Source organism: Euwallacea similis, unplaced genomic scaffold (genome assembly GCF_039881205.1).
Source record: "Euwallacea similis isolate ESF13 unplaced genomic scaffold, ESF131.1 scaffold_49, whole genome shotgun sequence".
NCBI lineage: Eukaryota > Metazoa > Arthropoda > Insecta > Coleoptera > Curculionidae > Euwallacea > Euwallacea similis.
The window spans coordinates 76,609-148,697 of NW_027098674.1; the positions used below are offsets into that span (position 1 = coordinate 76,609).

Consider the following 72,089-nt stretch of genomic DNA (forward strand, 5'->3'; position numbering starts at 1 on the left):
GTGAAAGCAATTTGCGATAAAAGTTTAAGGAAATTAGGACAATTGCAAAGGATTATGTCGACGATGGGCGGTCCGTCCACGCAAAAAAGACATCTGCTTTACGAAGTGGTGCAATCCACGCTTCTCTACCCCGCTCCCGTATGAGGAGGGATTAGGAAAATCAAAATACACGCACATGATGTTGAGGGTGCAAAGGAAAGCACTAGTAAAAGTCGTGTGCGCATATCGGACCATCTCCTACGAAGCGGTGCAAGTTCTGCCGGGAATTCCTCCCATCAATTTATTAATCGAAGAAAGAACACAGCTCGGCGTTCTTCCGCGAGTCACTAGGGCCGATAGAAAAAGGCCCGAACCGCGACCATCCAGAAATGGCAGGATCACTGGACGAGACTCGAAGACAAGGGACAGTGGACTAAGAAATTAATCCCTGATCTCGAAGTCTGGGTTTCGTGCAAACACAGGCGCCTGAATTATTATTTAACTCAGGCGTTCAGCGGTCACGGAATTTTTAGGGCCTTCACGCAACGCATAGGGAAAACGGAACCGGATTGCACGAGCTGCGGGATCGAAGATACCGCGGAACATTGTATTTTCTGGTGCACCCTTTTTGAAACTCAAAGAAACGAATTGTGTACGTGCGTGAACGCACTAACTTCGAAAACATTGATCGAGACGATGCTCGTAAGTAAAAAAAGCTGGCACAAATGCAGCAAAATTATTACTGAGATGGTCAAGGCAAAGGAAAGGATGGAACGTACCACCACGGAAGCATAATCCTAAAATCAATCGGGAGCGTAATTATTTTCAACATCTTGTAGGATTTTCAATATCAACGCCAAAGCTGAAATTACATAATTTAATATTTAATTAGTAACGTAGGTTTGATTTTTTTTTCATTCACTACGTGAATTTTTTTTGTTAGGTCTCGGTTGACAGTATAGTAGATATCCGAAAAAAAACTACTTTCTATACTAAAAACAGCGTAATTCCTACAAGGAAACCTGTGGTTGATGCTTACGCCTACCTCGCAAGCAATATAAAAAAAAGAAACGCTACCGGATCGGGAAAAAAAAAACAAAACAAAAACAAAAAACACCGGAGCCTCAGCCGATACTGATGTCATATCCCCAGGGACAGTTCCGGGTCGGTAGAAGGCACAAATGGAACCGAGGTTTTTAGTGGGTAGGCACCTATGCATTTGCCCTAGCGAATCCTACACTACCCAGTCGCCAGAACAACAGGCTGGGTGTCTTTTGAAGATTTTTCCCTCGTTAAAAAAAAATGTGCAACGTGCAAAACATTAAAAATTTTTTGATTTTCCTTTTGTTGTATACATTGTGTATAATATCTAGTTGCATACAAACACATTTGTGGCTTGGTTATTAAATGTTTAATTTCTTGCTAAACTTGCTTTTTGGTTAAATTATCATTTATATAGTTTTCATTTAAATTGTGTATTGTTATAGTGTAAATGAATTGTATATAGAAATGGCAAGTAGTAATAGTTTTATTGTCTAAGTTGTAAATAAATACTATGTTAGGATTAATAAAGTGGACATAGAAAGTATCGGGTAGTTATAATATATGGCCGTTAAAGCCATTAATTAATGTTATATAAAAAATTCAAACGGTCTGTGAGTTGGATCATCTCAAGTTAAGTGTAAGAAAATAGGGCAGATTCTGAGAACATGGGAATGACAATGCGATATGGTTGAACTGCCCATTTTTGAAGACAACCAGATGTCCTCAGGGTCGCTATAAGAAATTGCATTCGGGGATGGGAAAAAGGCATTCAATTCCCGGATTGGAATAAAGAAGGAACGTTCGAAGGATCAACTTTTGTTTTATTTTGTGTAAAAAAGAGGCTTCTACGGTCGCGCTGTGTGTAATAGTATAAATTTATTATGTACATGTCCATTTTCTGGTGTGGTACGGCTTTTAGTCCAGATATCATTACACAATTTTTTATTATCATTAGATTGTTTTGCTTCACTTAATCGTTTACTTTTTTTGCCTTCCACTACCTTTTCGTTACTGTTAATTACAGTATCATTATTTTCACATTTTGTTTGTACTTCAGTACGAGGTCGTTGCGACCTTCTAGGATACGAAGCATGCTAGGAGGTCACTATTACGCATTTGTTGTATTTGAGTAGTAACGTTTTCAAGTTCCTCTTTCAATTTAGTTACGGGATTTCTTAGTCCATGATTTTTCATCATAATACAGTCAAACTTCAATAAGTCGAACTTTGATAACTCGAATCAAATTCACTGGATTTAGCACCAAGGTTGTAAATGATGTATAATTTTTACTCGATAACTCGAACTTCTATTACTCGAATTTCTTGATAAGTCAAACGTAATATTTGGCGCCAGCTTCGATAAATCGAATTTTCCAGGGGAATCCCCTAATTGCCTGTCTTTTAGCCGTTCCCATCAATTCCTTCCTACGCGCTTCAGTTAAGTTAATGAGTTGAACTTGCATGCATGTTAACATTCTTTGTTACAAAATAGTAAATATTATCTTGTTTTATAGTACTGGCAAACTTTTATTTTTATTAAACTTATTACTTTTATTAAAATGTCAACGAAACGCGTTTTAAAAACTTTATCTATTGATGAGAAATTTAGACTCATAAAAGAGGTGAAAAGTGGCTCACGAAAGAAAGATGTAGCTGCCAAGTATGAGATTCCGGCAAGTACAGTGTCTACCATTTTAAAAAATAAGCAAGCAATTATTACCGCGTTCGAAAGTGATGTAAGTGGCAGTTCCAAGAGGCTTAAAAAACCTACGAACGAGGATGTGAACAAAGCAGTTTTAGAATGGTTTAAATCAGCAAGAAGACAGAACTTACCTATATCCGGGGGGTTAATTAAAGAAAAAGCTTTGGAATTTAGTCGAAAATTAGGACAACCCAATTTCAAGGCAAGCACGGGGTGGTTGGATAATTGGAAACAAAGGTATTTTGCATCCATTCATATAAATTACATAGTGCTTAAAATTTTTTTTTTTCCTTTTTTAAGGTGTGACATTTGTCATAAGAAGGCTTGTGGAGAGAACAATGATGTGAGTGACGAGGACTGTACGAAATGGAAACGTGATGTTTTGCCACATTTATTGGAAGGTTATCAACCACGAGATGTATTTAACGCAGATGAGACTGGTTTATTTTTTAAATGTTTCCCAAATAACACCCTAACTTTTAAAAATTAAAAGTGTCATGGAGGAAAACACAGTAAACAGAGAGTTACATTGATGATTGCCACAAACATGGATGGATCAGAAAAATTGAAATTGCTCTTGATAGGAAAAAGTAATCAACTTCGCTCTTTTCGAGGTGTAAAATGGTTACCTGTCGAGTATAAAGCAAACTCAAAGGCGTGGATGACAGGAGCAATTTTTGAAGAGTGATTGTTAAATTTGGACAACCAATTTGGAAACATGAAAAGAAAAATAATTCTTTTTATCGATAACTGTCCAGCCCATCCTAAAGACATTCAACACAGGTTAAAATTTATCAAACTTGTTTTTTTCCCGCCTAATATGACATCAAAACTGCAACCCCTTGATCAAGGTATCATACAAAATGTGAAGTGTCATTATCGACGCAGAATTTTGAGAAAAACAATCAAATGTTTGGAAGAGAACAAAACAATTAACATAACATTAATGGACTGCGTTGATGAGGTGAACAGTGCTTGGAATACCGATGTCAGGCCCGAGACCATTTTAAATTGTTTCAAAAAAGCGGGATTTGGTCAATACTCCGAGTGGGAAAATGAAGATGAAATTCCTTTGATTTTTATTAGTTAACGATTGAAAGAAAGAAGAGAAGAAGAAATTCAGTTGCAAATGGAATATGAAGCTTGGGAAAATCTTAAAGCTAAAGAAGGTGTTACCTTTAATGATTATGTCAACGTCGACGATGATATTGTTACTTCGGAGTTTCCCACAGATGAAGACATTATCGAGTTCTGCAGATCCGAATCGGAACCACCTGACAATAAAGATGACAGCGACAGTGATGTAGAGAACACTTTAGAAGATAATCTGCCGCAACCACCCTCAAACACATTGGTTGCAAATTCGACAAGTGTTTTGCGTTAAATTAACATAAAAACTACCACACTACCACTGGAATAAAACATACGAACATAAATTGTATTTTACTTGATAAGTCGAAGTCTCGATAACTCGAATTTTGTTTGTGGCAAGACGTAATTTGAGTTATCGAAGTTCGAATGTATTTGCTATTTATTTCTTTTTTGTAAAATTCCTCCAGATAAATTGAACAAAGTATTTGTGATATCTGAGTAATATTCATATTCACGGAAGGCGAGTTAATTTTAAAAATGGGTCGTAAATATTTTGAAGTTCCTACTCATTTAAATGCTTTAATTATAAAATGAAATAACGAATCGCAATGTAAAATAGCCAAAATTGTTGGTAGAAGCAGATCAACGGTCTAATCTATTATAAAAAAATTTTAAATATCGAAAATAACTGCAACATTGTCAGGAAGAGGAAGAAAATATGCCTCGACCGAAGGCATAAAACGAGAAATTATTAGAACAGTGATAATAAATCCAAGAGTTACGGCCACAGATTTGACAAAACGCGTTGAACATCATTACGGACTAGTTGTACATGTTGCAACAATAAGAAAATTATTAAGAAATAATGGTTTGAGGTCACGAGCAGATACGAAAAAACCATTCGTTAATGAAGTGAACAGAAAGAAGCATCGGGAATTTCCTCAAATGTATCTGGTCCAAAGAATTTTTAGAAAAACGTTATATTTACAAATGAGACTAAAATTGAGCTATTCGGAAAGCAAAAAAAGTTTTGGTGTACAGAAAACGAGGAAAATCTTACAAACCCAAAAATATAATTCCAACAGTAAAACACGAAGGTAGTTCTATTATTATCCGGGGGTGCATGTCTTGATACGGGAAAGGTCGACTTCATTTTATTGACGTGATTATGAATCGCTTTGTCTATTTAGACATCCTTAAGAATAATTTACACGAAAACGCGGATGATATGGGAATTTTAGATAAATATGTTTTCTAACAAGAAAATGACCATAAACACAAAGCTCGGATAGTTAGGGAATGGTTATTGTGTAATACACCAAAAGTGTTGGAAACGCCACCTCAGTCACCGGATATAAATCCCATAGAACATTTGTGATCAGAACTGAAAGAAAGAGCGAAGAAACATCAAATATTTAATAAGGAGGAGCTAAAAACCAGATGTCTGGAAGAATGGGCAAAAATCCCAGTGGAAGTTGTCAGAAAATTAGTTGAGTCGATGCTTAACAGGTTGAGAGAAGTTATAAAATCAAAAGGATATCCTACACGATACTGAATTGAGACATTTCGCATAAATATGACAGTAGACGAATAATTTTTCTCTTCTGGTTTTTGGTTTTTAAGAATTTGTTATTTATTTTTGAAAGATATTGTTTATATTTTATTTGCATATTTGAGGTAAAAATGATACATTTTCGTTTATGAAATAAGGCTCATATAAATTTAAGTAATTTGGATTTTATTCCAATTTTTTAAATATTCTGCTAGTGGACAAATAATTAATCTCGCAACTGTTGCAGCTGACTATATGGAAACATGAGAAGGTTAAGGAGTGTCATACTTTTTTTAAACAGTTAAATCGACTTACCAAAAAAAATTGTGTTGCACGTTAAATGTGGCACTTGCCGCAGGCAGCAGTTGTAGAAATGAAATGAAATATTCGCTGTATTCCTATTTTTATATAGGACCCTGAATTTTTTTACCCAATTCCATTCAGCATAAAAAAATGTAAGAATCAAATAAACGCTCTGCGTTGCCTCTTGAGAGCCGTTTTCTCAAATCAATATTTTCAAGGGGAGGACACGAGTTTGGGGATATAGAGAACCCCATTAATATGTTAATTGAGTAAAAAAATGGAATACAACACTCAATCATTCAAGAGAAAAAAGGCATTAAAGGTACGCTATGCGTCTTAAATACTTACGTGTTTGTAACGTTCAGCAACGATCGGCGTGGCGCGATGGGTAAAGTAGTGAGTAGCCTGCTACGTCATCGTCTTAAGTGCAGTTCTCCCTCCGTGCATTTTTTAAAATTTTATTTTTTCATTTTAATGTTGTTTAAATTATCAATAAAAGATTCGAATAATTAATAATTACTTAAAATATTTGATTTTATTGATTCGAAATTGGTATGTTAAACATTATTTTATTTAATTACAAAAATATCTGTCTATAAATACCTTTTGAGGTTCGGGTAAAATCACATCATTTAGGAAAACCGTAAAATTCAATCAACATGTTAAAATGTTAATTCCAAAAACTTCTTAAGTTTTACTTTTTAACTTATCTAATCAGTTAAAAAGCATTATCTAAATTAATAATCAACCCTCTGCAAAACTGTTGTTGCGCTGCTATTATTTTGCACACCACTGTATGTGTACATCTCTGTTTAATCATTCTAAAATTAATGGAAACTATGGAGTTTGGTCAGGTTATAAAATCCATTTAAAAAAATTAGATAAAGTTGATAAAAACATTTCACTTCTAAATAATGTGCAAAACAAAGAAAGACTTTGCTAAATTATTGCGAGAAAAATCACCGTAAAAATATAAAGTCTACAGGTTATAGAACATTTCATCCAAAAAATAATACAAATTTAAATAAACACGATGAGATTCCATTTAATTTTGATGTGATTGAAAAATCAATACATTTTCAGAGAAGTTATCTACATACAGGGTGTCCGAGATAAGATGATTTTTGACGTAGAAAAAAATTATAGTAGGCCTTGGTCGGATGAGTTAGAAAACAATTTTTACAGCATAAATATAGCTTTTTTATTCTCTATCTTTTGAGCCTTGATTCTTTGAAATCGAGTTATAAATGTAAATGTTACAGGGGTGTTTCTATCTTAAATGGGTCACACTGTGTATATTATTTGTGACCATAGGGGTATTACAAACGGTACAATAAATTACTGCCAAAAGTGTTTCTCAGTTTGTTTCGCAAGTTCCCATTACAGATGTACTCGTATAACACTTTATAGTTTAATTGCGTTTTAGTATTTTTTTTCGGCCTTAATAAAGAAAATTTCTATTATGGACCTGTACGTAGTTTTTTAATTTTTAAGAGTAAACAATTCGCTATATCAATTAACGGTGTGTGTCATTTAGGTGTTTAATAACAATCTAATGACTGAATTAATGCACTAATTGAATAGAGTACAGGGTGGTCCAAATTCGAGGCGTATCATTGGGATTTCAGAAACTATAAGAGATACGACGTCGCTTAAATTAGGGCAAAGTTGCGCAATTTAGTGCCCAACAAAATGCTACTTCATATGTGGAAAAATTCCGAATACTTTCGGAGATATCCAGAAAAAATCGAAATTTTGCTATATCAATTTTATTTTTTCCTGACTTTATTTGAAAAAATATTCCAAAACAGATGTTACTTCATTGTTGCCACTTTTTATTCCCTACAAGATGGTGTTGTGAAATTTGAAATCCGACGTTTCATCTTTGAGCAACCATCATCAACTTATTTTTTAAAAATACGGACCTGGATTTTTTATCTTGTCTTTTATTACCTTTTGCCCTTCTTAGAACAATGACATATAACAATCATCAAGAAAGTTAGTAGATATGATAAAAATACCCTCTTAAAAGGTGCATATATCTAGCATTCTCCTACATCTTTTTTAACATAGGTTTGTCCTCCTTATGCTCATTGTTTTATTGAGAAATTATATATAAACTGTTGATTCGAGGTTCTTCTCGCGTAATAGATGTTTTCAATCAATTTTAATATATGAAATAAATAACATAAATAATTTTATATAAAGTATCACAATAGAGAGGACTTATGAGTATTAAAACAACACATATGGACAAGCAGGTGGCTATGATTGAGTTCGTTCTACTTTTGTTTTAAACAAGTAAACAATAATTGTTAAACATTTAACAATTACTGTCAAATTTTCGTTCTATTAAATGTATTCAGTAAATTATAGTTTATAGGTTTAGTTAAAGTTGATATTAATTATTATTAAAGTAAAATAAAATGTTTTCATCACTTGAAAAGCGCGATATGATAAAAATCTATTACGCTTGTAATAGACATGCTCAAGTATCTTCAGAGTGCTATTTACAAAAATATCCTGAAAGACATCAGCCACATATGAGTTTTTTCAGTCGTCTTGATAGCAATTTAGCAGAATTTGGTTCTTTTATTAAACCCCGGGAAAAATATGGAAATTGACATGATGCTGAAGACGAAGAAGTCATTTTAAACCAAGTAAAAATTTATTTATTATATTGTCCTTTTAATTTGAAAACAATTTACATTATTATTTTTTATAGGCTATTAACAATCCTCGGGGATCATTGAGACAGTACGCACAAGAATTAAATATGTCAAAAATATCGATAATAAGAACGTTGAAATCATACAAATTTAAACCCTATAAAATTCATGTTAGCAATACATTGAGACCGGACGATTTCGAAAAAAGATTAGAAGTTTGTCATTGGCTTGAACAAAAAATACAAGATGACGATAATTTTTTGAATAAAATTATTTTCTCCGACGAATGCAACTTTTCGACCAATGGAATTTTTAATAGAAATAATGAACATTATTGATCAATAGACAATCCTAGAATAAATCAGGAAGTAAGAGCACAAGGTCGCAACTCTTTTAATGTCTGGGTAGGATTATACATATAATAATAATATTATTGGACCCTTAATCTACCGAGAAAATTTAAATTCGGAACGGTACCTTAATTTAATAAGAAATCAAATTATGGATTCACTAGAAAACGAACCTTTGGCCGTGTTGCGTGATCTATGGTGGCAACAAGATGGGGCACCACCACACAATGGGAGACAAGTAACAGATTTGCTGAACATGTTGTTTCCAAATAAATGGATTGGCAATAAAGGATATATTCGATGGCCAGTTAGAAGTCCTGATCTTAATCCTTTAAATTTTTTCCTTTGGGACTTTTTAAAAAATAAATTATATAAAAATATTCCGCGCAATGTAGAAATTTTAGAACAGAATTTAATCAGAGAAGTGAGAGCTATTCGAGGAAGAACTATAAATAGAGCTATTAAACAGATGCAAATGCGAATTCGCAAGTGCATTGAATACCACGGTCAAATTTTTAAACATTTTATTTAATCTTATTTAGTATGTATCATTATTATTATATACAGGGTGATTCACGTAACTGTTTCATTAGAAACTTTTGTACTTGTAACTAATCTAAATTTTTCATATTTGGGAGTTAAACTAATATAGATAGACTCTACTTTTTAAAAATATTTTGAAGGTCATATCACTTCTGGTTATACCGGAAGTCAAGGTCAACTTTCTTATTTCAAATGGAACACCCAGTATATTTTTGCATTTTTGGAATCTAGGGATTAAGCTGATTAAATTCTTATTAGGTACTTCTATACCTAAATCTAACCGTTTCTAAGATATTTTGGTTTAAAAGAAAAATCTGTCTAAAACACCATTTCTATAAAATTTAAAATTCTCAGCTATTATTGAAGCTGGTTTTACGAAAATTTGCTGACATGTTAACTAGATATGGCAGATTAGGTTAATGTGAAAAGTTTTTATAAATATCATACAGGGTGTCCAAAAAACATGTCATATTTAAAGAACTTTGATAGTAAAAAAGTCGCTTATTTCAAATGAAACACCCCATATATTTCTATATGTTTGGAATCTAAATTTCATTCTGAATCGATTACTATTAAGCATCCCTATACCTAAAATGAACGCTTTTGCTCTAATTTGCGATTTTTTAATATTGTACACTAATAATTCTAAGTATCTTAGTTGGATTTGAAAAGAACATGGCTGCTTCCTGTAAAATGCGTTAATGTAATTGTCAATTTAATAAGTTCGCTCAGCAGTTTAGAATCATGAACTGTAATAATACTTATTCAAATAGTGATATTTTAAATTTATTCTTTATTCATGGAGAGTGTAACAAAGTTTTGGAGAGAACTTGCCGTACATCCAACGAAAGATATTCGCATCTTCCGAAAATCACAAAAAACAAATTCAGGATATTAGAATCAAATTTTTTAAGACATGGAAAAGTCGAAACTAAAAAGTCTTATTCTAGACCCACAATGAATAAAAAAATAATAAATCAAAACAAAGAAAATTAAATTAAAATAAATGTTCAATATGACCTCCATTAACTTCTAAACATTTCAAAATTCTTTTTTTAACTTCATGCTGTGTCACTTTATTAATTGTAATGAGGCGAAGGTCTTCAAAAGCTTCTCGAATTATATCACAAAGATGTTGTTTGCTTTCTATGGAAACTTCATAAACCCGAGACTTTATATGACTCCATAAAAAGAAATCTAGGGGCGACAAGTCGGGTGACCTTGGTGGCCATTTTCATGGCCCGTTACATCCGATCTACCGGTCTTCAAATGTCCGATTCATCTCTTCATAAACTTCATGGGAAGAGTAAGCCGGTGCACCGTCCATTTGGTACCAAACAGTCTGTAGCATATTAAGAGGTAAAGTGTCTAAAAAGTCGGAGACAATACCTCTCAATATATCTAAATATTTTGAAGTGTTTAAACTTTCATTGTAAATAAAATATCTTGCTTCATTATTCATAATCATGGCAAACACGTTAACATTAAAACTATCTTGATGACCTCTTTGAATATTTGAGGATTTTTTTCTGCCCAATAATGAAGATTTCTTCTGATTATAAACCCCCCTTTTGTGAATTTTGCTTCATCTGTCCCTATAATATTTAACAAAAATGATGAATCTTCCTGAATATGAACAAGCATAAATTCACAAAATTTACTTCTTCTAACTTCGTCTCCCGGTTTAAATGACTGTACAATTTTATAAGAATAAGGATGCATTATATGTTTCTTTAGAATCCTCTGAATTGATGAATATGATAAATCTGTAAAAATATATATGCTTTTGAAGACCTTCGCCCCATTACAATTAATAAAGTGACACAACATGAAGTTAAAAAAAGAATTTTGAAATGTTTAGATGTTAATGGAGGTTATATTGAACATTTATTTTAATTTAATTTCCTTTGTTTTGATTTATTATTTTTTTATTTATTGTGGGTCTAGAATAAGACTTTTTAGTTTCGACTTTTCCATGTCTTAAAAAATTTAATTCCAAGCAAAAGCGTTCATTTTAGGTATAGGGATGCTTAATAGTAATCGATTCAGAATTAAATTTAGATTCCAAACATATAAAAATATATGGGGTGTTCCATTTGAAATAAGCAACTTTTTTACTATCAACGTTCTTTAAATATGACATATTTTTTGGACACCCTGTATGATATTTATAAAAACTTTTCACATTAACCTAATCTACCATATCTAGTTAACATGTCAGCAAATTTTCGTAAAGCCAGCTTCAATAATAGCTGAGAATTTTAAATTTTATAGAAATGGTGTTTTAGACAGATTTTTCTTTTAAACCAAAATATCTTAGAAACGGTTAGATTTAGGTATAGAAGTACCTAATAAGAATTTAATCAGCTTAATCCCTAGATTCCAATAATGCAAAAATATACTGAGTGTTCCATTTGAAATAAGGAAGTTGACCTTGACTTCCGGTATAACCAGAAGTGATATGACCTTCAAAATATTTTAAAAAAGTAGAGTCTATCTATATTAATTTAACTCCCAAATATGAAAAATTTAGATTAGTTACAAGTACAAAAGTTTCTAATGAAACAGTTACGTGAATCACCTTGTATATACAGAAGAGTCGTGCGCTGACATGTATATTTACACACGAAAATTTTTATGCATTTAGCCTATATATTTTAACTGATCAAGAAGCAATCTGTCTTCCCATAAAACCGTAGCTTGATACATAACACCAGGAGCTTGTAACGTATATACAGGGTGTCCCAAAAGTAAAAGGACAAAGAGGAACGGCAGATTCCTGACATCAAAATATTAAAATCCAGAGCAATTGTTTTATTCCGAAAGTTAATATTAATAGAGATACAGGGTGTTAAAGTTTAAATTTTATTTTTGATTTTTTTTCGTATCTTTAACATTTTTTATTTATGGTACTGAAATTTGGTATACGGGGGTTTTTGGACTTGGGAAACTAATAGGGGGCGCCACTTTAAAACGTCTTGGCTAGTTAAAACGGCTCTAATTTTTTTCTACGCAGCTTCAGTAGCCCCATTAATTAAAAATATTATTCTGTTTAAAATTCTAAACAAAAAAGGTATACTTATTAGAAGTCTGAAAATTTGACCGTTTTCGAGATATTCCCTAGATTAATACCTCATAAATGTTCGTATTCTTGTATGTATTCTTGGATAGAGCCGAAAACTGGCGAAGTCAAACGAAGTAAATTTACATGGGCGCCATTTTTAAACTGAATACCTGTTTGTCAGTGACAGAGTAGTAGGTTGTCAAAAATTTTAGAAGATGTGCCTTTGAATGTGCGGCAAAACATGTATTTTATGCAGGACGGAGCTCCAGCACACTTTTCTGTCCAAGTGAGGAATTATTTTAATACGCGCTTTCCAAGACGATGGATAGGACGAGGCGGTCCGCTTTCATGGCCTCCTCGAAGTCCGGATTTGAATCCGTTGGATTTTTGTATTTGGGGCTACATGAAAGCAATTGTTTACAACGAAACAATCAATGACCGCCATCAATTATGGGCAAGAATTGTTAATGCAGCTGACTTATTAAAGAATGAAGAATTTCTCTATAAAATCAGACAGTCGTTCATGAAACGAATCTCAAAATGCATCGAGGTTAATGGTGGCCATGTAGAACAATTTTAAGCTATAATAAAAAAACTTGTCTTTAAATTATCTGGATATTAATTAAGTCGTAGCGCACATATCATTATTACATTATGAACGTTATTAAAGTGACAAATATCTCGAAAACGGTAAAATTTTGAGATTTCTAATAAGTATACCTTTTTTGTTTAGAATTTTAAACATAATAATAATTTTAATTAATGGGGCTACTGGAGCTACGTAGAAAAAAATTACAGCCGTTTTAACTAGCCAAGACGTTTTAAAGTGGCGCCCCCTATTAGCGACAATGAAACCGACAGTCCTAACCAGTTTCCCAAGTCCGAAAACCCCCGTATACCAAATTTTAGTACCATAAGTCAAAAGACGTTAAAGATATGAAAAAAAATCAAAAATAAACTTTAAACTTTAACACCCTGTATCTCTGTTAATATTAACTTTCGGAATACAACAATTACGCTAGATCTTAATATTTTGATGTTAGGAATCTGCCGTTTCTCTTTGTCCCATTACTTTTGGGACACCCTGTAAATAATACACGTAAATCATAATTTTGTTTTCAGAAGAATTATGTCTACAGGAGTGTGTTGGTAATCATTTTTAATTTAGTAATAATTTAATATGTAACATAATTTAATTTATTTAAAAACTAAAACATAATATTACTTACATAATTAAAATATTATTCTTATGCTTACTAAGGAAAAACAAACTAATTATGATGTTTATTGAAACATTCTAAGCAGAATCCAGGAAGGTTCGGAGAGTCACTGCAAAAACTTATTACTCGACGGACTTTTTTATCTGCTTCTCGACTCGTCAAAGTTTGTCGAAGGTTCTGGTAACATCCTTTGCGTGGGTTTCTCTTCTTTCTTCCAGGTCCTTCTGGTTTAATGAAGCTATGCATCCGTTTCCTGGCCAAAGGAACTTGTACGACATCTTTACGACTCGCCAAACTTTCAGCTAACTCTTTTCTAAATTGGAAAATTCCAATTTTAGTTTGGGCAATCATATTATAGACTACCCATGCATTCACCACTGTGGTACCCAGTATTAATTCAAATACTACCTTCCTACAATGAATAGGTACCTCCATAACTCTTAAGATTAAATATAAAACAAAAATGCATTTCCTTACCTGTACCATTTTAAGCTTTTTCTAATTGAGCTATGATAGGAAGACATTTGGTCACTATAATCCACCCCTTTTTTTGCTTTATTATAATCAATAATGCATTTGGGCTTTAAAATTTCAAAGCCTATTCTGTTACGTTGACCTAGAATTTCAAATACACTCACTTTCACATGAAATGCACCACCCAGTAATAATAATAATTAAGTCTTGTAATTTTGGCAAAATAATGCTTCATAATAGAGTATCAAATGATCAGACTTTCAGTTAAAAGATACAACATTTGATAATGAAAAAATTAATAATGAGTGACATTGCCTCGTACAGCAATGCAAGCACGTACTCTTCCCGGTATGCTTTGCAACAAATGATCAATATCTTCCTGGGGTATTTCATTCCATGCTACCTCAAGATGATGTCGTAGGTCATCCACATTGCTTGGAGGCCTCGGTAAATTTCGAAGACGGCGACTTATCATATCCCAAAGATGTTCGATGGGCGATAGGTCCGGTGACCGTGCAGGCCAAGGCAGTATTTCCAATTGTGCTTCTTCCAGGTATCGTCGAGTAATGTTCGCACTATGTGGTCTTGCATTATCCTGTTGGAAAATGCCATTTGGTAAAGTTTGCATGAAAGGTACTAATACTGGCCTTAGAACATTGTCAATGTAGCGACGTGCGTTTAGGGTGCCTGGAACGAACACAAGAGAAGATCTTCAGTAAACACATATCGCACCCTAGACCATAACACCAGGTGTTAAAGCTGTGTGGCGCCTTTCAGAAAATTGCAAATTTCTTCTTTCACCTCGGTATCGTCTAATTCTTCTACGACCATCATTGATCCATAAATAAAATCGCAACTCGTCACTGAAGACGATATTGTTCCACTCATGATTCTAATCAATTCGTTCTTGACACCAGGCCAATATGGAAGCTTGGTGTTGGGCGGTTAGTGGCAGTCGTAGATTTGGACGGTATGAATGAAAGTTAAAAGACGAAATTCTTCTGTAAACTGTTGCCATCGACACCTGACGATTTAGAGCTCCCATCCAATCTACTGCAACAGACATTGTCGTTTGAAATCGATCACCAATGGCCATCCGTCTAAGAAGTCGATCTTCACGTGCGTCGCTGCTACGGGTAGGACGTCCAGCTGGACAATGTCGCTGAACCCTTTCTTCAGACCATGAAGACCATATTCTCGTAATTGTGGTGTGGTTCCGATTCATTCTTCGGGCAATCTCACTAAAAGAAAGTCCACCCTCCTTCATGCCGATAATTCGCCCTCTATTAAAATCCGAAACGTGGGAAAAATTTCGACACTGTCTCACTGGGGGCATTTTGAGATGTCTTGTTCATAGTTCAACAACAAAATAAACTGATATTTCCATGTAAATATTATTTTATTTATTTACAATTGAATAAAAAATCTAATAGGTCGGTGACAAATAAGCCACTAGCATTCTTTCTTTTTTACTGGAAATATGATAATTTGATACTCTATTATAAAGCATTATTTTGCCAAAATTACAAGACTTAATTATTATTATTACTGGGTGGTGCATTTCATGTGAAAGTGAGTGTAGATACATTTATATTAGGTACATGGAAGCAATAATATAGGCACAGAGATTTTTGGGTTAAAATTATTACGTACCAGTACTAATTACCGTGGCATCGTGACTAGGGTCACTTGTTCTTAACATAACTGGTCTTTTGTTAACCCATTTTATAATTTTGATACCATCTCGTTCTTTTCCAATAACTTCTCCTCTTTTTATTTTATGATTCAATCCTTGTGGGATTCCTTTTCTGTTGCTTCTTAGGGTTCCACAGTAAAACATTTTCTGTTTATACAAACTCTCCACTAAAGGTATACTTGAATAGAAATTGTCACCAAAAATTATGCGTCCTTCTTTTGGCTCAATAATTTCTAAAAGCTGCATTACAATCTCATGCGAATGTCCAATTTCAGTAGTTGTAGTCCCCTTCCCAGCATAAATCTTCATGTTAAATGTAAATCCGTCTAACGAGCACATTTTATACAATTTAACTCCATATTTATGAGATTTATAAGGGATGTATTAGCGGAAGTGTAATCTTCCTCTATAAGGGACCATTGTTTCGTCGATGGTAAGAATTCTCTCTGGTTTAATAATACTGTTATAATTTTTAAGCAACATAGACAATATTTTTTTTGTTTTATGTAATCTATCCCCCGATACTGCTTCCTCATTGTTAGAAAAATGGATATATTTCAAAAGTAGCAAAAATCTGTCTCTAGGAATTAAGGTTGCAATAAATTCGTTGTGAAACATTTTGTCTTTAGACCAGTAAAGATTGATACTAGGTACTTTTGTCATGCCCATTACCAACAAAACGGCAAAAAACTTCCGAATTTCATTTCGGTCAGTACAGTTCCAAAATTTAATTCTCGATTTTGGAGTATAGCCTTGTAATAATTTTTGGGGGGCGTATCTATTTGTTTCTGTTACAATTACAACAATGCTGTTCAGAACATCATTATTCAAAAAATATTGGAACATATCAATGAGTGACTTAATATCAGTAACGTCTATCGAAGGATCAATAAAATTGTTGCTAGTAAACATTTTAAATGCATTGACACCAGTATTAGTATTACCCCAGTCGTGCATATTTGGAGTAATGTCGACGTTTATTTCATCGGTCTCTTTATTGTCTATTGATTTGTTTTCTGCTTCTATATCTGAATTTTCGTAACTGTTAGACGTATATTCATAAATTTTTTTGTCTTTTTCATCTGAAGAACTTTCGAAATCATCACATTTTGCTGGATTGAATGTTTGATCAAAGGTGGAATCATCGCTATCGAATGGATCAGAAAAATCGGAGTCAGAATTGTACTCTGTTGGAATGACGGGTTGGACAACTTCATTATAACAGAATTTTTTTTCTTGGGATCTTGACGCACTTATTGATAACCCAGATGCTTGAAATTTTTCAGTTTGATTACCTGCTTGACGGTTATGAATTTGAACATCACTATTGCTACTACTAGATACATTTTGACGTGACAAATTAAAAATTTTTTGGGCTCTTGTTGGCATAACAAATATCTGAGCAATACTAAATGGATTTCAAACCGAGGCGAGTTTAAAACAGAGCATCCATAAACTTGCATGGACTTGCCAGTACATGTCGCCAGGGACGTGTAACGCACACAAAAAGAAAATATTCATGAATATGCGATACATACCCTAGGGGATATGTATTTATAAATACAAACATAGTTATAGAACATAGAAAAACATATAATTTGCTACTTGTATCGTTTGTCTATGACAAAAAATGACGTAGTTATGTCATCCGCACAGAAAAGATATTTCTTAAAATGTTGTGCCGCACAGTATTATTGCAAAATACAGTGCCCCGAAGAAATGTAACGCAGTCAACGTGTTAAAGATCTTTATCCGGCATTAAAAAAAAACACGTTCGCCAAATTGTCTCAATTCTTCCTCTTACGATGTGCAGTTACTGTTTGTTTGGTTAACGAGGAAAAATACAAAGATAATCTACTTGCAAATTCATCTCCTCCTTCCTCTGACTAACTGCGTTCCCTCCCATCCTCCTCCTCTGTAGTAAGTGTTGATTTCTATTCCTGTTTCAATCACTCCTCCTCACCTTCCTCTCCTTATATCCAATAATGATGCTAGTTAGATTTTATTTCCAGAAAAGGGGATTTTTAAAAAAACGCAAAGAGCATTCAACTAACTATTCTAATTCTGAATACTAAAAAGCCACTTTTTTCCGTGATTCCTATAATTTATATCGTAGGTTTGCTGACTCTGCCGATTCCTAGGAAATAGTTGTTTTGCACTCTCGTGGGAAAGGATCTTCGTTACAGGTTCCCATCCTTTGTCGTTGTAGAGGTTGAATATGTAACTTGCTTTCCGTTCCTACTTCTTTGAAGCTTTCTGCTCTGATGTGCAGTTTCCTTCAGAGTTTCTTTCCATGTATCCATCCATTCATTCCTCCCTTGGAGTAATAATCTTTAACTACCTAAAAAGGTAACTTTCAAAAGAGGTCTCCTTTATCCTTCCTATAAATACACGATTGCGGATAAAATTTCTCAAAGGAATAGCAAGTGGCTTTACGATTCTATTTTCCGAGATACCTATTTGGAAATAAAATGCTAACTTTCCCTATGAGCGTCCAAATCCTGTAAAGAACTAAAATTCCCACGCACTTAGAAATGTGTGCGTTTGTTCTTTGAAAAATTAATAATAATAATAATAATGATAATAATAATAATAATAATAATGATAATAATAATAATAATAATAATGATAATAATAATAATAATAATAATAATAATGATAATAATAATAATAATAATAATAATAATGATAATAATAATAATAATAATAAGTAAAGGTTATGTTCCTCTTCAACTGTTGCAAATGTTCCTTGTCGATGATCCACTTCCTTGGGGTACTGACTAATTCGATGATAACATAACCTATTCCCTGTAAATGTGTACCAGTTTTAATGTTCCCTCTTCCTAATGGTCTGCTAATCCTGCACTGTCAGTGTCCAAATGCCCCCGAGGCCCAGGTATCGATCGCTAAACCAAACACCACTGCACCGAAATAAACATTTCCAATGAAATAATCCTGCGAGTGGTGAAGCGTCTTCTTGCTGTGAGAAAATATCTGCCAAATTTCTAATTTTCCACTCGTAAACTGACCGAGCCACAAAATTCTATTCCTTCTGAGACTATAGAAACTTACTTTGTCTTAAATAATAGATCTTTTAATAATCCTCTTGTTTGCAACAATCCATATTTGGATATGTGCGTGTCTCTAGGGCCCCTTGTTTCTCTCTGCAAATGTGGTAAGTATCCACATTTTCAATTCCAATTTCCAAACCAATCTCTTAATAATTGTCTTAGTTGCAACGATCCAAACTTTGATATGTGTGTATGTCTAGGGCTCCTTTGTCCTAAAAAAAATGTAATGAGTATCCTGTTTCCTTTTGTTCCTTTCCTATACTACTTGTGTATAAACCCTAGTTTTTCTTCTGAAAGTACTGAAAAGTAAAAAATGAATGCAACCCTCCACCCTTATAACTACTGGTTACTTTACTCTCTACTATCTTTTGGTTAGGTTAGTTCCGGTTAGCTTTCTTTCTTTCAAATTCCCACCTGAAGGAAGACGTGTCTTCTAGGAAACTCCCACACTAAATATATGGACCGATGAATCTTGGACCAATAATTCCACTTTCGATGGAAGGTTGGTCCAAAGTTACTTTTATCTCCGTGGCCCCTGACTTTTCGGAGATCCGTTTGGAGACCTCTGTCTTCCGCTCGGTGGTATAATCTTCTTTAGACTTCCTTGTTCCCTTTATCTTACCTTTTGCAAAATACCTTCTACGTGTTATTTAGTCCAGCCCTATCGATGCAACGAACCTTCTTACATTAGGTGTGTACCCTAAAAACTCCATCATTCCTCCTCTTCTAGTTTTCATCCCTGATTCCCTCCTCCTCGATGGAATCTTCTTGGCGATGATATATCCAGTCGTAACTATGGTCTAGACCTCCCCCTGCATTTCGTCTTTCTCCTGTTGAATTCCTTTGAGACGTCCATTCCTTCCTTTCCCTTAATGTTAGCTTGGTCCTTACCTGCATCATATGGTATTTCCTTGATCCTCCACCAGTTTTTAAATACCAATTGGTACAATTAATAATGATGATACCTTTGGAAGGATGAGGGTTTGAGGTTTATTGCTTACGTTGTAAACGTGTGCTTTTGGTACCTTTATTTTTGGGTTTTTTATTGCGGATATTTAACTTGTTTTATTTAATCATAAAACACATTTTCGCTAAATAAACGTCTTTATTAATTCAAAAAAATCCCCGTTGAAAAAATCAATATATATCTCTGTAAAAAATTCATTGCACCTTGCAAAATTCGAAAGTAGAAGCACCATCAATACGAAATGTTCAATAATTTCTGTCCTAAAACCTTAATTCCACTTACCCACAACTTACTGATTTGTTATACTATACCCTTTAGTAAATGTTTTTTAAGTAATAATGGAAGTTATTATGATATGGGATGTTTTGAGACTTATTGGATATACTTCAAACCTGCACTGCACTGTTACTTAAGAAGGACATTTGCCAAATAAACTTCTAATAAAAGTACTGTAGGTAAAGAAACCCGACATAATAAATGTTCATTTATTGTTGTATGTTACAAAAATTGTTTTTCTTAACTTGGACCACCTAGGCTTGGTTCTTGAGCAATTTTGCCTTTACTTCTCCCTACTTGATGCCCTTTATGTTGTGATGGTAATTCAATTAATTTTAAATAAATTATTCATTCCCCATTATAAATTTTCTTTGAGTGTACCACTAATCAATAAGTGAATAATCACTTGAAGTAAAGTCTGGCATGGTAAGAACAACTTCTCACGATATAATTAAAAATTATTTACCTCTCTCTGTCACCCTCGGGAATCCTTTCCCTAGTGGGCAGCTTTCTCTTTCGAAGGTGATAAAATCCTTTTCCCCTGATTCCACTTGGAACTACCACTTCCCTTCTTTCCAGTGTGGTTCTGATCTTAAAAGGACAAGCGGCTACAGTACCTACTTTCCACCGAGAACTTTCGCTATGATTGATAATACTACAAGGATAATGAAATCCCACTGATCAATCTTGAAACTCAAACCTCACAAGTTCAAATTCCAAGTCTCAAGTTAATCGAACCTCGACAATGAATTTCTTGTAGACGTTTATAAAAATTGTGCTTTGAGACAATATCAAAGATAAGTTTTCTTTGCATTAGAAGAAACAGGAATTTGTTACTAATTTGTATACTCTATCCCTACTAGAATGAATATTGGAAATTCCTTTAGCAATGAGCTTCTTTTCTATCCTACCTCCTAGTCCCTAGACATTTTAGTGTTGGCGCCTGGCATCATACTATTCCTACCTTTTACTTCTCTATTTTCAATTTTTAAAGGATATAATGTTTTTATTTAAATCTTAAAATTTTAAGGTTATATCCAAATAATGTGTCGGGTTTAGTGGTGTTTACGTATACCGACCAGGTGCCGGTACAATGTAGCGTGCAACTGGAGCTAACGGGATGAGCTGAACACGCTGCTGAAGTGATCAGCATTTAAACCCGGCTAAGAAACTGATCCTGGATATTGACTACACGCTTTCCCTACTCAACCACTTTATTTACACAGTATTAACACTACACTAATTATCGTAGCTTTTACATAAACAATTCTGAGGGTGATGACAGTGATATTTTACCTCGAGAGGGAGCTCAAAGCAGCAAAAGAGACCAAATGGGAAAGAGAGCGTTTTTTCTTTTTTGGGGACCCGGGGAAAATAAATTTTCTCGGTAAGACGTACTGGAGTCCGTACTCCGGCCTGTGTGGAATTTTTACCCACTAACAAACCCCGTATTTTCTGAGAATTTCGAGCCCGGTGCCTATGATCTTCGATCTCTCCGTAGCAGTCGTCGTTGGGACTCGCTCTACCTTTTTTAAGATATCTCGCAGCCCGCCAATTTAATGGCTACGGCTTGACCTATCTTTCGGGTTTTTGGGTCTTTACTTCTCTAGGCGGATACTTATGTCGTCTGTGAGTTCTACAGCTGGTGCCGCGGCCGCTTCCATGACTGAGTTATTTCGGGTTCCGATGAGTAATTCACCAGTGCCCTCAATAATTCGTCTGGATGTACTTCTGCCTTTTTAAAGGTTTTGGCGGCTTTGATTCTGATTACCACTGCGCACTAGTTGCCAATTTAGATTAGAACGAATTACTTCATTACTAATGAATCTTGGTGCATTCACCGCTATTCGGAGGTAAATGCTTTCAACCGATTGTATCGGTCTAAGATGAGATTGCACGGCATGCCCCCATGCTGCTGATCCATACGTGAGGATCGGTTGCATGATGGACTTTATTAGCCTCAGTTTCCCATCGACGGACATGTGGCTTCTTCTATTGAGCAGAGGGTATAGCGAGGCCATTGCCCCCTTGGTCTTTGCAGCGGCTGCCCTTAAGTGAGGGCCCCAGGCCAGCCCTTAATCTAGTATTACTCCCAGATATTGGACTGTGTCCTGCCACTGCACCTCGATGCCATCGATCTCTAAAGGATCTGGTACCTTATCGCGCTGTTTTCCTAACAAGATGGCCTGGCATTTTGTCGGATTGAGTTTGATTCGCCAATTAACCAGCCATTTCTGCAGGTCGTTCAATGCACGTTACCGATTCCTTTGTACGACCATTTTCTTTCGGTATTTGGTGAGAATGGCCGTATCGTCAGCACAGAGTGCTAGGGCAGTCCTAGCCGTTCTAGGAATATCACTCGTATATACAGTATACAGGTGTGGTGATAAGACAGCTCCTTGGGGCACGCCTGCTTCAAGTGGGGCAGTTTCTGGAAGCAGAAAAGACGTTACCTATTTGAACGACGATCATGCGATCTTGGAGATAGCTGGCGATATACCTAAGCACCCCATTTTATAGATCAGCCCATCGTGCCAAACTCTGTCGAAAGCTCGTTCAACGTCTAGCAGGACCAGTCCGGAAGTCAACTGGTTCATCCTGCCTTTCATGGCATTTTCTACGACCTTTAGGAGCTGCATTTCTGTTGAATGCAGCCCCCTGAAACCGTATTGTTCGACTGGCACGATGTTTAGCTTCGTACAGTCGTCGGTTAGTGTTCGCAGTATGACTTTTTCCACGACTTTCCCAGCTCCACACAAAAGCGTGATTGGCCGATAATTCTATAGAAATTTTTTGTCCTTTTTGGGGATCATCTTCCTTTTAAAGGTTAACGAATCCTTTCTGACTTCCGCTATTGTCACTCGTCAAATGAGACTTGTGTGAGTGTCACTTGTTGGTGCAGGTTCTCGGAATGAGCGGCTCTCGACTGAGTAATGCACTACAACACCAATAATTGTCAAAAGCCACCCTATCCGGTGATTTAGTTTTCCGTTTCCGATACAAGTTAGAAAATGGCGAAACCAACGAGTAGTCCCCAATTCCTCAAGAAAAAGAGAGGAAATTTTCGATAATGTTGATTAGTCACAAAATTTCGTTCTCCAATTTTATTGGATACAATTGTTTCTTTTTGAGTCCTACATCTTCCTATAAGATCAGATCCCTAGTGATTAGGAACCAGGAAGTTAGAACCAAGGTCGACATGCCACATTGAATGAGTGTCGTTAATCCATTACGAATTATATCACTCTGAAAAAGGAAAACGTACGGACATTTTTCGAAAATAATCTAGTAACAGCAGACTAGTTCAATAACCAATCTTCTGTGAGAGTGTGGTAACCTCCATTTTCTTGATTTGATCTCGTAACTTTTTAAATTTAAAAGCATCAATTCAAAAATCGATCATTTTGATAAAACCAATGTGGCTTTGAAGAAAACAGCAACATATCATATAGCCCAGTCAGATTAGAACCGTATGCGAAAGGAAAACGCTCAACGCCGTCAGTTGTCAACGTCATACAGAACCATCGAGCATCGCTCGAAAATTTGTGGGTTTGTTTTCGTTTCGCCTTCGAAGGGAGAAGGTTTGGTGAGTATTAACTGTTTTTAGTAACTTTAGTTAAAGTGTTTTCTTAAATATTTATCACACTGATTTGAGAAAATACGGTAATTAATGTGGTTCTACAGGGTGCTCCAACGAAAAGTATGCACCTTGCTTTGCCCCTTTTTTTAAAATTTAAAACAGAAATGTCGGGGACACATTTTAAGCATAATTGCCAATCCACATGTTCAACCCTCTGCCGAGAGACAATACCATCTCTAAAATTTCAAATGGGAAGTGGGGTTGAGTGATTCACCATTTTAAAGGGCACACAAATATCTTTCTAATGATACCCTTATTTGTGGGATTTTACTTGCACGGTTAATGGAAAAACGATTTTAGGTTACCTCAACCCTGTAATTTTGGTATTAATGAAACATATATCTAAATTTTAGTTGTTAGGAGTCAAAACAAATTACTGCAATGAAATCTAAATTTTATTTTACTAGCAACTTGTGATTTCAATGACACTAAAACCGATATCTTTATCAGAGCAAAAAAAAAACCTTTTTTGTGTTGAAAATAAAGTTACTACAAAGTACCAAGTGTAGGAAAAGAATTTAGGCAAACGTTAATCCTGCATTAATTTAGCTTGGTTGCTTTCAAAATTATTTCAATTTTACAGTAAGAAATGGTGTATTTCATTTCAGAATGAATTGAAATTATTAAACTTTATTTTTAAAATAATAGTTGTGCTAGGCTTGCAGCTCTTTTGTTTAACCCATTATTGGCCATAATTCGAGTAGGATAAATTTTCCCCTTTTTACATTCAATATCAGCTAACTGTTTATAAGTGAAGATATTGTGAGAGAAAAAAGACTATTAAAAAATCATTGTTACGAAAAATAAGGCTCACCCCATTTTTGTGACAATGGCTAGAAATGACGAATATGTATTAAATAATTTGAAATTATAACAGTGAGAAAAATTTAATCAAAAGGGAATTAGTATATTATTTTACAATAAGTACCTATAATAATAATTAATTCCTTTTGTGTGGAACGTAGCGAAGTATATATCATGTATATTGGTATATTGCATTTACCACAAAGTCTTTTTGTCATTTTATAACATAAGGCACACATTCGGTGTGTCGTAATTGGCATTACTAAATCCCCTTTATCAACAAATCTTACATCCAAATTCACTCGTCCGCCAAGGAGTTTAGACTTCTGTGGACCCGTCCTTTTTGTGGTAGAGAAAGTGGTTTTTGAAAGGAAAGCCAGCACTATTCTTCTACGTACATTCAGAAGTGATACATTGTCTTCAGAATTTATTATTTGATACAATCTCCAATTGCTTACAATGCTTATCTCTAAAAACTGCGCGAAAGAAGGCCACCACCATTTTTTTGAAACGAACTCTGATTTTATACAGTGAAACTTCCTCATGTAACATGCCTGTTCCACCCATATGCAAATTATATTCCCGTATGACTTCCGATATAGGAATTTGAATTTGCTTTCTGTCCCAATGGCTGAATGCAGCTGTAATTAGTGGCTAGCGAAACAGGTTTGTTATCATTCCATTTTAAAATAAGCACTTCATTTGATCTGTCGAATCTATAATCAAAATAGCCTCGTTCTTCCTCTTTTTCCATCTGCTCTCAGTGGACACTTCTGTGTTCGGTTTTCTCAGATTGTTCCGGTTGCGTTTATTTTCAACTCTCTAAGATGGGACAGTATTCCATGGCTGATGAAAAAATTATCGAAAAATAATTCATATTTCTTATACTCATCAATGGGTATTGCAAAAATAAGGTTTGCAATAAGCCGAACACCCCACGTCCCCTCCCTATTTTCGGTTTTGCCGTAATATGTCTCAAATTTGAATAAATAGCCGCTCGAACTACATAAACACCATAGTTTGAACCAAATTTGATTGGCTTTTCGAGCATATGTACATTTTTGTGGAATGTTTATAATGTCGGACCATCATTTCATCATCTATTGATAAATGAGAATGTATAACACCGAATTTCAACAAGTTTTGCTTCAGCATATCAAAGTCGTAGATTGGACATTTTATCGTTTTTATCAAAGCGTTACGTATGGTTACTTAAATGAAGATATTTATTTATTTTTTTCAAACGCTTTCTCGACATTGCATTGTATACCAAAGGTACACCAGCATGCGTAGATTGTCGCCAATACGTGTCCTCTTGGGGACGCTTGTGATACCCACTAAACATAAAACGCTAATAAAAACTCTCAACTGTCCAAGTAAATTGTAACAAATTGAGTATCATTTGAAAGATATTTGTGTGCCCTTTAAAATGATGAATCACTCAATTCCACTTCCCATTTGAAATTTTAGAGCCGGTATTATCCCCCGTCAGGGGGTTGAATATATGGGTTGGAAATTATACTTAAAAGGGTACAGCAGGATAAGCATGGCGAATCGGCCTATGAAAGGGATTTCAAATTTTTTGTGTAGAATAGATGTATTCGGTTATAAAAACAATATCTACTTCGACTTTGGGTCGATTTTTCAAGGTGACCTTGAAATATGTCAAAAAGATCGCCTAAGTACCTTTATTACTTTAAACTCAAATATCTCAGGAACTAAGAGAGGTACAAAAATGAATCAAAAACCAGTTTGTAACTGAGACTCTGAAGAATATTTTTGTATTTTTTTTAATAATTTTTAGAAGGTCGCAATATTTTCAAAAATAAAAAAAATTTTATTGCTTTTTTTTTTTTTAGTGACAATCACAAATTTAATATATGTTATAATATGGTTCAAATTCTATCTCCTGTAAAAATTTCAATTTTTAAAAAGTGTCGCAATACATTCAAATATATAAAAAATCAAGAGCGCGTCATCAATTATTTATATTCGTTAATGTTTCGAGTATGAAATAGAAACGAATATAAAATATTATTCTATATAACAATTTAATCAACTATAGACATTTAGTCTTCATCACTATTTTCATTAATAACCACCAGAGTCTTAGTTTTTTTAAAAATGTTGTTAGATTTATGTATCCCGCCAGTCTAGATCCAAAAGGAATAAATAATATTAGGTATCAATTAAAGGCAAACGTCTAGACCCATTAAGAATATTGATGACTAGATAAAATAAATAAAATGTGAAATAGGACGTACATGCCCTATACAGAAGAGGTGTGTAATTTAGTCTAAAAAGGGACGCTGCTCTTGCTTCTCATACATAAAGAAATAAAACGCTCTTGCTTGTATTTTGATATCTAGTGCTGTGTTTTCATTAATACCCATTTTCCTATGAAAATCAAATAAATGTGATATTTAAAATACGTATTAAAATTATTATTATCCTTCCTATCCAGTTTTTTTATTGTATGACTTTGGTCCGGTAATATAGTATTCAACAGGGAACCGTTTTGTGCAAAATAAACAAAATGATTAAAAATTGAAGTTAGAGATTTTATATTATTAACCGATGATATGCTAAAATAAACAAACCTTTGTCTTGAATTAGTTTCATTATTTTGAGTTTGGTACGGCTTAGTTTTTATTAGAACAACGTTTTTAGCCCTATTATTATTTAGTTTAACTTAGTTTTTTTGTTACTTATTAGACCCATGTTCTACGGTTGTGTATATCCTTCAATCTAGCTGTTTGATCCAAATTTGGCGCGTGTACGTGGTTGGGTCGATTCACCCCTTTCGATACGATAACCGTGAACTACGTAGATCGTGGACTGGATTGATCGATTATGAAGGACCACCCTGAGTTCGCAGTCTCAGAGACACTGTTTTCGCGTATAAAAGAAACTAAACCTTCTTAACTTAACAAAGGTTTATTGATAACATTAACAACTATACAATATCGAGAAATGCGTTATTTAAAGAATGTTGACGAGAGTTTAAGGCGTACGAGTCTGTGATGAAGTGGCGAGAAAAGAGAGCTTCTTCCGTTTCGCACCCTCCTTAAGTATTGATACGGAGGTGTAACACCCATAGACGATAAGGCCCCATTAGTGGCTTCTAGGCTACCTTGTCGCGTTAAAGCATAACACTTAGAGGCATGATCGCTGGGCTTTTATTGGAGCCCAGCCATTGTATTCGTTTGGCGGTACCTTTAACTTAGATTTGCAATGTTAGTCTGACAAAGAATAGTGCTGGAAATCCCAATCATAAAATAACTTCCCTCAATCGAAGATGGGTGTTAAGCGCTGGGAATTCCAACAGTATTACCCAATGGCTGGGGTTGTCCATGGGCGTAACATCAGTTTCTTACTCACTTTGAACATTTAAACTAATAAATAACCCAACCATAATCCGTGATAAAACAATACGTCGCAAGTCCTAACACTAGCAATGTTCCGGCATGACCAGTTGCAGTCCCAATTTTGGTCCCGCAAGCGGTTTTAATATTTAATAATTATAATATATAAATAATTTAAGATTTACTGGATATTTCAAGATTCGAGTTAAGAAAAAACGTGTAGGTGTTGACTACGATTAGTATACAGGGTGGTGACGATTTCGATGTGTGATTATTGGGATCTTGAAAAATTGAATAGATAGAGAAATGGTTAAATTAGTTGCGCATTTTAGGACCCTCTCACATGAGCTTTTAATAGAAGGAAAATGTCCTGTCATTTTTTAAACATCTGAAAAAAATTGAAAATCGTCGATTTTGTTTTTTTTATCATTTTCTTTGCTATTATGAGGAGGTAAAATGAATTTTGGTATACACACTTAATCTATGAGGGGAATAAATTGACATTAGAAAAAAAACGGTACACGTTCTAATTTTCAAGATACGGCACCCAACTTTCGTTTTTTTACTATTGGATTGGATGGAGGAAAATTTCTTTTCCAAATATGTGCAATACATTTCAAAATGTTGTCAAAAAATCCCATATAATAGAAATAATACATATTTCTAATCGCCTTCACCATTTCATTTTTAATAAAGATATTTTTTGTATCTGATGGGCCGTGGCGGTGATGACGATTTCGATGTTACACTATTGAGATTTTATTTCTACAATATCCTAATGTTAGTATCTTACACCTAAAAACTTAACAAACGTTATACCTAGAATAAGTAACTAATTTAATATTTGTTCAAAATGGCCACCGTTATTTTCAACACAAAGCCGTGTTCTTAAGTTCATATGAATAAGACGTAACTATTTTAAATTTGAATAAACGTCATAGCAAAACAGTTTTCCCATTGCCGTTTTTTTATTCCTCACAATCCGATATAAAAAGTAACTTTATCAAAAATGAAATGGTGAAGGCGATTAGAAATACAGTAATGTTCGCTTATAACGAACCCCAAGGGACCGTAGTAAATAGTTCGTTATAACCGAAGTTCGCTATAAGCAATAAATGGTGTTATGATTGTTTTTTTAATTAATACATAACTCACTTTATTTACATACATATATATTTTAAAAAAGTCAACAAGTAACATTCTTCAACTAGTAACCAATTTAAATAATACATATTTGTTAAATTTAACAACACTTTTTAGGAATTAGAAAGAAAAAAATCGCTAATTTTGGTTTGTTTTATTGTGGTGAAATGAATTTCATTTATATGTAATTCCACATGGGCTATTCCATCGAGAACATTTTGTGGAGTATTTCGCGATTGAAGAAATTGACGAATACTAGAAACATATCGAAGTGCTTCTGTGGTTGTAGGAACGGATATTATTTCATTATTCTCATATGCTGCATCTTCGTCTTCCTCATCATCATCATAAGTGTCAGATGCAGAAGACACAGACGCAATAATGGCATTATCGTCTAAAAACTCAACGCTCACAAGATTGTCATCCACATGAACAAATTCATGAAAATCGTTGTTGGTTTGAAGAAAATCCTCTTGAATATCGGTTTTATTTTTGCATTGATTTTTTTTAAGCCATTCGACTAATGGTAAGTCATCATCTGAATCAAAATTCTCATTTTCGAGAAAACCGGCATGTCGAAAACAATTTCTAATCGTTTGCTTTGACACCTTTTGCCATGCCATATGAATAAAGCGTATTGCATCCAAAAGAGTAATAATAAATTTTTCCTTACCACTATCCATACAAGATATCATTTCCGAGAGGAGGAGTCGTCGATAATGACTCTTTAGACTATGGATAACACCCTGATCCATGGGTTGTAATTTAGAACTAGTGTTTGGTGGCATAAACACTAACGTAATCCACATCAAATTTTTAACATCGGGACGAGCCGGACAATTATCCACTAACAATATGATTTTTCTTTTTTTACGGCGTAATTCTTCATCCCATTCACGTAATGCATTTATAAAAATCTCTGAATTCATCCATGCCCTTTTATTGGACTTATAAGTTACTGGCAATTGTACAATATTCTTAAAACATCTAGGGTTTTTAGATTTTCCAATTACCAATAACTTTCTTTTTTCGGATCCTGTCAAATTCGCTACAACAAATATAGTGATTCTTTCTTTGGAAAGCTTTCCACCTTCACAGGTTTGCCCTTTAAACTTTAGTGTTCTATCAGGTGTAAGCTTGAAGAATAAACCGGTTTCATCTCCATTGAAGATGTCCACATCCTTAAAGTTTGACCTAATTATTGGCCATTTGTTTTGCAGCCAGTCATCTACAATGTTCATATCAACTGAAGTCGATTCTCCAGCAATTCTTCCACTCGTAATATTATGCCTTCTTTTGAACCTTTCGATCCAGCTTCTATTAAATTTCGGTTCCTGGTTTCCGGACACCTTACTTGCAAAATCTTCAGCTTTTGATTGTAATACAGCACCGCTAACAATTGCGTTATTATTTCTTTGTTGAGAAAACCATTTGAAGAGTCTTTGGGCTTTTTGATTTTTTTTACATTTGAATGTTGTCCACTTTCGAAGGTTTTTAGGATTGTTTCTTTATTTTTCCAAATTGTTGCAACCTAAAATTACATATGTATAGTCAAATTTTAATTCGTATTAATACTATTTCAAATTACATAATTTATTACAAAGCCGGAAAATTACTGGAATAACAAAAAAAAATATCTGTGAACATTGCATATTTTATTGTTCTTACCGTTGATTTACTTAATCCCATTTCTGAACAAATTTCACTCTGTTTGGCATGTCTCTGCAACCGTTTAACAATGTCATATTTACAATTTAAAGTTAAAGCTTTACGTTTTTTTTTTTAATGATATAACTCATGATTTTTTTAACGAACGAATTCTTTGAACGCTATCCTGAATGAATGCTATACTGGAACAACTGTGTCGTTTGTGTCAGCAATTTGCTTCAAACGATTTTGGACTTTCCCCGAGAATTGTTTACTTTTCTTCTTTGGGACTTCGGTAAAATCCCGCGTTAAGTTCGTTATAACCGTAAAGTTTTTCTATTCTTCTAAAAATTTAAGGTTCGTTATAAGCGAAAGTTCGTTGTAAGCGGGTTCGTTATAAATGACAAAAATAACATACGTTTAAATGTACTTGAGTTCGTACTTCATAGATTAGTTCGTTATAACCGAAAGTTCGTTATAAGCGGGTTCGTTATAAGCGAACATTACTGTATGTATTATTTTCGTTGTATGGGATTTTTTGAAAACATTTTGTAATATGTTGCACATATTTGGAAAGGAAATTTTCCCCTCTATTCAACAGTATAGTATAATATAAGCAAAAACTTGAAATACGTAGGATATCTTTACACATCACAACCTCTGAGCCTGATCGTCTACATGTTGATTATCTTTATAGCGTTCGACCTCATCATCTGCATCAAGAACCTGAAGCTATTAGCGCCTTTCTCTAGTTCAGCCAACATAATCATGCTAATTACCTTCGGAGTAGTGTGTTACTACATTTTCCAGAATCAGGAGTGCGTCAGCGATCGGCCTGCCGTTGGAAGCCTTGTGAACTACCCTCTGTACTTCGATACCCCCTGTTTCCCTTCAAGCAGTGGAAGTGGTAAGTTTCTATATTTCTTACTTTCAGTTTCTTTCAGTTAGTCATGACTTGCCTACTTCAATGAAGTTATCCCATTTTAATGGAAACAGCTTGATATCTCCTGAATTATTCGACTTTTAAAAAATGTTTCAAATAGAAGTTTTAGAATACGGGGGGGTTAAGAAAGGCAGCAATGCTCATTTTTTGCAGGGAATTGCCGTCAAGGTTATTTGAAGGTCAACTTTGACATTTTAAATGGCAACCTATATTTAAAAAAAATATTTCCCCCAAAAACTATCCAGAATCACACTAGGTATTAATTTGTAACAAAAAAACTATAGGTTGGCATTTGAAATGTCAAAGTTGACCTTCAAATAACCTTCCCAGCAATTCCTTGCAAAAAAATTAGCATTGCTGCCTTTCTTAACCCCCCCGTATTCTAAAACTTCTATTTGAAACATTTTTTTTAAAGTCGAATAATTCAGCAGATATCAAGTTGTTTCCATTAAAATGGGACACCCGGTTATTGTACAGGGTGTCCCATTTAAAGCTGCGATTGAAGATTACTCAAAAACGGTACGTTGTATGAAAAAAAATTTCAAATAGAAGTTTTCCAATAAAGAGGGAAACAGTCATGAAGATAGTGAGTTTTAGTCAAAACGTCATTTTAAGGTCATTTCAAGAGCAACTTTTTTTTCCAAATGGCAAACCCGTACTTTTTTTTATTAGACGTTTTGCTGCAGAGTTACCCTTGATTTTTGTCTAATTTTTGAGGAAGTCGAAATTATTGCATTTTTTTTTCTAGAAAAATTTTGCAATACATATTCTGTTTAAAACTCATAACAATCCTTCTAATAAAAAAAACATATTTCTATGAAAAAAAACATCTTCTTAAATTTCCTCTTGTTAGAGTCTACCTTATAACAAGGTCTACAGGAAATAGATATTATTTGTTCGACAATCAATCTAATTGTTTTGTGTGAAATTATTCAAAAAGTATTCTTTTCATTTGAAAATTCAATAATTGAAATGGATTGCTATATTTTGGATGAAAAATTAGAAATGGTTTTTATTTATGGAGAGGCTGAATGAAATGTTAGTCGGATAGTAGAACTTTATGCTGAAAGATTTCCGGATGAAAGAGTTCCCTGTTGGACGACTTTCAACAGTGTCATTAAAAATTTCAAAGAAACGAAAACATTGAAAAAAAAACAACACATCGCTCCAGAAGTGCAACACATGAAGGCAATCAAATAGCAATTTTTGCAGCTGTTGCCTTCGATCTCCATGTAAGTTGTCGTCAAATTGCTGCTAACTGAGGAATATCAAAGATTAGTGTCCAAAGAATTTTGAAGGTGAATAAATACCATCCATACATACATCAGGAACTCCATGGTATTGATTTCGAAAACCGAGTCAATTTTTGTAATTGGACAAGGCAGCAATTAAATCAAAAGGCAAATTTCTTCTCCAACGTTTTGTTTTCGGACGAATCCACATTCTCAAACCATGGTGCAGTGAATCGCCATAATCTGCATTTTTGGAGTGCTGTAAACCCATTGTCAGTGAATGTACGGTGTGGTATTATTGGGGAATACTTAATTGGACTTTTCTTTATTGAAGGAGACTTGAATGGAGAAATGTTCCGCAATTTCTTACATAATCATCTTCCGAAATTGTTAGAAAATGTTCCACTTGTGATTAGACGAGTGATGTGGTATCAACGTGACGGCTGTCCAGCCCATTTTTCTAGAATGTCTCTTGAAGTTCTGGATGAAATGTATCCAGATCGATGGATTGGACGGGGCAATCCAGTGAACTGGCTTCCTAGGTCGCCTGATCTGACCTCGCCAGATTTTTTCCTCTGAGGTTTTTTAAAGGACAAAGTTTATGCAGAAGTCCCAACAATTGCAGACGACATGAAAAGGAGAATTGAAAATGCGTGTCAATTGATAAATGGGGAGATGTTTCGCAGAGTAAACAATTTTTTTCGAATAAGAGTTGAGACGTGTTTGGAGCAGGAAGGACTTTCTTTTGAACAATTGCTTCTATACGTTTTTCAAATCAGGATTTTAAATTAATTTGCCAAATAAAAAAAATACATTTTTTTTCATAGAATTTTTTTTTTTTTATTAAATAGAAGGATTGTTATGAGTTTTAAATAGAATATGCATTGCAAAATTTTTCTAGAAAAAGAATGCAATAAATCTCAAAAATTGGACAAAAATTAAGAATAACTCTGCAGCAAAATGTCTAATAAAAAAATTGTTCAAATAAAAAATATTAATTTTTTGAAGATCTACAAGGATCTGTAAAAAAATGCGGGATTGTCATTTGAAAAAAAAGTTGCCCTTGAAATGACCTTAAAATGACGTTTTGGCTAAAACTCACTATCTTCATGACTGTCTCTTTCTTTATCGGAAAACTTTTATTTGAAACTTTATTTCATGCAACGTACCGTTTTTGAGTAATCTTCAATCACAGCTTTAAATGGGACACCCTGTATATGTATATGTCGGGGTAGAATTGTTAACATTCTCCATATTTAATAATTAGGGGGTTAATAAAAGCAAATCAATAGAAAGGCAAACTAACGAATTCACTACTACTCTACCGCTCCTTTGTCCTTCTATCTTTTTACTGACTATTCCCTGTTCTTTGTCCTAACTTTTCTCAGTTCTCGTGAATCCTCATGACCCAAGGGAAAATACCTGCTAGTCCCTGTTACCCAAGAACCATCGCCACACATGGGCACCTAATTGCGTCGGTAGTAGTAACCTCGTTCGATAGTTGCTTTATCTCAAGAAGCTCTGTCCGCCTGCCCGTTCTTTCTATTATCTATTCACCAACGATATATTGCTAAACTTAAGAACTAATAAATCTTCGACATATACATGTTTTACTTATTTTTGCTATAAAATGTATTAATTAACAGATTCGAAAAAATAAGTTCGTCACTTTTTCAGATTGTTCAATCTTCTTAATTAAACTTTTTGATTCATATAGGTAAGATTTATTTTGCGCTACATCTCAAATATACATAAATGCTGCAAAATCTTACAATAATTCTGTTAAAACTAAATAAATTACATTAACATAATTTTTTTCATCTACGTTTCAATTTTACAGTATATCACAATTTTACAGATTATTTATTTAAATGTTCGTTAAAAAATTGTTGCCGTAACACAAAGTCTGGAAGTTTTTTGGCACTTCCATTGTAGTTCGTATCGACGATGGCTCCAACGCAACTTCAACGGTTCGTTAACATAATCGATGTATATCTACGATCCACGTTACGATCAGGCTTCTTGGTTCATCACTTTTTTTGATTGTTCAATTTTCTTAATTAAACTTTTTGATTCATATGGTTTCATTTCGATTACAGAAATGATCATAACGATTAGAACAAAGATAAAAGTTTTAAAATTATAGAAGACTATTATATTAATAAATTTAATGAAAAATTAAAAAAAGCTCTACTCAACAATAATTATTTTCTAACATAAATAGGTTCCAGATATAATTTTATTGGCTCATGTGTATTTTTCACTCTTATTTCCTTTTTTACCTTAATGTAAAGCACCCCGGGTTATCATATATGTATTAACCTCTTACATTATTTCTTGTACTATTTTCTCATGGAAACCTAAGGACAATATTAGAACTTAATTAGAATGTATATTTACGTAGAAACACAATTCCTTTGTATAACTAACCCATCAAATTGTAATTAGCTGAAACTCAAAGTCTCAGTACTGTTTAAGGTTCAAACTACCCTTATTAATGTACTTTAGCAAAGTCCACGTAGATATCATTTATATAAATAGGGCAGTCAAGCAGTTAAGACAGAGTCCAACAGAAACCTTCAGACTGATCTTCACAAAACACTTACATAAAAGGGTCTTTACGCCTCGCTCTCGCTCTTGTATTATCGAGAAGTTAATAAAGTGTTATATTTTTGACTCGCGTATAGTTATTCCAACCCGGCACATTACATTAATATAATTTCATTTTATCGTCTTGTGTAATAAATTACTATTTTCTTCAAATGTACTCTATTTTTCAATACCATCAGAAATAATATACTATTTAAACAAAGCGATCATTATTTGGAAATGGTATTTAATGATTTTGTTGTGACTGATATTACATTTAATGATTTTAAATATATTTGTAAACAATGTTGGAATGTTGATTATGGATTCCTTATCTTTGTTGAAGATAAGTCTACTTGAACTAATTTGGCGCTTATCGCTTTTTCCAAAAAATGTTAAAAATGACTGCTTTTATTAATAAATTTGGCTCATTTCCTTTCTTTTAAAAACCGTTTAATATTTTTTAATAAAATGGATGTGACTTGTTTCAAGTATCTTAAAATTTTGTTTCAATTATCACTCATAGTTTAAGTGTCTTAAAAACTTACTTGAAGTATTATGAAGCTGTAGGCAGACACATCTGTGATAATGCTGATACATAACCATGCACCAATACATCTATTGATCCAGGAATTAGATATCTTTTATCATTTTTCCAACTAAGCGACTTTTTATTTAATTCTTCTTCTTATGACTCCTGATTACTCTTTGTTATGATCTCAAAGAGCGCACTCATCTTTCTCAATTTCTTTTAGCTTCTTTGCAACTGAGTTTTTTGCTCTAAAACTACATTTAAATCTCAAACCTATAAAATCCAATATATTTTCCGAGTGCAATGCATCCTTAAATTTTCCTATTATTTTTTTATTTTTATCTGAAAGCAAATTATGATATTATTATAACTAGTTTCCATAATCAAATATATGTGTATATACCCTCTATTGTTTAGCCCTATATTAAATTAGAATAAACCATTAGTCGTAAAGATGGAGAGTCTGTTTATCATCGTGGCTGAAACATAAAATACAGAAAACGACTCACCTATCAGTTTTGTTCTAACATAAGTGTGAATAGAATGATTGAGGGTTGCGAGCGTGGGAAGAAGGTGGAATGGTATGTGTTAATTCTTTTGAAGATAAACAGATGCACTCGGGGGTGACCCTGATGCATCTTTGGTACGTGGGGCATTCGATTCCCAAAAAGGCGAGAATAAAGTTGTTTGAGGACACGTGCGTGTATTTCATTAGAAATAAAACCCACCCGCTCTTTAACAATGTATATTTGGCCTCTAAACTGGCCGTGTTTCTTTCTCTTCATATTTATAGGAAGAACCGCAAATCGCTTATTTTTCAATTTCTTTCGCCCGAGATATCTAGAAACTGCAATTGCTAACAGTGCGTTTTCTCCGGTAAAAAATGTTTAGCTATTACCAAATCATATTGGATCATGGTATGTTTTGTAATTTGTAATCTGGCGTTATTTATTACATGCATTTTGTTACGCTACTGTTAGCAAACGTCATATTGACACGAAAAGTCCATTTACACTATCCAAAAATTAAAAAAAAAACGACTACTATGTAAATTTAAATGTAAACTGTTCCGTGACCACAATTGTACTTTGTGGAAGTATTAATATAAAAAAAACTTATGTACATTTATCTGTCCTGTAGGAAAGTAACAATGGAAAATTCTGCTATTCTGTCTCTATTGGAAGAGCTGAAGGCCAGGGGCGAAACCCTAAACGAGGTACTAAAATCGAAGGACAAAATGGCAGCGGACAAAGATAAAGTGATAGCGGACAAAGATGAAGTGCTAAAGAAAATGGCAGCGGACAAAGATAAAGTGATAGCGGACAAAGATGAAGTGCTAAAGAAAATGATAGCGGACAAAGATGAACTACACAAAAAAGTCCTTGAGACCGAAATTAGTAAAACTAATTTGAAACATGCTTTGGTAAGTTGTTTACAAAAGTCAATATTGAATAACACTTTCCTTATTTTAGAGCATTAAAAATACCGAATATTTAAGAGTAACTCGGTCACTTCATCTTCGTAGTGTTTGTGAGGAGTTTGAGAAAAGCTTACCAATGTTATCAAAACTCAATACCAGAAAGAGTCGGAGGGAAAAATGGACGGAAATGTTGCAGTCAGATGATATTAAATGCGTAGAAATTAAAAACTGCCTTGAAAAATGCGGTTTGGAACTAGGGCAAGTCCCGCAAATCGCCGTGAACATATTTGAAAAGATAAATAATGATGTCCATGGCGATTTTCGTCAAAGTGGAGACAATCTCTATGTTGTAACCAGACTTTTTGAAATTAACGAGTTGAAATTAATAAAATGCATCATTGAATGCTACGGTATAAGTCATGTCGTTTACGCCGAGTAATGCCGTAGTATAGTAAATGAATAAAGATATAAATTATAAGTTTTTTTTTATTCTTATTATTTACTTCTTGTTTTGTGAACTCTTTTTTTTTGTTCTACGGTTCCTTTCCTATAATTTATTTCCATTTTCACTTTTGAATTGTCTTGAATTAAATTCTTTCTTTCTTATAATTTACCTATTTTAATTCTTATATCTACTTTTGAATTGACTTGAACTTTTTCTGTAACATCTCTTTATTCTTCCTTTGTTCTTATTGTGTATCTTGCGTGAACTCATCTAACTTGAATTTCTCTTTTCTTCTTTTCAACTTTTCCTTCTTTATGATTTATTTTTCTTTATGACGTCTACCTATCTATATCTACTATGTTATATTACACAGGGTGATTCATAACTTATACGCATAAACATTTTTAAAAATTCTAGTAAAATATTTTTAGTTTTGAAAATAATTGAAAAGAAATGTTTATCAGGTATTATAATATTAGGCTGTTTCACATGAAATGTCCGATTTTAAGTCTTAATTTTTCTTCCGCCTATTTTTGCATCAAGACTTTTCTAGTTGTGCGCCAAATATATCGTTTCAAACCTGAGAGTGTGCTATTTCTTATCTGATATTTTTTGTGGGATTGTGTATAGTTCTGACACATTTTTGGACCGATCATGTCTAACATGTATCCAAGAGATTTTCGCGTCTTGTACTTATATGAGTGGAAAAGTGGGCATAACGCCGTAGAAGCTGCCCGAAATATCAACTGTACGTTTGGGGAGGGTTCTGCAAATGAACGCACTATTCGTCACTGGTATGCCAAATTCTAACCTGGAGACGAGAACCTGGAAATTGAAGACCGTGGTAAACCAAAGAGTGAATGATAAAATTTTGCAGGTGCTGGTTGAGGCAAATCCCCGCCAAACAGTCCGAGAACTTTCAGAAGAGCTAAACGTTAACATCGCAACAATTTCTCGGCACCTAAAGCTGATTGGGAAAGTAAAGAAGATGGATAAGTGAGTCCCGCACGAGCTTAATGAACGGCAGAAAATTTGCAATTCTCTGCTGATCCGAAACGACAGAGACCCGTTTTTGGATCGCATTGTAACGTGCGACGAAAAATGGATGCTGTATGACAACAGACGACGCTCTGCACAACTGGTTAGATGTCGATGAGAATCCAAAACACATGCCTAAAGTGAGTTTGCACCCAAAAAAGACGATGGTTACTGTATGGTGGTCAATGGGGGGCGTAATCCATTACAACTTCTTAAAACCGGATGAAACCATTACTGCAGAGAAATACTGTGCCGAACCTACCAAAATGCATCGAAAGTTGTCTGTTAAGCAACCATCATTAGTTAATATTAGGTCGTGTAGTATGAAATGAGTAGAATTGAATTGAAACTTTAGTCATTTTTTTTTCATGTGAAATGTTTTTATTGTCTGTTCGGGTTAGGGGGTTCGTTCCTCGATTGGCGCGAGAACCACCCTCGTGAATATTTTACAGGATCTCGTAACTCGCGGACAATGAACTCGGGATTACTTTACAATTCATTTATTGTACTATGTTAAAGAGCGGATAGGTTTTTCTAATGAAATACACGCACGTGTCTTCAAAACAACTTTATTCTCGGCTTTTTGGGAATCGAATGCCCAACATACCAAAGATGCATCAGGGTCACCCCCGAGTGCATCTGTTTATCTTCAAAAGAATTAACACATACCATTCTACCTTCTTCCCACGCTCGCAACCCTCAATCATTCTATTCACACTTATCTTAGGACAAAACTGATAGGTGAGTCGTTTTCTGCATTTTATGTTTCAGCCAAGATGATAAACAGACTCTCCATCTTTACGACTAATGGTTTATTCTAATTTAATATAGGACTAAACAATAGAGGGTATATACATATATATGTGAGCTTTCTTAAAGAAAGTGATACAGGGGTTGGTTATTAATTCATTTAAGGCAAGAGCAATAGTCCTGTTATCTTACAAGGATGGTGCTACGTCTTATCCTTGGGCATATGCGGTATGTCACAGACACCTATGAGTGCCCAATAGAGATTGACTAAACTTGTACTAGCTAAAGTAGATCGTTGCCTTAAAAGATAAAGAGGGTCTGTTTATCATATAGGGGTGTGAAAAGAATGATTAAGGGATGTAAGCGTGGGAAGAATGTGGAAGGTTTAGAGGTTGTTTTTGAAGATAAACAGATGCGCGGGGATGACTCCGACACCTTGTATGGGGGGGGGGCATTCTATTCCCGACCTTGGTCGAATAAAGAAATCTTGCTAAAACTCGTGTTTTTTTAATTTTTTTTTAAGAAGGGAATATTTTTTCTTACATCAGAAGTGGGATCATCTCACGTAAAGTACCATCGAGACGTAAATCGGTCGCGACGTGAACTATACCGTGTAGAAATACGGCTTGACGAATTTGAAGTGCTGTGAGTTCACGCTGAGTGCAAATATGGAAGAATTTGTGAAATTGTTAGCAGAATCCGTGAAGTCATTGCAGGACAAAAATAAAAGTGCAGTATCGACGTCCGTGTCCATCCCGATTTTCGACCCTTCATCGGACGTCCACAATGCTAGAAAATGGTGTCTTGAGATCGAGAAATTGGGGACCCTGTTTGATTGGACGGACTACGAGTTGCTGACGAGGAGTACTCCCAGCCTCAGAGGTGAGGCCGCCGAATGGTTTGCGACGTGGGAACCAGATGAGAAAACGTGGGAAGGTCTAAAACATGAACTATGTAGTGTGTTTCCGACAAAAAAGAACTTAAGTGAGAAACTGCGGAGAGCCAGTCTCTTCACTAGTGATTTGGCAGGTTCATACTGTGAGTATGCCAGAAAAAAATTATCCTTGCTCAAATCTTTAAATGTTAATTTAACCGAAAGTCAATGTTTGGAAATCATTATTGGGGACATTGACGATGTCCAAGTCAAAACGGCTGCCTTCAACAGTAAGATTAATAATGTCAGCGAATTATTAGATCTTCTGGCGAATTATAATAAAAATAACCGTAAATCCGATTCCGGTAAACTTAAAAGGAATTATCCGTTCGATTTAAAAGTTCAACGAAACTCTGATGCTAAGTTGTGTTTCATTTGCAATGATCCAGGACACCTTAGTCGTGCCTGTCCAAAAAGAACGAGATTTGGTCATTCTGTAGATAGTGTTAAGGGTAAATTTCTAGATAGAAGTAAGCTTACCTGTAGTTTTTGCCATAAAACGGGGCACAGGGTTGATGACTGTTTTCAGAGAAAGCGGGAGCAACCGTCCACCTCTCGTCAGGTGAACTTTTTTTGCGCGAACTTAGACAAAAATTTCTGCACCCAATTTAAAATCCAAGATGTTTTGGTTAACTGCTTAGTAGATACCGGCGCTGAGTGCAGTTTAATATCGGAAAAAATTATTAAGCAGTTAAACTGTAACTTGGAGCCAACCTTTCTAACCTTACGTGGCATAGGGGCGTCCTCTCTAGTTGTAAACACAAAAACGATTTTAAATATAGAGAGGGACGGCACTGCTTTCGAAATCGTTTTTTTTGTGGTTGATAGTTCCGCCATTGTCCCCGACTGCATATTAGGTCGCGATCTTTTTAATCACCCCGGGGTCCAGCTTCTTACAGACGATAAGGGCACCTGTGTTTATTTAAAAGATGACCGTGGGTCGTCACCTAAGGCCGTAAACACCATTTCCGTTTCGGCGGAAGTTGTGAAGACGCCCTTACGGGGACGAGATTTAAAGGATTTATTGGCATTACTCACGAAGTATAGCCAATACATCACTACTGGAATTTCAGTGTCACCAATTTCTACCGCGGAATTAGAAATTAAATTAAAGGATGACAAAGTAGTTAACTTCCGTCCTTATCGAATGGCTCATTCTGAACGAGAAAAGGTAAAATTAATCATTAAGGAATTACTCGAACATAATATTATACGCGAAAGCAACTCCCCCTTCGCAAGCCCCATAGTTCTTGTTCACAAAAAAGACGGGAGCACTCGTATGTGCTGTGATTTTCGGGCGCTGAATAAAATCACTGTTAAGGATCGTTTTCCCTTGCCCAGAATCGATGATCAGCTTGACCGTTTAGGTAAAAATAAGTATTTCACCACCTTGGATATGGCATCTGGATTTCATCAGATACCAATAGCCAGGTGTTCGATCGAAAAAACTGCTTTTGTGACGCCTGATGGGCACTATGAATATTTGCGAATGCCGTTCGGTCTCTCGAACGCACCGGCTGTTTTTCAGCGGGCGATTTGTGGCGCTCTAGGTGATTTAAGGGATAGGGATGCCATGGTTTACTTAGACGACATACTTATTCCTTCAATGACCATACCTGAAGGCTTGAAAAAATTAGCTAGAGTTTTGGATTGTCTCACGGAAGCAGGTTTTTCGTTAAATATCAACAAGTGTAACTTTTTTGTAAGGCAAATCGAGTATTTGGGTCAGGAAGTTTCTGAAGATGGTATACGGCCAGGGAAAAATAAGGTGAACGCCCTCTTGAGAGCCCCTGATCCATGCAGCGTCAAGCAAGTGAGGCAATTTATGGGTCTTGCTAATTATTTTCGTAAATTTGTCCCGGAACTGGCGGCACGTACGGCCTGCATCACGAAATTGACAAAGAATAACGTGCCTTTTGACTGGGGGGATGAGCAAAAGATCGCGAAATCTTATGTTTGCGCCTTTCTTAGTCAGAGACCTCTACTAGCCGTCTTTGATCCGACTTTGGGAACAGAACTCCATACAGATGCTAGCTCAGTGGGTTACGGAGGCATCCTCTTTCAGAAACACGACAATCATTTGCGAGTGGTTGCTTACTTTTCTAAAAGAACATCGAGCGAGGAGTCAAAGTACCACTCCTACGAGCTGGAAACCCTGGCGGTATATTATGCCATTAAACATTTCCGGGTTTATTTACTTGGCACGAAGTTCAAAGTCGTAACCGATTGTAATTCTCTTAAGCTATCCCAAAACAAAAGGGAATTAATACCGAGGGTAGCCCGATGGTGGTTATTTTTACAATCGTACGATTTTGAAATAGAATATCGCAAGGGAAAATATATCCAACACGTGGACTACTTTAGTAGGAACCCCATTGACGAGGTCATTGACCCCGAGCTCGTAAGAATTCAGACTGTGACCACGGACAATTGGTTAAAGAGAGCCCAAAGAAAAGATCATGAAACCCAGGGCATCATAAGCAAACTAAACGACGGGAAACTCACGACCGACTATTTTTGTCAAAACGAGTTGTTATTTAGAAAAATTAACCCTGGTCGAAACCCGCCTATTTACTGTGCTTTTATACCCAAGGGTAGCCGTTTAGGATTACTAAGATTATTTCACGACGAACAATGCCACATCGGCCCCGACAAAACCTTAGCTAAAATAAACCACTATTTTTGGTTTCCTGGGATGGCGAAGTTCGTAAGAAAATATTGCAACCATTGTTTGAAGTGCATTATTAGTAAAAATCATACTGGTCCTAAACAGGCACATTTGCACCCTATTGATAAAAGACCGATACCATTTCATACAGTCCATGCTGATTGTGTGGGTCCGTTCCCAACTTCGGCCGAGGGTTATAAGCACTTATTACTTTTGGTCGACTCTTTTACGAAATTTTTATTTTTGGTACCACTTAAGACCTTGTCAGGTACTGAGATGTGCAGTGCCATGACCTTGTACTTAAATATGTTTGGTATCACGTGAAGATTGATCTGCGATAGGGGTACCAATTTTACTGACAGTTTAGTTCAAAGATCACTCTCGGAACTGGGTATTCAACAACATTTTGTTGCCAAAAGTGCTCCACGGGGCAATGGACAGGTGGAACGCTATGTGGGCACAGTCACCAACTTGCTTAGGGCAGAAATAACTAATAAAACAGAATGGCCGAATGTAATTCAAAAATTGCAAAATACATTGAACACTACGGTACAAGAGACAACTGGATTTTCGCCAGTGTATTTGTTAACAGGGGTTGAAGGCAGTAGCTCCGATGTAAAAGCCTTGACAGCGTCCATTTCGTTGAAGGACGTCCCCAATAATTTATTAAGCGATCGAGAACTGGCATACGAACGTATGAAGAAGCAAGCGGATCTGGCGAAAAATCTGTTCGACAAGAAAAGAAGGTCAAACAAGGTATTTGTAATAGGTGACTACGTCTATCACCCTTCAGGCAATAGTCATTTGGCAAAATTAGACGACAGGTATGAGGGACCATTCGAAATAACTCGAGTTCTCCCTAATGAAAGGTATGCGCTGAAAAGTCTTGCGTCAAATCGAAAACGAATTGTGACCAAGGACATGATCAGATTATGGCCTGACGACCTATCGGACAATTCATGATTTATTTACTTTTATTTTTGTAAAGTTGTTGAAAGCGGGACGCTTCGCAACCAATGTTTAGTTGATCTGTTGAAAGCGGGACGCTTTACAGTTCATATTTTAGTGTAGGGTTGTTGGAAGCGGGACGCTTCGCAACCAATGTTTAGTTGATCTGTTGAAAGCGGGACACTTTACAGTTCATATTTTAGTGTAGGGTTGTTGGAAGCGGGACGCTTCGCAACCAATGTTTAGTTGATCTGTTGAAAGCGGGACGCTTTGCAGTTCATATTCTGTTAGTATTTTCCTTATTTTTGTATAGTTGTTGGAAGCGGGACGCTTTGCAATTAATGTTAGTAGTCCTGTTAAGAGCGGAGCACTGTATAGTTCCTGTTCTTTATCGTAGTGATGTTAAGGGTGGCACGCTTTGTAATTTGTGCTTTTGTTGTCATGTTGTAAGCTATAGCTCTTCGCACTCTGTAGTTTCATTAATACCTAGTTCTAAGTTCTCTGTGTATTACGTTTCTGTTGGTAATTGTTAAGGAAATTCGAGAGCGAATTTGGTGTCAGGATTGACCGTGTGAGCTTTCTTAAAGAAAGTGATACAGGGGTTGGTTATTAATTCATTTAAGGCAAGAGCAATAGTCCTGTTATCTTACAAGGATGGTGCTACGTCTTATCCTTGGGCATATGCGGTATGTCACAGACACCTATGAGTGCCCAATAGAGATTGACTAAACTTGTACTAGCTAAAGTAGATCATTGCCTTAAAAGATAAAGAGGGTCTGTTTATCATATAGGGGTGTGAAGAGAATGATTAAGGGATGTAAGCGTGGGAAGAATGTGGAAGGTTTAGAGGTTGTTTTTGAAGATAAACAGATGCGCGGGGATGACTCCGACACCTTGTATGGGGGGGGGGGGGGCATTCTATTCCCGACCTTGGTCGAATAAAGAAATTATTGGATTATGGGGTATAGAAATAAAAGAATCTAAGACAGATCACTTCTGTTAGAACTCTAATTCCTTTATTACAGTCAGAAGGCACGTGTTAACGGTCAAATGATCTGTAACGAACTAACTACTAAAAGCTCACACTTTTACTACTCATCTGTATTAAAAGGGTCAAACACTGCAACCATTCTCTTGATTTATTGTCCTGATCATCTGGTCTTTACATGGGTGAAATATTAACTTAAAGAAACAAAAAGACCCAAAAAACCCTACTTTCTTCTTTCTTCTGTTTTAAGAAAAGGAGTCATAAATTGAACAAACTTGACTCTTACAGACAATAAATTAGAGAACATAAAGACTATTGAATTTTGGACGGGAACACTTGTATCAGAAATCCAACAGAAATCTTGCTAAAACTCGTGTTTTTTAAATTTTTTTTTAATAAGGAAATATTTTTTCTTACATATATTTGACTATGGAAACTATAATAGTTATAATACTTGTTTAAAATTTCAACAAAGGACTATCATTTTCTGATGACGTACAATCAGATGAATCGTCATTATAGACTAGCTTAACACAAAAACTACTGAACATATTAACACTCATGGTGAGTTTCACAAAAAATATTGGAAATACAATGTCAATTTGACATACAAATAAGTATGCTAAGATGAACTTATGTCACTTCCACAGCAGATTGCAAAATCGCAAAAGAATCGTCATAAAACGTTAGAAAACCCCGGTAGGCGATATGAATAAAAAATATTTTCGTAGTTGCCGGACTTGCTAGCGCTCGTCAGTCAAACCAGCGCAGCGATGGAATCATCACAAAAATCTTACTTTTTGCTCTACAATTAATAATATACTTAATATTAAAATCAGGCAATAGGAAAGAAAGAAGTAATGATAGTTAAAGATTTACTGCTAGTGTATGTACGTATTGTTTTTGAAAAATACACACCCCACGGTACAACGCTAAAAAGCAGTAGTGGCCATTTTGACCTAAAAACTATTTTGGGGTATAGAATTCCTAGTATTTTATTAAAATTTGTTGTTATTTTTTACCAAAAACCAAATCAAACTACTAATGATTTATTGGTGAATCTTAGGATTGAGCTTAATATTAGTAGCTCCTAAAATAGTAAAGATTGGAAATACTGCTTTTTAGCTAAGCAAGGCAGATTAGGTGGCTTTGCTTCGTAAATTGTAAGATTATACATGCAAATTTTGCGAGAGTAGTACGTTGAGCTAACATTAGATGATGAAATCTGTAAAACTGATTGAAGATCGAAAGTAATAGATCTAAAATGTCCCTCTTTAGTGGCCTTTTCTTTATTCACATTTTTCGCAGAGTAACACCCTTTTTTTCGGATCAGGTGTCGTTTCGTAGGCCTTATCACATGCGGCATTCGCGGGATCATGTTTGTTCCTTTCACAGATTTGGCATAAATCTCTTTTTGGTTTAAAAAAGGAAAAGTTATATTGTTTTCTAAAAACTCTTCTGTAGGTGGTCACAGATGGATACGGTTTACCTTCTGCTATACATGATTCTTTAAAAAGGTGGTACATTTTTGAAATCGACAAAGTACCATCTAAATACAGCCTTTTAGACGATTGACAGATATAATGTGACTCTATGGCTGGGAAACTCTTTGTGTTATATAGCAACAATTATTTCCTGTGATGTTTTGTTGGCAGACTCAAACCTTCCCCGTTCGTCTGCACCGATATAATTTTCTGCCAGGCCTTTATAACGAAAAACATTTAAAACACTGTCGTTGCTTATATCGAGTGTTTTTAAATAAAATGCTTGACACACTCTAATTTTCTTTCCATCTTTCTGAAAGAAATATTTTTTCGAATTTTGGCAGCGGGCTTATTGCCATTTCAGGTTCTTCTCTCTGGGAGGTTAGCAGTAATAGTTTGAAGAAGAAAGTCTTTTGCCGTTGAAAATCTGCTAGCTTCCAATATGCTGCGCTTATAACTTACCTTTCTGCATCAGTAAAACTGTTTTGGCACTTAAATCGACAATGGTTACAGTTAATTGGCTGGCTATGTTTAGCATGTCTGGGTTTCTCCCTCACTGTATAAAGTAAACCTTCACTCTTTCTTTTTTTTGCTACATTACGCTTTCAACCACTAGGGTTACCTCTTTTCCACTTGATTGGTTTTTTATTAGCCTCTGCTTCAGTTAGCGTTTCAATAAAAACATAAAACGACTATGATAAACATGTGATAATATTCATAGCTTTGATTTAACTACTAATAATATTAAAGATGAATTGGAGCGATTACTTGATCAGTACAATCGTAAATACCGATCGCCGATCATGTTGAAATTGTTAAGCTTTTGGCGTTAACATCAAATATCTTTGACATTTTTGATATTTACCAACTTGAATTAGCCATACGATCAAATAAGTTTTTATTTTTGTGTGCTTAATAGAAGATAATAATTTTCTTAGGAACCTTCATCTCAAGAACTTAAATCCAACAAATCGTAATTGGGATCATTCACAGAATCATCATCGTCTTCAAAAGTATCAAGTATTTCTCCTGTCTCTTGTTTAATCAAGTCATCCTGATACGATTCATCACTTTTGTACTCTGCTTTGAAGTGCTTGTGTATTTTACGATTATTTGAATTTGTCCCTCCTGAGATATGTGGTGTGTAATGGAACTCGCGAAACAAAACTCGGGAACACTTTGGTAGATTTTTTATTCCCCTCGTTATGATACACACAACCCTTAATCGTTTACAAAACTAAAGATCTCGGGATTAAATTGACATTTCAATAGAGAAAGCCAAGAGTTACTGAGGGAAGTGACAAAATTCCGGGAGCATCGAGTTATGTTATTATAACTGTTATGGTCGTTTTACAAGCTTCGGGGTATCTTAAGTACCAAATCTGGGAGTCAGTACCCATAGGCGTACTCCAGTTTTAGGCAATTAACAAGACAATCCACAGATGGTAATTTTCTAAATTCTTAACCCGTAACGTCAAGGTAATGGTAAGAAAAGATTATTTACGGGGGTGTTGCAGCTGTAATGAGATTTTAGCAAAATGTGGATATTTTAGACTTTTGTCTTGACGAGGAAAAAGAGTGAAGGTTTTTTTATGTAAGGTAACCCTTATAGGAAGATAATGGGTTCCCAACATATGACCATCCCGGACATACCACTAAAGTAGTGGAAATTCATAGGCGTATCCTAAGGGTACATTACACTTACACAAAACTATTGCTACATTTATTATCATAGTCTGTATGTTCTATACTGAGGGTGATAATCGTGGTACTTTATCTCGAGGGAACTAAGAGAAAAATGATATTAAGAGAGGTTTTAAGGGTCGTTTTGAGTTTATATAGCTAACGAACCCTTTCGCTATTTCCGCCCCTGCTACTCGTCAACTGTCACTTCTGTGAGTATCACTTGTCGGTGCAGGTTCTCGGAGTGAACTGATCTCGAGTGTATAATGCACCACAGTGCCTTATCCAGTCAAAATAAAAAAATGGTGATAAAGGCACCAGCGAGTGTGATCGAGAAGCCGATAAAGAGTGCCGCTGGAATAATCACTTCCCTTATCGGGAAGTAGCGGGTAAAATCTCAATAATCGCTGACAAAGGTGCGATTTGGATAGGCGTTGCATCTGGATAACTTATAATTTGTATATACAAGAGCAAGCCTTAACACTAACCTTTAAATAGACACAAAATATAAAAGCAGATAGATTCAAAAATCGGGATTTTTCCTAAAATAACCCTCGTTTATATATTTTTTGTATTTTTATTGTATTTTAGGTCCTTTATATCCGAACTAAATTACATTGGTTAAAATATACGTGAGCTTTCATAAAGAAAGCCATATGCAGTTACTTATCAACTTATTTAATGTAAATGCAAAAAACATGTTGTCTCATAATATTGTAACTTATCCTTGAACATGTGCGGAATATCACAGGCACCTACTGGTGCCCCATTGTAAATTAGAAATGGACTAAACTTGTACTAGTCAAAATAGATCATTCGTGGTAAAGATAAAGGTCTGTTTATCATCTCGCCTAAAAACATATGGAGGTGCGAATAAGATGATTAAGGGATGTGTAATGTACCCTTAGGCTACGCCTATGAATTTTCATTACTTTGGTGGTATGTCCAGGATGGCCATATGTTGGGAACCCATTATTTTCCAATAAGAGTTACCCTTCATAAAAACTTTCACTCCTTTTCCTCGTCAAGACAAAAGTCTAAAATATCCACATTTTTGCTAAATCGCACTACAGCTGCAACACCCCCGTAAATCAACTGTTCTTACCATTATCTTAACGTTACGGGTTAAGGATTTAGAAAGTTACCATCTGTGGATTGTCTTGTTAATTGCCTAAAACCGGAGTACGCCTATGGGTACTGACCCCCAGATTTAGTACTTAAGATACCCCGAAGCTTGTAAAAGGACCATAACTATTTTGACCATAACGATTATAATAATATAACTCGACGCTCCCGGAATTTTGTCACTTCCCTCATTAACTCTTGGCTCTCTCTATTGAAATGTCAGTTTAATTCCGAGATCTTTAGTTTTGTAAAAGATTAAGGGTTGTGTGTGTCATAACCAGCGGAATAAAAATCTACCAAAGTGTTCCCGAGTTTTGTTTCGCGAGTTCCATTACAGTGGGGCCAAGGTTAAGTTAGTATTATTGGTTGGGCCAAAGGCCGAGTTAGTACAGAACAAATACAATTCTTCATGAGAAATACAATTAAGCTCGAATATCAGTTAATTTTTCCTAATTCATAAGATAGGTACATTACAGTGTCGAAGTAATTTGCGACAGGTTTTATCTAAGGGATAAAAAATTTTTTTCATTTAAATTTACGGTAAGTAAAACTTAAACTTGTTTTATCAAAACCTTATAGATTTAGGTATTTTATGGGTTGTTTATATAAAAAAAAATTATATTAATTAATTGATTTTTAATGATCTTTGAAATAGAGTGCTAGTTTCCTAATTTGAACTTCAGTGAATTTCCTAAATTGAACCTGGGTTTAATTTAGAAAACCTAAAGTTAATTTCGAAAACTTAATTCTAATGAAACAGACTTAACAATTTCTTGTGTTCAAGATGTCGAAACGGGGTTCATATGGCAACTGGCGTAAAGAGGATTTGGCATCGGCGTTATTGGCCCACAAAAATGGAGAGAAAGGACTTAACGAATATGGCAGAGTTTATAAAATTCCCAAAGCAACTTTTCTTCGACACCTGAAAAATTCTAATAAAGAAGTTAAAAATTCAAGAAAAATGTTTGTAAGAAGTTGCACTTTCAATGACGAATTGGAAGAGATGCTTTGTTTGCACATTCGGCGATTTTCTGATTGTTTCTTTGGATTTATAATTCAAGATGTCAGAAAACTAGCTTTCGATTTTGCTGAAAAAAATTATATTGTCAATTGTTTTAACAAAACAAAAAGATTAGCGGGTAAAAAGTGGTACTACCAATTCATGAAACGTCACTCACATCTTTCGTTACGTCAACCCCAATCCACGTCAATAAATTGTTTGAGAGGTTTCAACAAGGAAAATGTTAATCAATTTTTTGATATTTTGGAAAAACTGTGTGACGAGAATCAGATTGACGCTACGTCTATATTTAACACGGACGAATCAGGATTTTCCATTGTTGCTAAAAAACATCAAAAAATTATTACCACAAAAGGCTCCAAAGTTGTGGGAGCAGTGGCCAGTGGGAAACGTGGAGTAAATACCACTATTGTTTGTTGTGTTAATGCAGCAGGGCTTTACAATTTCCCCGATGATAATTTTCAAACGAAAAAGACACTGTCCAGAACTCTCAAATGGGACGCCTTTTGGTGGTATCGTGACAATCTCCGACTCAGGATACATTTCTTCAAAACTGTTTATAGATTGGCTGAAACATTTCATTGAAGTTGTGCACCCATCAAAAGAGAAAAAAATGATCCTACTTTTAGACGGCCACACTGTAATGTGCCGGATTGGAATAACTATACGCGAGTCAAAAATATAACACTTTATTAACTTCTCGATAATACAAGAGCGGGAGCGAGGCGTAAAGACCCTTTTATGTAAGTGTTTTGTGAAGATGAGTCTGAAGGTTTCTGCTGGACTATCTTTCTTAACTGCTTGACTGCCCTATTTATATACACGATATCTACGTGGACTTTAATAAAGTACATTAATAAGGGTAGTTTGAACCTTAAACAGTACTGAGACTTTGAGTCTCAGCTAATTACAATTTGATGGGTTAGTTAGACAAAGGAATTGTGTTTCTACGTAAATATACATTCTAATTAAGTTCTAATACTGTCCTTAGGTTTCCATGAGAAAATAGTACAAGAAATAATGTAAGAGATTAATACATATATGATATTATTACGTATGCGTAACCCGGGGTGCTTTACAACACGACGCATTGCAAAAATCTTAATGCTTTGAATTTGGCTACAGAAAATTGCGTAATAATGCTTCAGTTACTGGGCCATACTACGTACTGATTATAGCCGCTGGACCGTTCTCTTTTTAAACCACTTGGATCTTATTATAATCAGAAAGAATCAGACTTTCTTGTTTCCGAGGTATTCGAACAACCTCCTATTTTAGAAAATAAAAATACATTTGAAATGGACTGGTCTAGTGATGATGATGTGCCTTTGATTACATTTAAAAATCGTGAAAACTTGCAAAATGTTGAACTTGAATCTCTTCCTTCTACAAGTAAGGACTTAGTATGTGCCCCTTTACAGAAGATTGTTCCTCTACCAAAAAAGTCCTCTAGATTTGAGCACAATCAAAAACTAAAACAAGGTCGAAAAAGACGTAATGGCAGAGGAGGCGCACATGGGAGAGGGATTAAAAAAACTCTAGAACTCACTAATTCTGAGCACAAGGAATATTTGAAAGTTTCTGCTTAACAGAGAAAAAAAAATCTGATTGTAAGACCTAAATTAAGTATTTTTGTTCAAATTAATTAGTTTTTTGTTTGTGTTCTGAAATTTTCTGATGTTAATATACCTAGTTACTACGAGTACATTAAAATTTCATTCATTATTACGTGTTTTATATTTAAAACCGATTACAAAATCTAGGAGTTCAAATTAGGAACCTTAAGGTTTCTAATTTGAAAAGGTTGAAATTAGGCAACGAGTTGTTTAATTTCAACCTTTTGTAGACCTTTTGTCTTTAATTACTTGTGAAAAACCTATTAGCAAAAATAAGTTGATGAGCGGTCAGTTTTGTGATTAAAGGACCAATTAATAATCCAGACTATTTTATCGCGGAAAATTTTGATTATTTTGATAGTTATGGTCAATTAAGTTCAAAATGGTCCAAATTAGGCAACTTTACTCTACATACTTTTTTATTGGCTCAAATAATACAAAACATTTTAAATTGGTCTCCTGAAAAATAAGAAAATATTAGGTCGTGTAGTATGAAATGAGTAGATTCTCGAAATGCCACATTCAACTGCGAATAACTTCACTATAAATCTATATTTGGACTTGACTTTTTTTATGTGGAAAAGGCACATTCTTCTTCTTTCGATCAGAGTTTAAAGTGTTAAAAATTATTGAAAACTTTTATTTTTATAAAAATTTTTGTGCAGCCATGCAAAATAGTGAAATTCGTGTGTTAATGAAATATGAGTTCCGCCGTGGAACCACAACAGCTCAGACGGCTCGCAATATTAATGATGTGTTTGGTACTGAAGTCACTTCACAGCAAACAGTATCTCGTTGGTTCATGAAATTTCGTTCTGGTAATTTTGACCTAACAAATGAACCATGTGGACGACCTGAAACTCAAGTGGATAACGATTATCTGAAAGCCGTGGTGGAAGCGAATCCACGTCAAAGTGCAAGCGAATTATCGTTAATATTTAGTGTAACCAAAAAAACAATATTGACTCATTTGGCTGAAATTGGTAAGGTGGAAAAGCTGGACAAGTGAGTACCGCATGAATTGAGCGACATACAGAAAGAACGACGTCTCGAAACTTGTGTTTCTTTGTTGTGCCGGTATAATAACGATCCATTTTTGAATCGGATTGTTACTTGTGATGAGAAATGGTTCCTATATGACAATACCAGACGTTCATCGCAGTGGTTGGATCAAGATGAACCACCAAAACATTGTGCGAAAAAAAATCTTCATCAAAAGAAGCTTATGGTGTCCGTTTGGTGGTCCAACGCAGGTGTCATCCATCACAGCTTCATGAAACCTGGTGAATCGATTATGGCTGATGTCTACTGCCGACAACTGACCAAAATGATGAGGCAACTGACGGTTAAGCAGCCAAGATTAGTCAATCGAAGCGCACCGCTATTGTTGCACGACAACGCTCGGCCACACACCGCACAAGTCACCTTGGCCAAGCTACAGGAGTTGGAATTGGAAACTCTTCGTCATCCACCGTATTCACCCGACTTGGCATCCACTGATTACCACTTCTTTCAAAATTTGGATAACTTCTTGGTAGGGAAAACATTCAACTCCGACGAGGCTGTCAAAGCTGCCTTCCAAGAGTTTATCGACTCCCGGCCTGCAGGCTTTTACAGCAGGGGAATCAATGAACTTCCCGTTAAATGGCAGAAGTGTATTGATAATGGTGGTGCATATTTCGATTGACAATAAAAACATTTCATATGAAAAAAAATGACTAGTTTCAATTCAATTCTACTCATTTCATACTACACGACCTAATAATATAACAAAATAACTTAAATTTACCTTGTGCCACCTTAAATAGATCATTGATAAACCGCTCAAACAAGTTCGCTGCCGCCAAATCACAATCATGGTTAACGTAAATATCCACTACTGACTGGAAATCGCCACAAATCTTCGTCAAAGCCTGGATCACCATCGACCCACTTATGCTCAAACGACGAGTTTGATGTTTCTAAGATGCTCAGGAAAATTTCTTTGAAAAACACCTCAATATGCATCTTCAGGTGCAACTTGAAGTTGGAAAATAAGGCCAAAAATATGGCTAGAGGCAGCTCGAATACTGTGGAAATCGAACTGACACCATTCTTGCTCAGAGCCACGCAAAGGTACCGTTTTATCTCGGTGATGAACATTTCGTTTGACCGAAAAATCGGACCCACATTTTGTAATATCGACAAAAGCAGCTGCAAAGATAGAATTTTGGATCTGAGTTCGTGAGATTTTGGGTCTAAAGTGCCCTCAGAGAGCGGTGTCATAGATAGTTTGCATAAGGATCGGGATACTAGGATAGCATCTTTTTGAAGTATGTGAATGAATTTGACAGTAATTGCAGAATCGTTCTCACTGTTTGTTGTGGGGCTCCCCAGCGAGGAAATTCTGAAAAAAAGTACTTGAGTATTATAAATTTTTGTTGGATTTCTGGAAACTTTTTACCTGAAATGATTGAAGACGACACGCTCTTAGTTTCTTCTATAGAATTAACAGATATAGTAGATCTCGAGGTATTTAGCCTACTGTCCACATCCACAATAACGTCATCAATGATCCTGTCCAAAATTTCGACAGCTATTTTCGCAACCTCCTGAAAATGCTAATCCGCTACGCCATCTTTATTATTCTCAGAAGCATCACCGACTTTTTCTCCTTCTTCTATGTTTCCAGAGCCTTCTTTTGCGAATTTCGCCTCTCTATTAGTTATCACAAGGTTTATGGTAAATTCTGAAAAGCATATTGATAGAGACTTTTTTTCTTTACTTGAAACTTAAAACAATTACTTTCATCAGTGCGTGTCAGTGTATTGAAGTGCTCTCTCAGTATTTGCCAGATTTTGACCACTGCAAACAGATTCTACCCATGTTGTAATAAGGAATTTCCACTATTTTCTGAAAGAACATCCGAGGGTGTCCCGGATGAGTTAGTTCGTCTAGAGATACTTGACAGAGGGTTTTGACGAAATCTATTATGGCATCGCCATCGAGGCGGGTTAATCCAGTTTGCTGTCACCACAACACTTTGGAAACTAGTTTGACCTGAAAAATGAAATTTATACATTGAAGGATGGCACAGTGAGGTACATTATCAAAATTAGAGAGTACATGGCATTAAAAATGCTTCATCTCAATGTAATATTTACAGCAACAAAAGATTTACCTATTCAGTCCTTGTAACTAGGATCAGGGGATCTGTAACTTGACCCAAACAAAAATTCAGAACTGGCTCCCATACCAATAAGTTTCTTCAACTGCCTTATATTTTAATAGAAGACACAATGATTAAAGTTCATTATTGACTTGGTTAATTAGCTATAACCGTTTTCATGAGAATAAGAAACAATGTTAGAGAAGGAAATATAGTGGGAGACTCAGCGAGGCCTCCACCCTGAGACCAGTAAAAGGCCTTAGTATTTACTACACATTTTGTATAATTCAATCTCCCAAAAAAACTGTTTATAGGGAGTCTGGAACGGAAACGGAGTCCATCTTTAGTATAGAGACACTAACTGCTTCCCTATCATGTTTTTCCATTCTCAGTTTTTCTAAAGGTAATGGGTATGTCTCCCAAAGAAAACCTAAGATTCGCCATTCTATTTCATGTAAATAATTTTCGGGGATGCAACAAATTTGTTCAGTGGAGAAAAATGGATGCGCAGCTTCGCACATTCTGGAATATAACTTTTATTTTATTTTTGAAGTAAATAAATTTTTTTTAGAAGTTTTCTTTGAATGAAAACATAACTCTAATATCACAGCTTTGTATAATAATACTAAGGGTGATGCACTTGGTACTTTATCTTAAGAAAGCTTAGAATTATGGAGATATACCGAATCGAAGGAGCAGACCAGAAAGTGAAAGTTTCAGGGTGTCGTTTATTTTTTAAAGGCGAACGAACCTTTTCTGTACTTCCGGTACTGGATACCAGCCAAGTGCAATTTGAGTATGTGTCACTTATCGGTGCAGGTTCCGGAGTGAACAGCTTTCGAGTAAGGAATGCACCACAAGGTCGACGCACCTCAATTTGTAAACTGTATCGAATGACAAGCTTGCAAAGTATACCTGTCTCTTTTTATACAGTAGCAATAAAGGAGGGAACACATAGCCTGAATTATTCTTTCACATTGCCTTTCTAACACTAATGAAGTTAGATTTTATTTAAAATGTTTATGTTATAATTTCACAATTTTTCTGAGGAATTTTTCGTATCCAAAATGTTACAAAAGTCAAAAATGCGTATAGTACTTCGCACAGTAAACAGTGTCTTCCTTCAGAATCCTTTGCCCCTAACCGATGTAAACTGTCAAATATGTCTCCCCCTTCGCCTGCAAATCCGGTTTAGAAAGAGTTCCAAAGACAGTGTCTCCTCCCTATTTACCCCCATTCAAGTAAAGCCCAATCCTGATGATATTAACATGAGAGCAGAGCTCACTGACAATCTTAACAAGGCAGATTTGTTGAAAATTTTAAACAAGTTTTTCCAGAATCCCTCCATCGAGCACTCATTAGCAGAAAATGGATTAGACAGTGAATTCTTCTTCTTCGCTGTTGGATAATGCTTTCTTTCATAAGGCAAAATTTATGAAAGTATCATTTCCATCAGACACATAAATTATTTTTCGACTAATATGTTTGGTCTAATCCCTCCAGGGATATATACAGTGTGACCCACTTAAGAGCGGGACACCCCTGTAAAATTTTTATTTGTGGTTCGATTTTGATCATTTTTTTATATGTTGTAGGGCATCAAAAACTCTATTTTGTGACAAGTTCTTGTTACGCTCGCTTAAAATCTAAGGTCTACTTTGCCCCTTTCTTATGACGAAATTTTAAGAAAAGACATTAGGGAATTTTTTATTTTAAATTTAGCTTCAGTAATAACTTTAGAATTATTCAAAATGGCTGTATTTCAAATTTCGTTAAAAAATGTTTATCCATAAAAAAGTTGTAGAACAATTAAATTTTATTTAATTTAAATTAATTAATGATTCAATGTGAAAAAAAAATTGTAACGAAAAGAGATTTAATTCATTTTAAAAAACACTTGCTTCGATTAAGCTACCGTTCAACTGGATACATTTCTCGTATCTTCTTCTAGTATTACTCATTACTTTTCTGAGAGATAAGGGAGTAATTTCTTCACAGGCGCGTCTCAACCTTATGCATAGTTCTTCTCTATTTCTGGGGCGGTTTTTATATACTTTTTGCCCAAGAGTACCCCACAAAAAGAAATCTAAAGGGGTCAGGTCCGGTGATCTGGGTGGCCATTGTATTAATGGACTATTCCGTCCGATCCATTGATTGGGAAAGTTTGTATTTAGCCACTGCCGAACAATTTTCGCGTTATGTATAGGACTTCCATCAAGTTGAAAGTACATGTTACTTGTGTATAATAGTGGAAGATTGTCAATCGCATTGGATAATTCATTTCTCAATAGTTCTAAAAAACTTGCAGAATTCATATTGCCCTCAAGAAAAAATGGACCGATAAGTTTGTCATAGATTATTCCACACCAAACATTTACTTTTTGGGAATATTGACTTTTGCAGTTGATAATCCAGCGTGGATTTTCATGAGACCAAAATCTACAATTCTATGAAGAAACTATCCCGTTAGTAGTAAATGTAGCTTCGTCACTAAATAGAATACATTTTAGAAAATTGTTGTTATCTTGATACTCCCCTTGCGCCCACAAACAAAATTCCAATCTTCTGTTCTTGTCTCCTTCCTCCAAAGTATGCAGAAATTTTGGTTTAAATGGCTTAATTTTATTCTTTTTCAGGCATCGACGAATCTTTTCCCTCGGTACATTTAAATCTAAACTTGCTATTCTTAATGTAGCATGTGGGTTATTAGTAAAATAATTTAAAATTGCGATTTCTGTATCACCTTCATTTCTATTTCCAGGACGGTTGTTTTTTAACAAATATCTATCAACGGCTCCAGTTTCATTAAATGTACGATTTATTCGATTCACTGTACTTTTAGTAATCGGACGTCGATTAGGATATCTTGTGTTAAATATTCTAGTCACTTCCCTTACACTTCTGTCATTGTCACCAGAAAGACGCACTATTTCAATTTTTTCCCTTAAAGTTAATTGATTATTCATATCTGAACTTTTTCTTCAATCAAAAACAGTTAAATTTTCTTCTAAACCACCAAGAACTGGTTTATTTATTTACAAAAAGACAATTGCATTGTATTTAATGACAAGGATAAAACAAGTGACTTAACTATGTTTATTGGATCCGTACTCAGCCAACTTGACCAAAAATTATTACATCCAGATGGTTCAATAAATTTAAAATTGGATTGCTCTACAACTTTTTTATGGATAAACATTTTTTAACGAAATTTGAAATACAGCCATTTTGAATAATTCTAAAGTTATTACTGAAGCTAAATTTAAAATAAAAAATTCCCTAATGTCTTTTCTTAAAATTTCGTCATAAGAAAGGGGCAAAGTAGACCTTAGATTTTAAGCGAGCGTAACAAGAACTTGTCACAAAATAGAGTTTTTGATGCCCTACAACATATAAAAAAATGATCAAAATCGAACCACAAATAAAAATTTTACAGGGGTGTCCCGCTCTTAAGTGGGTCACACTGTATATAAACATACAGGTTCGATGAATGGGTGTCTGGAGTGATACTTGATAAATTCATTCCTTTTCTACGTCTTGATATAATAAGACACTCTTTTAAAATCTATCGGACCGCGCATATCAGAAAATAGAGAATCATTAGTAATTAGTGTGTTTTCTTTTATCCCCATAACCCAATATTCGCATTGGTGTAATATAGTTTCATTATAGATTACCTTCAACACCAAGCATATGTTAGTTTTCGAAGATATTGCCTAGAGGCATCAGATCTGCTTGTTGATTTACATGTAGTAGTAAGTGATATTCTACAGGGCGCACGGAATCATACCGACATTTTCCCTTATTTCTTGCGACATGCCAAACAAATGTTCCCACATTTGGAATGTATGGATGATTTGAAAAAGATCTCAGATCTGTGGTAACTAACGTTTGAGTTATTAGTCCTGCTAAGTTATGCAGGAGCATAATTTTCCATATTTGCTTTCAGTAAAACTGCTTTACTAAACTTTCCTTTATTGATTATTATGTACAGATCTCCTGCTAATTGGTACCCTGAAGTCAGATTTATAAACAGGAAAATTATCCTTCATGCAGGCCCCACCAACTTGGGCAAGACTTACCATGCCTTTGAATGCTTTATTGCAGCAAAATCGGGCGTTTATTGTGGGCCTTTAGAGCTATTAGCCTCAGAAGTTTCTAGCAAATGTAATGACAGAGTGTGTAAGTATTGAAGAATATCTCCGGTTTTTAGGGAACCTCATGTGACCTGGTCACAGAAGAAGAGAGAAAATTTGCAGATCCAGCTAAAAATTCCTCAGCCCACGTTTCTTGTGCAGTCGAAATGACCTTAGTAAACACTCCTTGTAAGTATGGGAATTTTGAATTGCCCTAATTTCCTACTTTTAACAGTTTTTGCTTCTACAGCTTGCCAGTTTACTTTCTTGTTTGCTTGTAAAAGTTTTATTTGAGATTCTGAAGTTGACATCTGAAGCAGAAAAAGTTGAGTTAAAAAAATTTCAACTTTGATGGTGCCTTGTAGTCTGAAAAATATCATTTTATTTCGTTGTCATGGTTGGTTCATCAAAATCTGCTCATAAATAACTGAGTTATAGCATTGCCTGTTATTATTATTATTATTTTTTGACAGCCTGTATATATAGGATGATTTCTTAGTTTATGAAATTTATTAGAGTATCTCGAAAATCTATTAGTTCTATGTTTTATATTAACTGTTGACCCACAATTTCAGGTTTTTTAATAGTCATAATAACTGATTCAGTTTTTAGAAGATCATTCAAGTCATTGACACCATTTAAAGAACTTTCTATTCACCTCACATATTTGTTTTAATTTCCCTTCTGAAAAATTCAAGAGTTAAAGTTTGTCTAGTGAGATAATATTTCACCCTTAGATGAAGTGGCCATAATCGATGAAATTCAAATCATAAGGGATCCACAAAGACGTTGGGCCTGGACTAGAGCCCTTTCAGTGCTCACTGCAGAGGAGATTCATTTATGCGGCGAAGCCGGCGCGGTGAATTTAATAAACCAACTTTGCTTGACTACTGGGGCATACCCTGACCGAACTTTCTTTTATGTCACGTTGTTAATTAAAATTAAATAAAACCTCATTTCACGTGAAAGGGTTAAAGATAGGTATAGGACATCTTAGTATCACTTGAAAGGGCATTAAATAGTGATTCTAATGAATACATAAAATGTATATCTTCCATTTAAAATAAGCAAGATATACTAAATCATAAGTGGGCAAGATGTAATCAATCTTTTTGCTCATCCTGTATATCAAAATACAAAAGAATTATTTTTAATTTGAAGAAGAGTTTGTTGTTAAAATGTGCCGCTCAAAAGCGGTAATTAAGTAATCCATTTAACTTAGAAAAAAAAATGATTTCATGACCCTTACATTTTTACATTTTGTTCAATTTCTTAAGAAGCATTTGTTTTAGACCTATGGATTATTATACAAACTAATATTATTTTCTTCTTCTAATTTCAAATATGTAAAAAGATATAGGGTATTAGGTTTAAAAAAACTTAAGTTTTCATTGTATATTTTTTTTTGCGTACTCTGTATAAATGAGAATATTTTTAAAATGTGCTTTGTAAGGTCCCACATATAAGTGTAAAAACAATTTTTCATCAAAACCAGTAATAAAGTCGTAGTTGTCCGAGGCGTTCTTATTGGACCACCCTGTATAATTCTACCAACCTGTGTAGGGTTTCATCCACTAAAACACCTTGTGTTTGCAAAGAATTTCAAGTCCAATGCCCAAAAATCCTCGGTCTGGATTTTAGTTTGCTTTTGGTTTTCGGCCTCAAGTAGCAAAGTCAAGCGGGATTATCACTTTTTGCTCTGCGTCGCTATGATCTGGGACGATGTTCTAAGAAAAATCACCTCCTCTGCACAAGTGCTACTGGTGGTGTTTCCTTGGTGCCTGATTTCAAAATCCCCGCCGATTTGAGGATCTTTCGACCCTTTTCTTGTCCTTCTATGTTTAAAAGAGGGTCTTCCGTTCCTGTCACCCGTTAAGTGCGGCTCGTATGAGTGTCACTTGTCGGTGCAGGTTCTCAGAGTGAACACGGTTCTCGAGTGGGTAATGCACCACACGTTTGTCCTGGTTGTCTACGTGGGGTTTTCAGATCGGCTGTCTAGGAGTGGCTAGGGCGATCAAAACACACGACACAGGATCGTTCACTTATTTTATAACGAAAATAAATATATTGAAATAATAAAGATAACTGACTAAATCAATCAGAATAGTAAGCGTTCAGCAGCGACGTGTATAGCACGAAGGTCGGGTCAAGAGTCTGAGGAAGAAGAGAGCTTCCACAGGGCTGTTGCTCCTTTTAAAGGCAACCAACCCTTTCTACACTTCCGGGTACTGTCACCTATCCAGTGTCGCTCGAGTGAGTGTCACTCGTCGGTGCATGTTCCCGGAATCCATAGCTGTAGAGTAAGTAATCCATTACAGTGCTGCTGTCTCCGCCACAATACTCCCCTCCCAGATACGGAGTACCGCCTTACATAACCCCAAAATACAAAATGTCACTTATAACTAGGATGCCTAAAGCTATTACAAATTTTTACATTTGGAAGTTCAACAGGCATAAATAGCGAAAATCTAGCACAAGTTGAATCGTACCCGCTTCTGACTTGGGTTGTGAATAGGGTCCGATTGGGCATAAGAATGATCATGGGAGGTAGGGTCTTGACTTAGGATAAATGCTGGTTTGAGTCGGTCTTTGGAGATATTGACTTCCCGATGGTTGATTGAAATCGAGAAATATTTTTCAGCTCGTCTAACAACAGGGAAGGGACCTTCGTATGGGGGTTGTAGTGGCTTCCTGACTGCGTCGTTACGAACGAAAACATGCGTGCAGTTGTTGATTTCTGGAGCCACAGAGATCTTCCTTTTGCTATGGTGTTTGCTGGGCACTGGTTGTAAAAGTTGCATCCTCTGCTTCAATTGGGAAACGAATGAAGTGGGATCTGTGGAGGACGGAGCGGACTCAAAAAATTCTCCTGGAAGACGCAGGGGGGTGCCATACAGCATCTCTGCTGGCGAGACACCAATTTCGTCTCTCAAGGTGGCGTGTAAACCCATCAGGATGGTAGGCAGGACTTCAGTCCAGCGTTCAGTTGCATAGGCCATTATTGCTGCCTTGAGAGTACGGTGCCACCTTTCCACCTTACCATTGGTCATAGGATGGTATGGGGTGGAACGGGCTCGTGAGCAACCTAGAAGTATGGACAATGCTGCAAAGAGAGAACTTTCGAATTGACGACCTTGGTCGGTGATGATCTTGCGGGGTGTACCAAATCTACAGATCCAATTGTTGTAGAATGTGCTGGCAACCGTGTCGGTCGACATATCTTTCATGGGGAATGCCTCGGCCCAGCATGAAAATCGATCGATACAAGTGAGACAATATACGAAACCATTAGAAGGGGGTAGTGGACCAATTATGTCAATGTTAATGTCTTGGAACCTAGCATCGGGAGTTTGGAATTGTTTCAATGGGGTGACAGTGTGTTTGTGGATTTTAGCCTTCTGACAATTGGTGCAGGCTTTAGACCAGTCACGGATGTCTTTGTTCATGGCAGGCCAAACGAAACGTGAGGTGATGAGCTTAGTAGTTCCTCTAATGCCTGGATGTGAGCGATTGTGAAACTTGCTGAAAATCGTTCTTCTGAGATTTGTTGTGATAAAAGGCCTGATCTTAGAACCACTAACGTCGCAGTAGATCAAAGAATCAGAACCTGGTATGTTACATTGTTTGAGCTGCAGTGAAGTTGCTTTCTGATTTTTGAGGATCTCTTGTAACTCAGTATCGGTGGACTGGTATTGACTTAGAGCTTCGTAATCTATCGCTTGAGGTGTGGATATTGAAGTAATCCTGGAGAGCGTGTCAGCAACAATATTGCTTTTGCCACTGATGTGTCTAATGTCAGTGGAGAATTGCGAGATGAAATCAAGGTGTCTGACTTGCCTTGGAGAAGCTTTATCAGACTTTTGGAAAAAAGCAAAAGTAAGAGGCTTATGATCAGTGAAAATTGCAAAGGATCTGCCTTCTAGGAGATATCGGAAATACTTGACTGCCGAATAGATGGCGAGTAATTCCCGATCGTATGTACTGTAGTTCCTTTGGGTATCTGAGAACTTGCGAGAGAAAAAACTTAGAGGTTTCCAAATGTTTTCTTCAAATTGCTCGATGACCGCTCCCATTGCGTAATCTGATGCATCGACAGTGAGGGAAATTGGGGCTGTGGAGCTAGGATGTACCAAGGCGGTAGCGTTGGTTAAATCCAGCTTGCATTGGTTGAATGCGGCTAATGCCTCCTCCGACCAGACCAATGGAGTTTTGTCATTCCTCTTGCAGTTGTTATGCATTTGGTGCAGAATGCCTTGATGGTGAGCTGCTTTAGGGATGCATTTCCTATAGAAGTTGAGCATGCCAAGAAATCGTCTGAGTTGTGAAACCGTTTGGGGGACAGGAAAGTCGGAGATGACAGCTACTTTTTCGGGAAGAGGTGTGGAACCTTCCGAAGAAACTAAGTAACCAAGGAATTTGACTTGTTTCTCACCGAATACGCACTTGTCAAGGTTGATAGTTAACCCAAATTGTTGCAAACGGGAGAAGACTGATTTGAGATGTTCCTGGTGTTGTGCCTCGTCCTTAGAAGCGATAAGAATATCATCGATGTACGGAAAACAGAAGTCTAGTTCTCCGAGTACTTCGTGAATGAATCTTTGAAAGGACTGGGCTGCGTTTCTCAGACCAAATTGCATCCTGGTGAACTCAAATAAACCGAATGGGGTTATAATTGCTGTTTTGGGGATTGACTCTTCTGCGACTGGGATTTGGTGATAGGCTCGTACCAGATCTAAGGTACTAAAGACCGTTTTCCTTTCTAGGAAATGCGAAAAATCATGGAGATTGGGGATGGGGTACTTGTCAGGCACTGTGGCTGCGTTTAATCGGCGGTAGTCGCCCACCGGTCTCCACTCACCCGGGGCTTTCTTGGTAACCATATGTAAGGGGCTGGCCCAAGGGCTTTTGGAGGGTCGGCAAATACCCATATCGCAGAGGTATTGGAACTCCTGTTTGGCTATCTGGAGTTTGTCAGGGGCTAGGCGTCTGGCTTTGCTAGAAATGGGAGGGCCGTTGGTGAGGATAGTGTGAGCGGCGCTATGTTTAACGTCGCTTGGGACTGGAGAAAATGTGGTGAGCTTTGGGAATTGTTGCAGGATATCGGAGTACTTGCAGGAAGAAGGAATAGTGTGAACCGAATAGGTGCTGAGGTATTCAGCTTTGCCTTTGTAATATACATTAGTTTTTTCGTCTATTACCCTGTTGTGCCTCAAATCGAGCAAGATGCCAAAATGGTGAAGGAAGTCGGCCCCTACAATGGCATGGTCGATGCGAGCGATTATGAATTCCCACGTAAATGATCTACGTAACCCTAAACTAATCGTTAACCGTTTGGTACCGTAGGTGGGTATTCGGGTATTGTTCGCTGCATATAAAGCCTGCTGGGATTGGCCTTGTTGATCCCTGATTGATTTGGGCAACAAGGATACGTCCGCCCCAGAGTCGATTAGAAAAACTAATCCTGTTACAGGATCCCTAATCATTAACCTACGACTGACTAGACTTACGTTACTTGAAAGTGTTAGTGATTGATCTGGATGACGATTTGGTTGCCCCACGTCGCTGGTCACCTCAGGTGACGCGGGTTCTAGTTTTCCCCCTTGTAGGTGCACGGTTGTACACACTTCTTAGCTTTTGCTTTGAAGGTTGAGTGATACCAACAGTGTCCTGTTTCACTTGGTCCTCGATTGGGTGTCTTGGACCTGCTCCTGGGTCTCCTCCGTACTTTTAATTCCTCTATTTGCCTAGAGAGATGTTGTATAGCCTCCACAATAGCGTTCGTGCTTGAGTCCTGGCTGGTCCGTTTAGCCTCAAGAACGTGGGGCTGCTCAATTTCGGCTATCCTGTCAGCCAAGTTTGCCAATTCATCTAGGGGTATGTTGCTGGTGGTCAAGATAGCCTGAACAGACTGTGGTAATTTCTGTAACCACAGGGTTCTCAGCCAGTCAGATGGTTCTGACACAGAACCTAGTCTCATCATTTCATTGAGCAGATGAGAGGGTTTTTTATCGCCCAATTCTGCTTGTGAGAGTAATCTCTTGAGCTTCTTCTCCTTCGAATCAGTATATAACGTAATCAACTTTTGCTTGATAGCCTCATACTTGTCACTGGTAGGTGGGCTTCTCATAAAACTTATCACCTGAGTCACAACTTCGTGGTCGAGGGCTGCGATTACGTGATGATACTTCGTCGTGTCGCTGGTAATATGAGCTAGGGCGAATTGGGTTTCTAACTGCCAGAACCATGCCTCGGGTTCCGCCTTCCAAAACGGCGGGGCTCGTAGAGTCACCCTGTCCACATGTGCGGAAGAGGCTGCGGCATCGGACACAGCGGTAGTGCCGGTGCCCTTGTCCATCGACATGTTTTGCCAAGGCTAATTTCCGGGGTTCTGGGTCTGCGTGGGGCGCCTATCACGTCGGGGTCACCAATGTCCTGGTTGTCTACGTGGGGTTTTCAGATCGGCTGTCTAGGAGTGGCTAGGGCGATCAAAACACACGACACAGGATCGTTCACTTATTTTATAACGAAAATAAATATATTGAAATAATAAAGATAACTGACTAAATCAATCAGAATAGTAAGCGTTCAGCAGCGACGTGTATAGCACGAAGGTCGGGTCAAGAGTCTGAGGAAGAAGAGAGCTTCCACAGGGCTGTTGCTCCTTTTAAAGGCAACCAACCCTTTCTATACTTCCGGGTACTGTCACCTATCCAGTGTCGCTCGAGTGAGTGTCACTCGTCGGTGCATGTTCCCGGAATCCATAGCTGTAGAGTAAGTAATCCATTACAGTTGTCCTGGTTGTCTACGTGGGGTTTTCAGATCGGCTGTCTAGGAGTGGCTAGGGCGATCAAAACACACGACACAGGATCGTTCACTTATTTTATAACGAAAATAAATATATTGAAATAATAAAGATAACTGTCTAAATCAATCAGAATAGTAAGCGTTCAGCAGCGACGTGTATAGCACGAAGGTCGGGTCAAGAGTCTGAGGAAGAAGAGAAGAGGGGTTCCACAGGGCTGTTGCTCCTTTTAAAGGCAACCAACCCTTTCTACACTTCCGGGTACTGTCACCTGTCCAGTGTCGCTCGAGTGAGTGTCACTCGTCGGTGCATGTTCCCGGAATCCATAGCTGTAGAGTACGTAATCCATTACAGTGCTGCTGTCTCCGCCACAATACTCCCCTCCCAGATACGGAGTACCGCCTTACATAACCCCAAAATACAAAATGTCACTTATAACTAGGATGCCTAAAGCTATTACAAATTTTTACATTTGGAAGTTCAACAGGCATACATAGCGAAAATCTAGCACAAGTTGAATCGTACCCGCTTCTGACTTGGGTTGTGAATAGGGTCCGATTGGGCATAAGAATGATCATGGGAGGTAGGGTCTTGACTTAGGATAAATGCTGGTTTGAGTCGGTCTTTGGAGATATTGACTTCCCGATGGTTGATTGAAATCGAGAAATATTTTTCAGCTCGTCTAACAATAGGGAAGGGACCTTCGTATGGGGGTTGTAGTGGCTTCCTGACTGCGTCGTTACGAACGAAAACATGCGTGCAGTTGTTGATTTCTGGAGCCACAAAGATCTTCCTTTTGCTATGGTGTTTGCTGGGCACTGGTTGTAAAAGTTGCATCCTCTGCTTCAATTGGGAAACGAATGAAGTGGGATCTGTGGAGGACGGAGCGGACTCAAAAAATTCTCCTGGAAGACGCAGGGGGGTGCCATACAGCATCTCTGCTGGCGAGACACCAATTTCGTCTCTCAAGGTGGCGTGTAAACCCATCAGGATGGTAGGCAGGACTTCAGTCCAGCGTTCAGTTGCATAGGCCATTATTGCTGCCTTGAGAGTACGGTGCCACCTTTCCACCTTACCATTGGTCATAGGATGGTATGGGGTGGAACGGGCTCGTGAGCAACCTAGAAGTATGGACAATGCTGCAAAGAGAGAACTTTCGAATTGACGACCTTGGTCGGTGATGATCTTGCGGGGTGTACCAAATCTACAGATCCAATTGTTGTAGAATGTGCTGGCAACCGTGTCGGTCGACATATCTTTCATGGGGAATGCCTCGGCCCAGCATGAAAATCGATCGATACAAGTGAGACAATATACGAAACCATTAGAAGGGGGTAGTGGACCAATTATGTCAATGTTAATGTCTTGGAACCTAGCATCGGGAGTTTGGAATTGTTTCAATGGGGTGACAGTGTGTTTGTGGATTTTAGCCTTCTGACAATTGGTGCAGGCTTTAGACCAGTCACGGATGTCTTTGTTCATGGCAGGCCAAACAAAACGTGAGGTGATGAGCTTAGTAGTTCCTCTAATGCCTGGATGTGAGAGATTGTGAAACTTGCTGAAAATCGTTCTTCTGAGATTTGTTGTGATAAAAGGCCTGATCTTAGAACCACTAACGTCGCAGTAGATCAAAGAATCAGAACCTGGTATGTTACATTGTTTGAGCTGCAGTGAAGTTGCTTTCTGATTTTTGAGGATCTCTTGTAACTCAGTATCGGTGGACTGGTATTGACTTAGAGCTTCGTAATCTATTGCTTGAGGTGTGGATATTGAAGTAATCCTGGAGAGCGTGTCAGCAACAATATTGCTTTTGCCACTGATGTGTCTAATGTCAGTGGAGAATTGCGAGATGAAATCAAGGTGTCTGACTTGCCTTGGAGAAGCTTTATCAGACTTTTGGAAAAAAGCAAAAGTAAGAGGCTTATGATCAGTGAAAATTGCAAAGGATCTGCCTTCTAGGAGATATCGGAAATACCTGACTGCCGAATAGATGGCGAGTAATTCCCGATCGTATGTACTGTAGTTCCTTTGGGTATCTGAGAACTTGCGAGAGAAAAAACTTAGAGGTTTCCAAATGTTTTCTTCAAATTGCTCGATGACCGCTCCCATTGCGTAATCTGATGCATCGACAGTGAGGGAAATTGGGGCTGTGGAGCTAGGATGTACCAAGGCGGTAGCGTTGGCTAAATCCAGCTTGCATTGGTTGAATGCGGCTAATGCCTCCTCCGACCAGACCAATGGAGTTTTGTCATTCCTCTTGCAGTTGTTATGCATTTGGTGCAGAATGCCTTGATGGTGAGCTGCTTTAGGGATGCATTTCCTATAGAAGTTGAGCATGCCAAGAAATCGTCTGAGTTGTGAAACCGTTTGGGGGACAGGAAAGTCGGAGATGACAGCTACTTTTTCGGGAAGAGGTGTGGAACCTTCCGAAGAAACTAAGTAACCAAGGAATTTGACTTGTTTCTCACCGAATACGCACTTGTCAAGGTTGATAGTTAACCCAAATTGTTGCAAACGGGAGAAGACTGATTTGAGATGTTCCTGGTGTTGTGCCTCGTCCTTAGAAGCGATAAGAATATCATCGATGTACGGAAAACAGAAGTCTAGTTCTCCGAGTACTTCGTGAATGAATCTTTGAAAGGACTGGGCTGCGTTTCTCAGACCAAATTGCATCCTGGTGAACTCAAATAAACCGAATGGGGTTATAATTGCTGTTTTGGGGATTGACTCTTCTGCGACTGGGATTTGGTGATAGGCTCGTACCAGATCTAAGGTACTAAAGACCGTTTTCCCTTCTAGGAAATGCGAAAAATCATGGAGATTGGGGATGGGGTACTTGTCAGGCACTGTGGCTGCGTTTAATCGGCGGTAGTCGCCCACCGGTCTCCACTCACCCGGGGCTTTCTTGGTAACCATATGTAAGGGGCTGGCCCAAGGGCTTTTGGAGGGTCGGCAAATACCCATATCGCAGAGGTATTGGAACTCCTGTTTGGCTATTTTAAGCTTATCAGGGGCTAAACGTCTTGCCCTGGCTGCGACGGGGGGGCCGTTCGTCTGAATTACGTGCATCGAGCTATGTTTAATGTTGCTCGGGGTAGGAGAGAATGTAGTGATTTTTGGATATTGCTTAAGGATGTCGTTGTATTTGCAGGATGAAGGGATGTTGCGGATTGAGTGGACGCTACAGGATTTAGTTGTACCGACTCTATTCAGGTTAGTGGTGCCGTCAGTGATTCTGCTGTGACCTACATCGACCAATATGTTGAAACGGTGTAGGAAATCGGCTCCTATAATCGCGTGATCAGTTTTAGCTATAATGAAATCCCATGTAAATTTCCTTCGCAACCCGAGGCTTACCGACAACCGCTTGGTACCAAAAGTAGGTATCTGTGTGTTGTTGGCTGCATATAAAACGCGGGATGTTTCAATATTTTGGTCTCTGATTGTTTTAGGTACTAATGACACATCGGAACCAGAGTCGATAAGAAAATTTATGCCTGTTACGTCATCCCTAATCACTACTCTACGACTAACTAAGCTTACGATATGCGGGGGTGATTGCGCCTGGCTGCTATGGCGATCCGGTGTCCCCACGTCTCTGATCGCCGAGGATGACGTGGAGATTAGTTTTCCTGCTGGTAGCTGCAGGGTTTAGCGCACCGCCTAGCCTTGTCTCTGAACCTCTGGTGGTACCAGCACACTCCGGGATCCGCCGATGGCGATCTGGTTTCAGTCCTCCGCGTCCTGGACTTGCTCCTGCTTCTCCTTATCGGTTTCAGTCGCTCCATTGATTGCTCCAGTCTGCTGATCCTTTCGATCAATTGGGGGGCTTGTGCTTCCTTACCGGAGACTTGGACACTATAGGTTTGAGGCTGCACGATCTCGTGGATTTTGTCTGCGAGGTTCGCCATCTTGTCTAGAGGCTCGCTGCTTCCAGCTAGGATGGGCTGTATGGACGTGGGTAGGTGTTGCATCCATAGGGTCTTTAGGATCTCTGGGGATACCGCTGCTCCTCCTAGGCTCCTCATCTCATTTAACAAATGAGATGGTTTCTTGTCGCCTAACTCCACTTGCGATAGAAGCTTCCTGAGTCTTTTCTCGTCTGACTCAGCAAATAGGGAGATGAGCCTATGCTTGATACCCTCATATTTGCCGTTGGAAGGCGGGTTGTCCATGAAGTCAGAGACCTGATCCAAGATCTCTGAGTCGATCGTGGCGATCACATGGTGGTACTTCGTCAGATCCACCGTTATGTGCGCCAGAGCGAACTGTGCCTCAAGGGTCCTGAACCAGGTTTTTGGGTTCGTTTTCCAAAACGGGGGGGCCCGTATGGAAAGCCTGCTTACCTGCGACGTTATGCTGCTCTCTTCTTCGGGGTCCGGGACTGTAGCTGGTTGGGACGTCGCCATGGTTTTTGCAGTTCCCCTGATTCGAGTTCTCCTTCAGGGGGTTCTTTCAGAGGGGTCACCAATGTCCTGGTTGTCTACGTGGGGTTTTCAGATCGGCTGTCTAGGAGTGGCTAGGGCGATCAAAACACACGACACAGGATCGTTCACTTATTTTATAACGAAAATAAATATATTGAAATAATAAAGATAACTGTCTAAATCAATCAGAATAGTAAGCGTTCAGCAGCGACGTGTATAGCACGAAGGTCGGGTCAAGAGTCTGAGGAAGAAGAGAAGAGGGGTTCCACAGGGCTGTTGCTCCTTTTAAAGGCAACCAACCCTTTCTACACTTCCGGGTACTGTCACCTGTCCAGTGTCGCTCGAGTGAGTGTCACTCGTCGGTGCATGTTCCCGGAATCCATAGCTGTAGAGTACGTAATCCATTACAGTGCTGCTGTCTCCGCCACAATACTCCCCTCCCAGATACGGAGTACCGCCTTACATAACCCCAAAATACAAAATGTCACTTATAACTAGGATGCCTAAAGCTATTACAAATTTTTACATTTGGAAGTTCAACAGGCATACATAGCGAAAATCTAGCACAAGTTGAATCGTACCCGCTTCTGACTTGGGTTGTGAATAGGGTCCGATTGGGCATAAGAATGATCATGGGAGGTAGGGTCTTGACTTAGGATAAATGCTGGTTTGAGTCGGTCTTTGGAGATATTGACTTCCCGATGGTTGATTGAAATCGAGAAATATTTTTCAGCTCGTCTAACAATAGGGAAGGGACCTTCGTATGGGGGTTGTAGTGGCTTCCTGACTGCGTCGTTACGAACGAAAACATGCGTGCAGTTGTTGATTTCTGGAGCCACAAAGATCTTCCTTTTGCTATGGTGTTTGCTGGGCACTGGTTGTAAAAGTTGCATCCTCTGCTTCAATTGGGAAACGAATGAAGTGGGATCTGTGGAGGACGGAGCGGACTCAAAAAATTCTCCTGGAAGACGCAGGGGGGTGCCATACAGCATCTCTGCTGGCGAGACACCAATTTCGTCTCTCAAGGTGGCGTGTAAACCCATCAGGATGGTAGGCAGGACTTCAGTCCAGCGTTCAGTTGCATAGGCCATTATTGCTGCCTTGAGAGTACGGTGCCACCTTTCCACCTTACCATTGGTCATAGGATGGTATGGGGTGGAACGGGCTCGTGAGCAACCTAGAAGTATGGACAATGCTGCAAAGAGAGAACTTTCGAATTGACGACCTTGGTCGGTGATGATCTTGCGGGGTGTACCAAATCTACAGATCCAATTGTTGTAGAATGTGCTGGCAACCGTGTCGGTCGACATATCTTTCATGGGGAATGCCTCGGCCCAGCATGAAAATCGATCGATACAAGTGAGACAATATACGAAACCATTAGAAGGGGGTAGTGGACCAATTATGTCAATGTTAATGTCTTGGAACCTAGCATCGGGAGTTTGGAATTGTTTCAATGGGGTGACAGTGTGTTTGTGGATTTTAGCCTTCTGACAATTGGTGCAGGCTTTAGACCAGTCACGGATGTCTTTGTTCATGGCAGGCCAAACAAAACGTGAG

At 36.7% G+C, this 72,089-nt stretch overlaps 2 protein-coding genes and 2 long non-coding RNA genes across 8 annotated transcripts; 2 read left to right on the forward strand and 2 right to left on the reverse strand.

Moving 5' to 3' along the window:
- Positions 1-17,771: 17,771 nt before the first annotated feature.
- On the reverse strand, positions 17,772-21,048 carry LOC136418945 (uncharacterized). Of its 4 annotated transcripts, XR_010753007.1 has the most exons (5): positions 20,913-21,048; positions 20,468-20,592; positions 19,173-19,649; positions 18,760-18,970; positions 17,772-18,028 (listed from the first exon to the last, which is right to left on the reverse strand). It is a non-coding gene; the product is annotated as an uncharacterized lncRNA (long non-coding RNA). The 4 variants fall into 4 exon arrangements; XR_010753006.1 differs by having other exon boundaries at positions 18,760-19,649; XR_010753009.1 differs by having other exon boundaries at positions 18,760-19,649; positions 20,468-20,656; positions 20,913-21,029.
- Positions 21,049-23,517: 2,469 nt separating this feature from the next.
- On the forward strand, positions 23,518-37,976 carry LOC136418948 (uncharacterized). Of its 2 annotated transcripts, XM_066405150.1 has the most exons (4): positions 23,518-23,587; positions 31,298-31,507; positions 37,037-37,319; positions 37,369-37,976. In XM_066405150.1, exons 3-4 carry the CDS (start codon positions 37,047-37,049, stop codon positions 37,753-37,755), a joined length of 660 nt encoding a protein of 219 aa, XP_066261247.1. In that variant the 5' UTR covers positions 23,518-23,587; positions 31,298-31,507; positions 37,037-37,046; the 3' UTR covers positions 37,756-37,976. The 2 variants fall into 2 exon arrangements, with proteins under 2 accessions (XP_066261247.1, XP_066261246.1); XM_066405149.1 differs by lacking the exon at positions 23,518-23,587 and having other exon boundaries at positions 31,223-31,507.
- An 18,461-nt stretch (positions 37,977-56,437) lies between these two features.
- LOC136418946 (uncharacterized) lies at positions 56,438-59,287 on the forward strand. The gene is made up of 3 exons (XR_010753010.1): positions 56,438-56,544; positions 58,837-59,044; positions 59,159-59,287. It is a non-coding gene; the product is annotated as an uncharacterized lncRNA (long non-coding RNA).
- Positions 59,288-64,887: 5,600 nt separating this feature from the next.
- LOC136418937 (uncharacterized) lies at positions 64,888-65,661 on the reverse strand. Its single transcript, XM_066405142.1, has one exon. The coding sequence runs from the start codon at positions 65,659-65,661 to the stop codon at positions 64,888-64,890; it is 774 nt and encodes a 257-aa protein (XP_066261239.1).
- Positions 65,662-72,089: the final 6,428 nt, after the last annotated feature.

Excerpts from the sequence above, each read along its gene's own strand:
- LOC136418948 (XM_066405150.1), top strand. The coding sequence starts at position 37,047 with ATGGAAAATTCTGCTATTCTGTCTCTATTGGAAGAGCTGAAGGCCAGG. Across the intron at positions 37,320-37,368 it reads CTAATTTGAAACATGCTTTG|AGCATTAAAAATACCGAATA; the intron begins GTAAGTTGTTTA and ends TCCTTATTTTAG.
- LOC136418937 (XM_066405142.1), bottom strand. The coding sequence starts at position 65,661 with ATGTCGATGGACAAGGGCACCGGCACTACCGCTGTGTCCGATGCCGCA.